A 72,089-nucleotide genomic window follows, 5' to 3' on the forward strand; every position below is an offset into this window, starting at 1 on the left:
GAAATTTGTTTGTAATGTGTGTTCCCATCCTGAGTCCTGCTATTATTTTTTTTTACTGACCTGCAACGAAAGGAAATTTAACAGTGGTAGATGTTTACAGATCTTTCGATAAACAGTTTAAGCTGTGACCTCTTTACGAATTACAGTATTTACAATGAAAAAAAAAAACTTTCATGATGTGTCAAAACAGGCGTTTTGCAAAATTTAATGAAAACGAGTGTCATAACATAAATTGCATGATGTTTAAAGACAATATAATCTATCATCTGCGACTTAAATTCATTAGAGACTCGTTGATAATTCTTAGGTTCATGTGCGGAGTGTTGTATTATTTTATAGTCAGCTCTAAGTAATTAGAAGCTATCAACGCGTCTTTCAGATGATACTTTGTGTTAATAGTCAGTATAGGTTGAACGAGGAGTGAGAGTCCACATACTTGAGGGAGATGAATTTCATGACTGGAGGAAAATTACACAAGATAAAACTGGAGAAGTTTCACAAAAATCTGACTTGATGTAAGAATAAGAATGCTATAGGAATTTGTGTGGAAGTTTCACGTTTTCACGCATCAGGAATATTGGGGATTATTTTGCTAAATTTCCTCGTTTACAAATGAAATCACAATATTAGGTCAATCACAATGATATCCTTCACATGAAATAATTGAGTCTTTACCACAGTTAATAATGACGGCCGATGAGGGAAAATTGTTTGTGGTTGCTAAACAAAATCATGGACCTAAACATGGCATTTGTATTTTTTATCTATATAAACTAATGGAAGAGTTTTGAGGCGACGACATGATTTACATAGTTGATCTAATTTTCATAGCACCTAAGTATAACCAATAATACCATTTCGTGAAAACATAATCATGACAATTTAACATCAATAACTTGCTTTACTATTGTCCACTCTAGCTGCACTTTATTTGCCCGTTTCGCTTGATTGATTTCACTTCATTCAATAAAGTCAACATGAAGTGATTTTTTTTTTTTTACATTTACGGAAATATTTTTTATTGTTGATATGAGACATGTTAAAATGTGATATGTTATTTTACTCTACACATACATATTCTTGTGGTGTCAAAGATTAACACTGAGTGCATTGTGTGGCTCTTGGAAATACTGCGCTTTCGAATAGTTTATCATGAGCACTTTTGATAGCAAGATATGAAGAATATCAGCAAATTTTAAGAAACATCACACATGTCGACTTTTCTATGCTAGTGGATTTTTATCATATAAATTGTTTTGCTGATACAATATTACTCGTCTAGTGAATCATATGTAATCAGTCTAAATACATTTTCTCATCTTTATGAGGCATTTCTACAACGAACGCAGAGAGGTCTCAAGACATTATCTTCTACCAAAGTTTTTGCAAAGTTGAATGAACTTTGGACATGCCAAAAGCTGACGAGGTTCTACTGTGAACTTTGGATAGGGCACATGGAAATATCGATAACGATTGCTTAGCCAATATTCTGCCTGCGTGAACTATGTATTGATATCTTGTTATTCTTGCTGTTTTTATATCATTCTTTCAATCAATGAGCGATTGTTTATCTAGAAGGGAGGACTATGGAGAGGTAATCAATTTCTTTTTGGTTGATGAATCTGCGTGTATTTCTCGTTCTGCAAGGAAATGTACATATACACTCGTGGTCAGGTAAAGTCTGTATCATTGTACTATCTACACCTATATCGCAGTAGAACAAAACTGTCCAACCGTCTTCCTATCTCTATTCTACACTTAATCAGTTTGAAAAGCTCGGTAACAATAGTAGCACGTATCACAACCATGCCAATACCAGCTCAAAGGCACATGGTAAATATTGTATATCAGTCTGATTTTTTTTTAACGCAAAAATTGCCCTTTGCCTTTTTTGTCGATATAGATTACCCTAAAGACATTAGCAAACAATAATTATCTGCCTAATATCATTTCATAAGGTCTCTATATCATACAATGAAAGTCCCGCTGAAGTAAACTATTTTTTTCTCGTAACTTTGAAAAAAAAAAAGTGTGAAAGTTGTGCGCAGGCGCCATCTTAATATCCCTGTTATGAAATAAGTGCAAGGTCCACCGACAGGGTCAGAGTCTTCTACGCATGTTCAAGGGTTTGACATGACGTCACGTTGCTCAGATGATTAAAAGAAAAATGTTCCCGTCACGATAAAGTGCAGTGTTAAAACATGGTAGTATCAGTACGCATTAAAGTTCCCCAGTATTAGCGTATCCTATGAAAACATTCATGTTACTGAATTTTCATATTTTATATAGTGCCACAGAAAGAGAAAAATATATCAAAAACACATGAAACAGAATGTATCGCTGACATACCTTTCAAACGTGTTATTCATTAAAACATGGGAGTTGATCTTTGTACGTTGTCCTGTCTCTAAGCCTGCCCTTTTTTCCGGTGGTTTGAGGGTCAGGGGAAGAATGACTCGCATGAAATGACGCAAGTGTGAAACGTAGTATGAGGTGCGTCGTACTTGCGTCAATGTGTTCTACTACATTTTCCTTTCACATGGAAACGCATTACCATCGTGGCCAGTGTGGTCAATTGTGGCCTACGCATGTATGCATATATTGATAGTTGTACTTGTAGTTGCCTACATGGGGAGTTTGTTGAACGAGACGGACGAACGTTTTTGCTTAGTTTTGTTTTGTTATTTTGTTGTTGTTATTACATTTAGGGTGGGGAAAGGTTCTGGGGACAGGTATATAGGGTACACCCCTCCCCCGCGCGCTTCAACGGGAATAGTCTCCGGGCAGAACTCTGGAGGAATCGTGGGTTTTGTTTTGATTTTTGTTATCGCTTCATCTTCTTTTTTTTTTTTCAAGATGAAAGTGTGTGGGATAGGGGGTATAACAGGCCTGCGCCCCCTCACGATTCCGAGGCCCCTGCAAAAGGAGATGATGAGAAACATGTGACAAAGAAACGGGATTGGTATCATAGTGCTCTCGTTGCAGGTGCAGTATCAACAGCAGCAGTAGCAGCTGTAGATATATATATATATATATATATATATATATATATATATATATATATATATATATATATATATATATATATATATATATATATATATATATACAATATATATATACATATATATGTATATAATATATTATATATATGTATATATGTATATATATGCATATATATCATATATATTATATATATATATATATATATATATATATATATATATATATATATATATATATATATATTAGTTGTTGATGATTTTAACTTGATGAAAATATAACAGCATCGACCACGAGACTTAAGGGCCTACCTGAGAAGCAACACAGTTTCTAGCAGCTGCTTATGTTGAACATTTCAACGTTTCTGATATTTTTAATGAGTCGCTGAGGTTAATATATATATATATGTGTGTGTGTGTGTGTGTGTGTGTGTGTGTGTGTGTGTGTGTGTGTGTGTGTGTGTGTGTGTGTGTGTGTGTGTGTGGAGAGAGAGAGAGAGAGAGAGAGAGAGTGAGACGGAGGCTGGCTTTTCACCTTCACACTATATCTCACTTCAAAGATATGAGACGTTTCTGGACCACAAGCTAAAGAAACACACGGCTTTTTTCCCAATTATTGGCACATTTGATAGGTAAGCGTTTCCTTTATTTCCCATTCTGAAGACTTAGTGGCAGAAATGATGATAGGTATAGTGAAATCTACGTAATTTAATCAAGAAAACAAATCATACGAAGCTGCTGTGGGGAAAGTGTTCTCCATGATGTAGTAACAGATGACTTGTCAAGAATCTTCACAAAGATAAGCATGTGAAGATAAGCTTCACAAGCATAACCTACTCCAAAACACAACAATAAGGAATTATACAAATATAAGAGACAGACAGGAAGAGAGAGAGAGAGAGGGAGGAAGAACGAGAGACAGAAAGGGATAATAAGAAAACTTATTGTGATTGTGGTTATTGTTCCAATATGAATAGCTGTATATTTTTATTGATTGACTAATTCGTATTCATATTACTAGTACACACAAGCCCAAACGACAGTGACAATTTTATCAACTCTACAGGTGCTTGGCAACATGAGGCATTAAAAGCAGTTTGTATAGGCATATTTTGTTCATACTTTCATTTTACAGCTGTAAAGCGTACATTGTGGATTTGCCAACATTGATTGCTGCAAGGTTCCTCAGACTTGTCCTTACCCTTTTCGCGACACTAAAGAATCGCTAATGAAAACAAGCAGACTAATTGCTTTAAGTTACATCTAATGCATCGTCATTATACAACCACCCGTATAGCTTATGTTGTGTAAATATGATTACTATTTCCCCCTCCCCTTTAACGCTTGTTGACTGTGCCAGAGTATACTAGACGTAAGTCATTTCCCCGGTGAGGGCGTCAGAGCGAGCCCCATTTCTCCACTAGTATTCGCACCAAGCTTGGAGATTGACCGGAGGAAGGTCGCGGCAGAGCTGGCTTGGGTTGCTGTCGCCGTGCGGACTGGCCATGGGAGTGAAGAAATAAAACAGAAGCAACAACAATATTCATGTTACATATATCGTCAAATATACACGGAGAGAGGACTGACACTAGTGACAGGTATAAGGATGCAGATATTTATATTCGTTTTGCAGACTCGAGCAGCTAATTTTGAGTTCATTCAAACTTTTGCTCATCTCTGTCATCAATGAAAAAATAAAGACAAATCACAGTATAGTTGTCATATTCCGCACGTCATTCAGAGAACACTTGGAAGGAATAGTTTCCATTTTGCACGAGTACTGCTCTTAATTCTAGACTTCGGTCATAATCACTATCATTCTACGAGAGTGTATTGATGATATGATACATTTTTCTTGTGATGTATAAGTTCACATAATCAGCCTTAGTATCCTTTGCTGTGTTAAACGCGGTCTGTAGCAGAATGGCATTACACATAACAGGTCACTAATTCTTTTACATTTTCAAATAAATTAACATTTTTAAATCGAAAAATCACAAGAATTTATTTCTAATTTTTGCTTAAAACTTTATTACCCAAGCTTCGCTAAGGGTATTTATCAGAAGACCTAGTCAAGTTGTCAAATTTGTTCTCTTATTATTATGTTTATCGTAAAGAAATAAATAAGCTGATAAACTCACTTCATATGAATTAAAGAATAAATAAAACTGGCTACTGTCCGTTTAGACACAATGTTATAAAATCTCCCTACTGCAAAACTTTACCCTGTATGCGATTCAAACAATAGGATAAGGAGGCTGAGAGATCGCTTCTTTAAAGGCATTATTCACCATTTGCCGAACACAAAAAAAAAACTGCTTTAGTGCTTCAAAATAGTTTGAAATGTGAGTAAGGGATAGAAAAAAATCAATGTAAAAATTTTAATCAGTATAAGTAATGTTAAGTATTGTTAAGTATACAAAATGTGAACAACAGTTATGATAAAATTGTTTCTAGATTAAACGGTCTACAGTAATGGTGTTATCTTCTGATATTTTAGGCCTTATTTCAAAATTTTCAGATGGGAGGATGTTTTTAGATACGACTTACAGACACATATGCATCAAAATAATGTGATAACTCGAATATTTATAACTCCCTGCTCCTAATGGTAAATAAGACCTTTGCTGTGAGTGACGTATTTAATGTTTACAATGACGGCTTTGAATAAGGGGACAATGGAAGTGGAACTATACTAAGTATACACATTCTTATTTTTTTTTTAAATACCTCGCAGAGAGGAGGGGTATCAAATTAAAAATGTTCACGGTATAGTGCATCAGAGGATTCTGAGGACAGAGCTTGTGTTTATGACTTGTGAGTAGGTAAAGCGTGAAAAACGTTTTTCATGTACTTACATTTTGAAGACGTTCTTCTGGAATACGAGCGGATTGTCCATTGTGTCGCAAAACACACGGGCCATGGTGATTTGGTCAATGGCCTTGCGTTGATCTGCGCGGCAAAGATAGCGACAAACACAAGTGAAATAGTCTAATACTAGTATTTGAATGAACAGTCAGAAGTTCGTAAATCCGGAACTAGCGTTTACGCCAATAAAGGTTTGTGTTTGATATTTCTACGCTGGCTCATTTTTGTTTTATCATGATCTTCAATCTTAATATCTCTTATCTTTGATCATAAAACTTTGTACTTAAAAGAATCATGTATTTGATATTATTTGGACATCACATCCCTCACAACCTTACAAGCTGTCATTTCCAGGAAATTACTACCCTACAGATTATGCAAAGTGTGTATATCATACTAAATAATATATTGTCATTAATTTCATTCAAATGCAACTTAGCAAAGGCTCATGTTCAGATCTAATGGTAGACTTGGGGGACCATTAATAGTCACCTCATCTGACTTGTGTAACGTGTTTGCAACAAGTAACACTACCTTGGTTTTTTGTTATCTAAATATCCGTGAAAGTTTTGGTATGATCTTGATTTTATGCCGTTGTGCTCGCTCAATCTTCTCCTCTACCTTACAGTGTGTATGTGGTGTGGCATTGAACATCAGCTCTATTTCTCACAGTTACTTCCACTGGTAGTAACTACCAGCTACTAGGAAGCTCTCACATCACTGTTTTTCTCTCACTTAATTTCTGCTAATGTGTTCGTCCTTTTTCGGATATCAAAGGGGCATTCCAGACAATTTTCATATCCACATCATGAAGTACATAAATCGACAGCTCCTTGTACAGAATTGTGGAATTTATCGTGGTCCTTGAGCAGAGGAACAATACTCTGAAAAATCTTTCACACCTTGAACAGTGTTGATGACATAGCAGCGTCACATATTTCAGTAATGTAGCAGTGTAATTCCATTGCAATATCACTTGCTTAACAAGTTCACCTGTGTAGCATGTATGCATGCCATCTTCTTCTTTTTTTTTTCTGCTTCGTTGAGCCCAAACTCATGCATTCTTATGGTGAGGCTGCCATGCCATCATCCTTAATTGTTCATTGCAACTTCTTGTAAACTTTAAAAACATTCTTATTCCTCAATCCAATCACTATAAACTCTGAAATTCTGTACTCGGTATAACCAATCTATAGCTGTTCAAATGTAAAAGTCTGAAAATCATTCGGAGGTCTCCTTTAAGTTTACCAGCAGTAAAGGCTTGAGCCCCTTTGTCGTTCAGGTAAAAGAATCTATCGCCGTCGCGAAGGGCCTTAAACTGTCTGCCGAGGATACAGCCTAGGGTGGGCCCGAACAGAGAACCCTCTTCCGGTAACTCGCCCAGAAATCCAACAAAAGGGTCTATTCTCTTCATGTCTTCATTGCTGCAACAATAGTAAGTTTTGATAACAACAGTGACAATAAATGATAGCTATAATGATAATTAATAATGATGATGATGATGATGATGATGATGATGATTATTATCATTTTTATTATTATTATTATTATTATTATCATCATCACCATCATCATCATCATTGTTACAATCATCATCATTAGAAGTAGCAGTAAGTAGCAGAAGTAGTATTACTAGTATTGTTATCATTATGGCAATAATATCGTTTGTATTAGTAGAAGCGAATAAACTACTCAATGAATAAATAAATGAATGAGTGAATGAATGAATGAATGAATGAATGAATGAATGAATAGATAAATAAATAAATAAATAAATGAGTCTTTAGAATACAAAATACATAAAATAAGAATCTAAAAACAGAAAGCTAGTCTTTACACCGGTACCAAATAGTAGGAAATTTTCTGTCTCTTTTTACATGTTTGTCAATTTGCAATTTCCTTCTATCATAGAGATTATTTAATCATTTTACATTCCTTCTTCTTTAAAAGCAGGATATACTTCCATTCAAAGCCGCAAACATGACAAAGGTCTGCTTTACAAAGGAGCCCTGTGTCAATTATATTAAAAGTCAAACAGAAATGAGATAAGATTACTATTGTGATTGAGATGCCATACGTTTCTACATTTGGTCCATACTTTCTCTATCATGATTGTAAAATAAGAAGATTCTTTTCCGCTCCTATGCCGACAATGACAGTGTTGCCGCACCACCTGTTTAATCCCGTTTAATCACGACTTTGAGTTCAATGGACAAAATGATAAGTCCTATTCGCAAAAGTCACATCAAAATCATTGTCATTGATATTCCTTTACCTGTGTTTGTGTTCCAGGAAGATAACTCACGGACACACCTCAGACGGACAGACAGACACAGACACACACACACACACACACACACACAAACGCACACATATACATGTGGAGTAGGCTTTGTATTCTTTTTGTTCATTTCATTTCATTTCATTTATTTCCACATTAAAAACAACAATCATTATATTTCAAGTCATAGTATAAACATATTCATTGTGGGGGACCAATTAAAGCCTTTCAGGTTTGTTGGGAATAGGCCCCAAAGTAAATACAAGACTTTCTCAACTTACAATATATAGGTACAAAATATATGGACACAAATGGTTCACAATCAAAGCAGGATGAAGAAGGAAAAAAAGAAAAGAGTAAAATACTGGCAGAATATACAAAACCATGTTGCTATTACATACGGAAAGTGCGTCTAAAATTGTTTCTGAACTGCTGTAATGATTTGCAGTTTTTCAGTTCCTTTGGTAAAGTATTCCACAAAATGGGACCTTGGTTCCTGTCACATTGCAGTGCAATAGATGATTGAAACATTCAATGAATATCATAACCATAAACAATATCACTGCTCTCATTAAGCTCGTAACTGGGGGAGGGGTGCAGAGCCCCCCCCCCCCCCCCCCCCCACTTTTGCCAGCAAGAAAAAAAATGCTTGTCACTGCTTGTAGCCGAAGAAACGAAACCCTTAAGTGGCATAACATTAGCTCAGTTTTTTCTTTTCTTTTCTTTTTTTTTTTTTTGCTTGTCAGCCTATGAAACCCGGAAGTGGCACCAAAAATATTTTTGCGCCCCCAATGTGCAAGATAATGGAACTGAAAATAAGCTTGAACTAAAAAGATCAACTTTTTTCTCATTCTGAACGCTCCCATATGAAAATCCTAGATACGGGCTTGAGTCAAGAATCTGTAAATTAAATGTTCGCTAAATCAAGTTTGTAATCACACACAAGCACACACAAAATAATAATGATAATCGTCTCACGTGTATCCGTAGGCCTTCTTCAAATTGTCAATGGTTTCAGACGACATCACGCCCTTGAGGTCTTTCCATGTCTTGAATTTGTCCGATGTGCAATATTCCCGCCACTTGAAGTACGGTGCAATGCCATGGTCTCGGCCACGCAAAAGATTGATGGCCATGACATCAAGGCCCACGTCCTCTCTACATGCAGAGTTAGAAGAAAAGAAAAAAACCTAAATTGCAGCTTGTAATCTGAAGATTGTCACCCTTTTTTTTAAATAAGATAAAATGCTGTACATGACAGCATACTAAATTATGTATTGTTTGAAGGTTTGCATGGTGAAGTAAATGAGGGAGAAAGATTTGTGGTGACACCATGTGTATGTAGTCCTTAACCGGATCGTTGTTTGGCAGAAGAGCCTAGAAAGAGGAGAATTGAAGAGGGAAGCGACATATGGGGGTTGTGAGGAGGGCAAAAAGTGAAGAGTGGGGGACAGTAATGGGCTAGAAGTTGAAGTTGCACTAGTGGAGACGGTAGAGAAAGGAACAGAGAGAGTGGTGAGGAAGAATAGAGTGAGAATCAAGTAAGATGTTCGACATTGTTAGAAAGAGAAAGATGAAACAGAGGGAAAGAGGAGGAAGGAGTTGAATGTTGGAGAATCATGGAGATAGGAGAGAGAAGTGAAGATTCATGAAACCAAGAGAAGAACGAAGTCGGCGAACAATGTGGACTATGGAATGCGGAATCAATGGAGAAAGGACGAATAATACCGCGAAGGAAAGGTAGGTCGAGGAGAGATGAGACTATGTTGAGAGAAGGGAGAGAGAGAGAGAGAGAGAAGGGGGAGATAAAACAAAGAAAAGAAGAAGAAAAAATGAAATTCAACCTCCATATGTCGCTTCCCTCTTCAATTCTCTTTCTAGGCTCTTCTGCCAAACAACGATCCGGTTAATGACTACATACACATGGTGTCACCGCAAATCTTTATATTTTTAATGTCATAAATGTGCAGTCGTATATCACGACAAAGTTATTTCCATAATCTTTATGCCTGTATGACCATAACATCATATTAGTCAGGTGGATGAAAACTTAAGACATGAGAAATAACTATTCGATTAGAACTTTTACATGTTATTTCAAATTCAAGTTGTCCTGCGTTGCGCTTGGAAAATGTGAATAATATTTCAGTGCACCGAGAATGACCTGATGAAAATGCATTTAGATTTTTTTCCATCATTAATTGAAATTTGGTTTATGGGATCAATAAGGAATGTTTGTCATCATGGAAGAGAATGTTTTATGCGAAAGAGCTTATCATTGGTACGCGTGCATGAGCACCACGTACGGGGCATTTGTGGAGGGGTGACGCTTAATTATCATATTTCTTTTTTGCATTATATATTATGATGATCAAGACAATAATCTAAACCACTGAATTGTATCTCGTTTCTTTGCATTTTCAACCCTTTTCAATCAATTAGTCACATGATAATCTATCTGCAAAAGTCCACAGAGAGTGAGTGTGGACGAAGAGCGGCTACGCACATAAAAAGGCGTTAAGGCAACTGGTTATATCTGTCATGATATGACATATTTTGTATTTGTCACGTAATAATTTGTCTCATTGTACTACTGTTTATTATGTAGCTCATGTAAGAAATTGATGTTATCGCAATGGTTACAAGAGAAGTGCAGCTTTAAAGACAAAAGAGTGCATCAAAATAACCATATAAGGAGATTTTGCGATGCACAATCAAAGTAAAAGACAGAAATTTGGAGTTAAATGTTTTGGGGATGAGTAAACCCTACATGACGTCAAAATACGAGGAAAGGGTATTCCTGGTAGTATGCCTCATACTATCTGGTATGTGGACGTCATTCACGACGTCAAACACAAGTTTCTAGCTAGGTCAAAACAGGACCACTTCAAAGAATTTTGGTTTCCGTGGACAGGAAGTGATGACGTCGAACAGAGGCTTGACCAATGCAAAATGAGATACTCAGGAAAGTTCTGACAGACAGAAAACGTCAACCAATAAGAAAAGGGGGCAGGACTTCTGTAAAAACTTTCTAGGAAGTCAATTCATTTAATCTATTTTACATGGAGACCTATGGTCCAACAAATGTATAAATATGCAATGTTTGGGCACAAAATTCAGATGCCACATGATTTGCGGAACACTCAGGACCAGGCTACGGTACTTCGAGATTGCGAAGTTAGAGAGTAGCAGAGTGTTATTTGGAATCAGTGTGATTCACGGATTGTTGCATTTCGGCTTGGACAGCCTGACCGTCCAGAAGATAATCTAGATTATTCGAGTTTAAACAAACAACTGTGGTAAGTACCTGGCCATTTCATTGAAAGTTGTTTGTGCATTGTAAGTTGCTATGTAATTCTCGATATGCATTGTATGTCTAATGTTTGTATGTCAAACCGAATTTTAATTGCATGTGAAAGAAATAGAGACTTTGAACAACGTTTAGATTTTAATGGGCTGATTAATCATTCCTCTCAACAATGAAAGATAGTGATGCACTGTGAAACATTATTATGGAAAGTATGTGTGTCTAATCAGTGGTACAATAACATGATGGAATATAAATGTGTTTCGTTTAAGTTATATGAATAGAATCAGGAATAACCAAAGACCACAAATTATAAGGAAGGTATCATGTTATTAAATTATCAGGGTGTTTAGGGTTCCAGAGAGAGAGCCACCGTTTAGGGTTCCAGCGAGGACCAAATTTAGGGTTCTAGAGAGAGCCACAGTTTGGGGTTCCAGAGAGGACCAGAAGTTGGGAAGCCAACGACCAGAAAGGGAAGACGACCCACTACTTCAGGCAGGGCATCGTCGACAACCTAGAGCAACCAAGCACGGGAGCTTCTTGACTAAAGCAACGAGCAGAGCAACCAAGCTCAAGATCAAGCGGAATTGGATATCTGTACTCAAGTTTGTGCCATGTGAGTGTTGTAAACGACCACAACTTTGAGACCAGTGCAATAAATCTCATTGATTGTTATATTGTAAGAATACTGTGTGATTGGCTACTTATTTCGAGGCACATGAGTTGCACAAGTCAATCGGAGTTGATTGAATGAATGCTCTGCTAACAATCTGCTGCATTTTGGAGAAAGTCAACCTTTGACTATGTAGAAAAAGATCCCAGTCGCAGGGAGGACTCTCAGTCCCCAAATTCAGAGGAAAGTCCCCTGTGACAATATCGACATATTAGATTGTGCGCAACAAATATTGCATTCGAAACATGTAGAAAAAATGAAAAGACATAGATGACAATAATAATGAAGATAATATAATGTGTTATGATGACAATGGTAACAGTAATGATATAGTAATTATGAAATTGAATAATGCTAATTATAATAATAATAATTATAAAGTAATAATGATAATAATAATGACAATAACAACAGATAATGTAATAGATATTGTAAATGCCAATGTGACATACTATTGTGTTTATTTTAAGGAATAGACTTGATTGGCAAAGTCCCGCAATCATTATGATAATAATGTAAATAGTATCAATATGATAATAAATAAACGTAATGACTGTATTTATTCACAGTTGATAGTTAAAATTGTATGTATTGTTGTACTATGCCGCAGCCGTGCAAGATGGAGTCGAAAAGCCGTCTCCAAAATGTTTTACATTATTTATTTCATATCATGTATCTAGGGTTCACAATTACTTGTGTGTTCATTATATTCTGTTATAATACTTTTTTTATGTAGAATACTTATGTACATTGCTTTTTTGCATGATATGTTTTGTCCACTCATGTTCTTTGTGGAACAATAAATAAAAAATAAGTGAATGAAAATGAAATGAAATTAAATGTATATATATATATATACATATATATATATATATATACATATATATTTATATATATATATATATATATATATATATATATACATATATATATATATATACATATATATTTATATATATATATATATATATATATAAACTATGCGTCGTGTGGATGCACGCAATACACGACTCGATGCATTACAATACTCACGCGTCGTCTGGTCCCACGAATAGTCGCTTTTGGAGGGCCTTGACCACCCGAAGGTCGATCTTACGGGCTTTCTGCCTCACCATGCCCTCAATGAACCCGTCAATGCCTCCCTGAGGAGGAGGAAATGGAATAAATTGGACACGGCATCAATTAGGAGCAGGCAGGTGTGTATAACCCCACTCACGATCGGGTCGTCCCACTAGACCGACATCCACGAGTCATACAACCCACGAGTTCAACACTGGAAAAAAAAAAGAAGGTCTATGAGTCATACAGGCCACGAGTCATACAGCCCATGAGTTTTGACACTATAGGCAAATAAGGCCCATGGGTTCGACACTAGGTATAAACAGCCCACGAGTTCGACATAACAACACGGGCATGTGTGTCGGTCTCGTAGTGGGTCTTGTTTGCTTAGCGTCTAACTCGTGGACTGTAAGACTCGTGGGTTGTATGGCTCGTGGGCTGTATATCTCATGGGCTTATTATTCGTGGGTGTTGATCTCGTAACGCGCACCCTCAAAGTCGTGTTTCTTTATATAACCATTGAGCTAGCACTAAAATACACTCCCTTCATGATTGTGTTTCAACCGAAACTTCATGTCAAGTATAATGTCACAATATCAAACTATAGATTAGAAGATGTTCCCATAGCCTTACACTGAAGGCTCTCATCATTTGAATATGTCTCCATGACTTTTTTCTTCCTGTGAAAGACATAAAATCAGGAAGAAAATGAATGTAGTTTGCATCATTCTTTAAGGATTTCGGATTTAACAATGATAAATTTGAAAAGTTGTACGGGACATGTTGGTTAAATACTATTGAAAAACCCAAGATTCCGTCATGTTCTATCAGAATCAATGCGATTAATTATAGGTATTAATGCTATCACAGACTTGGTTGAAATTGAATGAAATATTGAACCTGGTATCTCTATGTTAAAATAGGACAAGTCTTAATCTTCAAAATCCATAACTTTGTTACATGCCTGCCTACTAGTATATCAAAGTATCAGGCTGTCGTATTGTAAAACACTACAGCAGAGTTGGCTGAATTCTATGTGTATATGGCGCCGGGGAAGCGTACAGGAGAGCGCTAATATCATAAGGAGAGTTTGAACTGGAGTTCGACCCAAGCAATTAGGATAAACAATAATAATAATAATAATGATAATAATAATAATGATAATAATATCAATAATCATAATGATAATGATATCAACAGTAACAATAACACTTTTTTGCCTATACTTGCATGAGACTGTATTAATCAGGTATTTCTAATGGAAAATGCTGTGCGTAAGATAAATTTGATAATAAAAAATGTAAGTGGCCGCTCAGGTGTGTGCAGCACGGTGAAACGACCGACTATTGGCTTAAAGTAGGTCGATGGCCCTAAGCGAAACTGGCATCTGGTTTAAAGCTAATTTCTCTCTTTTTTCACGAACTCACTTTTTCAAAGTCGTACATGAACTTGGCGTTGAAGAAGGCTGCGTCGAGATTTAGCGGTTCCAACTCCTGCAAACTACCGTCCTCTGTCCTGTTGTAGCGTTCGAGTACTTGGTCCACGGCGCTGTGGCCCTGTCGGTAACCCGCGGTGGCAAAGACGTTGGTAATACTCGGATCAACATTCTTCTGGTAACCCTTGTATTCGCCTATGTGCTCTTTAATGACAAAGAAACAGAATCACCAACAAAGTATATCAATTTTTCGGAGCATGTGTTACTATGGGAGAGCATATTTTTCTTTTACGTGCACACATAAGAGTCACAGGTCGATTGTAAAAATATAACAAACCTACTATCCTCTCTCTCCAGGGAAAAAAAAAAGCATAAACAACTTGATGATAAACCGGTTGTAAGTATCAAATCGGCCTACACACAAAAGCACGATAATGCACTTGCATTGACACACCAGGGCTGTCCAACAATGTAGGCGAATGTCGGTTGATTGTAACGGTTGTCAGTAGTGGTTTTATATATTAACATTATAGATTTATAAGCAAAGCTAAAGCCGTTTTCTCGAATATTTCTACTGTTTTCCAGTGGTTGGCAAATGAGGACATTTATAAAGTCATTCAGACAAAGGATCAAATCTGGTAGAAAGATCCACGAGCTCACTCTGAAATCCTTTTCTACCAAAGATGGTTGGTAGGTACTCTTCGTAATCAATTCGTTGCATGATGGCGCCGACGATCTTTCGCGCCTCCTGGAACACACGCTCGTTGTCCGTTGCCCAGTGTGGGTTCACCTCCACCAACTTGCCCGCGATAAAATTGTGCTCGCGCACGAAGATGGTGTGTAGCGACGTCAGACCCGGTTGTTCATTGGCGCGAAAATCTCCCGCCTCGCCGCAGACGACACCCGTTTTGTCGTTCTCGTTGAAGCATTCGCCGAGCTCCTGGTGGGGCAGGAGGGGTTTCTTGTCCTGACCCCTGGGAAGCTCGAGGCATCGGAGTCGTCCAACGGTGAGATTGTTGTAGCCTGGAAAGTGTGTTTGTTTGTTTTTGTTTGACAAACGAAACCTTGTTCAGCAATACCACATACAACACCATTGCAAGTTTTAGTTGTTCTTGTTTCAAAACGAAAACCCATTTTGCTGAGACTACATTTTTGCAAAATGCCTTATCAATAATTGTCCTCCTAATTTCATTGAAATGCGTTCAACTTATCTCCACATTGTCTTTCTTTTCTGTCAATTGCAGTATCAAAGCCATCAATGTTTATGTAATCGAAACCCAAAGTGCAAGATATTGGTATTTATCATGACGCAGCATAATCACACATTTAAAGAATAAATACTTTACTCAATATTTTCCACAGCGATGACCCCCCCCCCCCCCCAAAAAAAAAAAAGGAAAAAAATATCAAACGTTTCATTTCTGTACGGGAATGTACTGACAAACAGACGACGCTCTCGTAAATTTATTCGACATTTTATATTCTAATCGTCTCTTCCGTGGCTTGCTGATATCATCACTCCGATGAAACTAAGTACGAAGTTGTTGGTTTCTTTAGCTTTTTTTTTTTTTTTTTTAGTTTTGGCTGTATGTCTTTTGAGGGGTCATCATACACGTTTATCGTTTGCGCGTGTTTAGTCGTTGTACATTGGACTGTATCGTTTGTATAGGTTTCTTTAAAGTAAAGTCTATACAGAAAAAGAATACAGAAAACTCCCCAAAAAAGTAAGGGACCCATACCGGTTGTGGAGTGGAAGCGAAGGTGGTTCATTTCGGCGTCCGTCGAGCCGTAGATGTTGGAAGCGTCGATGAAGGCTGTGATCTCGTTAAACTGTTCCCGCTTCGAAGGGGTGCGGCAGTCGGGCATGGAGCGCGGGATCTTAAAGCATTCCGTGCTCTTGAAAACATTGTCGCCCTTAGGGATCTGCAGCGGGTAGCAGGACGCGTTCAGGTTGTGACAGTCGCATTCGTCTGCATTCCAAATGAACCGAATAATATGATATGAATTATTATTGTTAAGCAGCTAGTTATGGGGCGATTGCAGTAAGTTCCTCTAAGTCCATGTAAAGACATGTCTATGAGGACTAAACGCCTGGTAAATGAAGGGCACATCCGCTGCGTGTAAGGCGTCGAACCAGAGACCTCGAGAGTGAGAGTCCGAGATCTTAACCCACTGAACCACAATCAATATCAATAGCTAATCGTCGATGAACAGAAAAGACCGAGTGAGAAACATACACAAAGACAGACATAGGCATGATAAACAGACAAACGGAGAAAGGACTAGAACAATGGATGCAAATACGAGGACGAGGAGGAGGAGAGACATACTACAACAAAAAGGAACGCAAAAAGACAGGAAAAAAGAGAATGAGAGATACATGTAGTTACATTAATATTCCACACATACACACACACACACGCATACACACACACACACACACACACACAATCGAACTGAAATTGAAACTCACAATAACGTTTGACAAACTAAGAAAGAATTGACGGACATTAATGAAATGATAACGAGAAATTAAAAAAAAAAAATAGCAGGAAACAAACACAATGTAATGTTACCACTGCCTGATGTTGAACTTCCACTAGGTCGCCCATAGGGTCGGCGATGGATCCCCTTTGTTGAAAGACCATTAATAGGTGTAAACGTTATGTCCCGCATCATACTATCTCAGTTGTTGTTATGACGTCTAAAGTGGTCACATTTATATGTCACTGATTTGAAAAAAAAATTAACTTAGACATTTTTTTCCCGTAAGTAGGGCCTACTATCACATAGGCCTAAACAATAGGAGTGTTTAGAAAACATGACATCTTCCCCTTAACTATTCTCTACTATAGTTCTTACTAGTCACGGCGGGAGTGTGGGCGATATCGTGGTCCGTAAACTGTCCCCAGTGCATGATGAGGATGGAGAGCTCGTCATGGGCCCCGTCATCGTCAACGTCTTCCTGGAAGACGATGTCGGACACCTTACGGGTAGACAGCTGGAAGTCACGAGGAATCCATAATCCTGTTTGCATCACAAACCATGGGGAGGGGGTGGGGGGAGATGAAAAAACATGGTTTCAGATCATTTACACATAAGAGGTTCCAATGACCCATTGTGTCAGTAGATAATTTATTTCACATACATTCATTCATTCATTCATTCATTCAGTCATTCATTCATTCATGTTTTATTTTCATTTCCAAACAGTATACATGGGTAATACAAACGTCAAAATGATGATATATTCTTGTAACATCTAATGTCACATATTATCAGTAGAAATACATCTTGTTTCATTAAGGACTTGATGGAAATGTAAATTGAGAGGCTGCTAAAAAAAAAAAAAATAAAAAAAAATGTATAGTGCAGTCTCCTCACTTACTTACGTTACATTACCACAATACATTTACACAAAGCTTATAAAACTACAATACCTCTACCGAATAAATTAATCAGTGCAAGAATCACTTATCATTATATCGATGATAACATGAGGCATACCTATGCAAACGCGCGCACACGCGCCCACACACATACACATACACACGTTGTAAATAGATGAGGAATCGATTACGTGACAGTAGCGATGATGTGTTAAAAGGTGTTTTGAGCTCTAACCACGTAGTGGATATATCCTAGGCACTATGGAGAAACCAGCATTATTAACGTCATCACTTAGCAGTATTTACAATACTATTTTTGTTGCATTATGCTGGCTATCATAGCTGTCATTTTCATTCATCTTTCTATCATTATTATATTCATCTTCTATTATATATAGTTATTATTATGTTTATTTTCATTATCAATGCTAATACCATCATCATCACTATCATCATAATATCTAAAACATCATCAGCAACACACAGATATAAGCACTAATTTACTCACAGCTTGCCAATGGAATGACCGATCAAAGCCTATTATAGCACCCACCTTCACCATGGAACTCCGCCGGCAACAGTCGTTTCAGCGTCTCCAGCCCACTGCCCCAGGTCCGATGATTCAAGTTGTTGCACGTCCCGTTTACGTGCCGATATTTTCTTTGTTTTTCATCATTGCCGCATTTCTCCGGCTCGTTGCCATGGTGATGATGGTGATGATGGCTTTCCTCACACATTTTGGCCATACTAGCCTTGGTGTCGACCTCCATGCTGGGAGAGAGGATATAAAATATATATGAAACCATAACTCCTGAATGATAATTCAAAATGCATGATAATAACAAGTATGTTGGCAACGGTTATAGCAGAAATAGAAATGAATATGATAACAGTAACAATATGCTATGATAACAATCGTAATAGTGATAATAGCACTGACGACAACGATCATGACGATCAATTTAATTATCAAAATAACGATTAGTGCCAGTAAACATTGTAATCATTATTAGCATTATTAACAGTTATCATTAACATAATTATTACATGATGATAATCAGATCTACTCTGTGGGTGAAATCCTTCCAACAGACAATTGGGTTATCATTAAACCAGCTCTGCTCCTCTTACTAATCCCCGGGTGAAGGTCACTATTGGTGAACTATTAATTGAAGGTTAAAAGTTTGCTTGCACTTGACAGGAATGAATAAAATCAAAATGACAGGGTTGAATTAAACAACAATGGTCACAATACTTATGACGTAATGTAGAAGGACTCACTTGATAATTCGTGCCAGTCTGGCCACTTCGCTCTTGTCAATGCCATCCTTGAACTCCTGTCGTATCCTCTTTGTCTCCTCTCGTTCCTGCTTTCTACGCTGTCTGGCCTGCCTCCGCAGCTGTCTTAGCCGCTGTCTCTGGAGCCTCTTCTGCCTCCTGAACTCCTTCTTCACTCGACGGATCTCCCTCTTCGACATCCCTTCGAAGTCGATGTCGCTCAGCGAGTCAGGCACCTCTCCGTTCTGCAAGCTGATCAGGATGTTGTTACTATTCCCTTCCTCGCTGCTGCTGCTGCTGCTGCTCGCTTGTCTACGCACTCTCCCGCCCTCTTCCTCCATCACGTCCGAGTCCTCGTGAACTTCCTGCAGCTGCGCGCTACTTTGAAGAATGGCTGCCTCGCGTTTCTTGCGTGCCTTGAATTGCATCAGAAGGTCTAGCGGCTGTGGTCGCCATTTCTCTGCACCGTCCGCCAATAGTTCTGTAGATCAAGTAGACCGCAATCAGAATACACATGAATATTTGATTCATTTATACTTATCTAATCGCCTAAGTCAATGATCTCAACAACTTCGAAAAAATTTGCCACGTCGAAGAAAAATACCACTCCGAATGGCTGCAAACACATGCTAATTATGTTTGTGTCGAAAATCTTCTAAGAACTTTCACCGGTTCCACTGGATTCTACTTAGGCGAGGTTGATTGCATATAGCCTACACATTTATTTATTTTTGTGTGTGTATTCCTGAACACTTCTGTTCGATTTTAGGGAAACTTTCACTTTTCTATCGGTGCAATTCAGGCGCTATTTTTGAAGTTCAAATTCTACAATAGTAATTTTTATTCTATTTTTCTCCCCCACCACATAATCCATAACTTATGCCCACAATGTACACGAAAGTAAAGAAATATCGACATAAGTAATCGATAAATGATGGTGTACATTACAATTTAAATGTGGATTGAAGAAATAAGCATTTTGAGTTTGTAAATTGTGGTTCCTAGCAGTTATAATAAACTATTTAGTATGTACATACATAGAAAGAAAGAAAAGAAATTTGCCGTCACCAAATCCAGTTTATTTTGCTTAATAAACCAAATTAAACATATTAGGTATATTCATAAATTTATAGGCCTATGAAACAAAAAAAAAGTATATAAATCCAGCATAGACGAGACTGACACGATCTAGGCCTAATTACAATAAATCATACATCGACAGAATTTTCAATTTATGGGTCACTTTCTTGTTGACTTCACTTTTACGTAACCTTTCATTTTATGGCATTACATGACACACAATAGCTGTATAAAGCCCTCAATTTAACTAAACTAACACTTTACAGCTCTGAATTTATTCAGACACTTAATTTCAATTTGCAACAAAAATACAAACAGAAAGGCAGTCAAGCTCTATCATAATTCTGAGAGGTTCGGAACAATTGAAAATCTCTATATCGTATGAAAGGCAGTATCGGAAACACGTAATACAGAACATTAGGACACGTCAGTTTGAAATTTAAGAAAATGAAACAATCAAATAATATGAATATTTACAATTTTAGTTAAACAAGGGAAAAAATGCATGCGCATGTGTATGTCAGAACCATAATGCCACAGTTGTGTTTAAATACTGTTTACAAAGGAAAACAAAATCGTCAAATTTGACTTTTTTTTCAATTGAAAAAGTGCATTTTCACTCGACTTAATACAAACATCACGTTCTGGTTTATACCATTGCCCTTGTCTCATGAAGGAGTTTTTTCAAGTGCTCTTCGTTTCATTTTGTCAGAAAATTTGATATATTACGTAGATTATCTCTACACAGTCTATTGTATATTGTTCCACCCACAGTAGGAATGAGATTACAATAGATTGAACCCAAACTTTCCACATGCATACCGCTAGCTTTGGAAGGAATCGTCTCACACTTCACTCATGTGTTCTGCTCATGGTTGTGTATTATACTGAAGTAACGTATGCATTTTGTGTACCCTATATACTCCCCCCTTTAACCCTAAAAGGGCCGGGGGCGGAATCCGCCCCCCCCCCCCCCCTCCTCGACGTTTCGCCCTATAATTCTGTAACGCGAGAAGGCCTCGTCGCGAGGCTTCTTGACTTTGTTTGTTCAAGTCTCGCGCAACTTTTGAGACCAAATTTGCGACGTCCGCGCATACTACTGCGAAGCCACGCCCATTTTTGTAACGGAATGTCGCCCCAAAACGGGCACAATTTTGTGATTTTGTGTGCATTTCCTATGGAAAACAGTGCTCTGTCATGAAAGTCATAAAAACCTGATTATTTTTACAATTAATCACTTTCATTGATTAGTTTTGTGCTAATTATGGTAGAAAAGTGGTCAGTGACAATTTCCAATAAAAAACAAAGAAAAAAAAGTTGAAAAACAAAGAAATACATAAGAAATTCTGAAAACAATAAAATACATAAGAATTGAAATGAGTTTTGAAAGTTTTTGTGATGTACAATATTCTTGAATATGCCAAAACAGATTTACAGATCAAAAATTAAACTCTCAATACTTTTAATTAGGCTAAAATATGATCTTGAGCTTAATTTGCATAATTAATTAATCAAAATGAGAAATTGTTTGTTTCAAAAAATCTCATGACACAATATTGTAGATTATGACGCGGGTCTCACGCATGCCAAATTTCATCGCGATCGGTCCCCCCCCCCCCCCCCCCTCTGAGCATAGCCAAAAAAGCCCGGCCCCTTTAAGGTTAAAGGGGTGGTATAGTATTGGTGGAGATGAGGATTGGGCTTTTACTTTTGCGAGATACCAAGAAATCACTTATGAAATAGTACAGAACATACCATTCAAAGAGGAATTCAAAGTTTATTTGATGAAAATCGGTTTTGGAATGACTGAGACATCTAAAACCACAGAAAACAAAGCGATCGTAATAAAAAGTGGGTCCCACCTTTCATTAGGATCGCTCTGTTTGGGATATCTCAGCAATTTCAAAATCAATTTTCATCAAATAAACGTTGAATTCCTCATAGAATTACATGCTCTTTTATATTTCATAAGAGGTTCCTTGTTATCTCACCAAAAAATGTAAGAAACGGGAAGTTAGATCTTGACGAAAACTATACGCTCCCTTTAAGTCTCTGTGCCTCAAACTATCTATGCCATTGTACATATTGTATACCGTCTTCTGGGTAGTAGTTCTCGTCCCTCGCCAGGCTTCGCTTCTCAATGTTGGGCTGCGCGATGATACACGGCAACATGAATGCCACCAAGATGGCGAGACTACAAGAAAGAGAAAAGCGATGGGAAGGGACTCGTGCACTTGCTATATGTACAATATCTGTATCTTGAAAACCTATAAAGTGAGACGATCAAAGTAAATTGGGTATCTTTGCTAACAAAGAAAATGAATTTCCTGTATTTTGCCATTGTAGATATTTCTGAAGTTTGAATATTATATTATTTGTAATCAAAATAGATATGTTTCTAATATTGTGTATATTGTGGCTTAAGTATTGGACAAACATGATCACGTAATAGTGGACCATCGATGTTTTTCCACGGGAAGAACATTTTTATATTATTTGCCAAGAGAAAATGATTGTTGGTGGGTAAACAAATGCCAAACGATATCATACGATAGAACAATGGTTATATAAGTGCAATCGGTTGAACGATATTTCGCATGTGGTAAATAATATATAATGATAATAATGATAATAATGATAATAATAATAACAATAACAATAATAATAATGATATCAATAATAATAATAGTAATAATAACAATAATGATAAGAAGAAGAAGAAGAATAAATGCAGCAATAATTTGGTAATGCCATGCCATCCGGGTTTCAACTTCACGTTCGGGGAGGTGGTAAGTCTCTACAAAGCAGTTTAAAATCTTTGCTTGGATCATATTGTATATTTCCTTCAACGCCAGTCGTTATAAATACATTTGTTGATGTGTGTGTGTGTGTGTGTGTGTTGAAAATAGTGTACAGGAAGACTATATTTTCATTACTTATGCTTATCAAAGTCAACTTGTACGCAATGTACATGAATACATTTCTTTACTCTCATTCTTCCCATGATTTTAGTTTGGTCAATAAGCATGATGAAAAAATATATATATTTAAACAGTAGGCCTATCCTATCGCAAGCACATATTCTTGGTGACGACAAAGACATGTCATAATATGACAGCTTACTGTGTCCCGTACACCAAGGGAACACAAACGAAGATAGCAAGATTTTTTTTTTAATTCTAGGAAGTAAGAGTTTAAATCTTTGTTCTTCTAAGATGACAAGTTTCAGTGAGTCTTATGTTTACGTTTTTTCAATTCCATGATGCTATTCCTATAATGTGTGTGTGTTTGTTGTTGTTTTGGCGTATAAGGTGGAAAATAAAATAGTAGATAATGATAATGATGCATGAAAGTTAGACAATACTATGTGTGAAACACCCATCATTTCAACCCCCCTTCCCGCTTTGAAAAAAAAATCAAAACCAAACAATCAAGGTGTATTTTTAATGTAACATGCATCGGTCTAATCATGCTAATAACGGGAGTTCAATCTTTTTTTAAGATACCTTCTCAGGACACTGATCTTGTAATCAACATTAGGATTTCGGTTAAAAATAACTTTCTCACCAGTGATCATCAAATTGCGAGGTCGGATGCAGGAGTATAGCCCTAACACTAAGAAAAACAATAATATATATATATATATATATATATATATATATATATATATATTTTTTTTTTTTTTTTTTTTTTTTTTTTTTTATTTACATACCTTGTCCCCACCGTCAGCCATTGAACTGACTGCTTCATGATGTCAAATGATATACTAGCCACGTGCTGCCTACCAGTAGCCGGGCGACGCTTGACGATACTTGAGGAAGGAAATTTGCTTCTTGCAATGTAAAGCTGCTTCAAGCTATAAAATGAAGTATTTCCAGCGAAGAATCGACAGACTACCAACTCCAGCTGTTACAAAGTGCTCTCTGTGAACAACTGCTCTCAAAGTGGTGGCGGTTTTTCCGTCTAGCATGCAATATGGGTTCAAATTCATATAATCTGAGCGCACATAATTTTATATCTGTTACAATATCTATATGTGTGTTTGTGTGTGCGCTTTGTGTTCTTCCGTTTGTATTGTGGACAGTTGCCCATTGAGGGAAATTCGATTTTTGACACCCGTTTGCGAACGTCAGAACGGAGCCAAAAGACGAAACAATAGGTCGCCGTACCATCTGGATCAACGAATTGTTTCATCAGTCATGTGTGCGCCAGAAAGGTTTCGTAACTTGTGCAGTGCAGTGTAAAACCGTGTTTTCAATATTCATAAAACTTTTTTTTTTTAAATTAACGGTGACGACTCTTAATTGAAACAGAGATGATTTAAGTCCTTTTCTCCTTATTTTGTTATCATTGTACTCTCTTTCTCTCTCTTTTTCTCTGTCTCTCTATGTCCCTCTCGGAAATAAGATGTATACACACAGTACTTTTAAATCTCTGCTCCACATTACATTCGAGACGTTATCTCAATCGCCTTGTCTGGCCGTTTAATGTTGACATCGACAAATTTGGAATGAAAAACAATTGCTTGTGATATACTACTAGCTGCTGACAAGGCTCAACATTAACGGTGGCCCAATGGCCTGGGTCCACCAAAAATTGATGTCGGGCCACCAAATTTCGAAAAAGACTATCTTTTGGTGGCGGGATCGGGCACTTACAATTTTTTTTTTTTTTCTTTCATGTTTCCGTTTATTTCGAGCCACCAAAATTTTAGATCAGATTTTAGTGGCCCGAACGGGTAACCACAGAAAATTAGTGCTGAGCCCTGATACATATATATATATATATATATATATATAATGGTATTATTATCCGCGTGTTGGAATAAGAAGAGCATGAAGACGATGAAGACAAACAAGTTGACATAATGCATTAGAATCCAACTTCATTCATTTGTAAACCAAATTTTCGACCCTTGCACGGATCTTTACCCTGAGGAAGATCCGTGCAAGGGTCGAAAATTTGGTTTACAAATAAATGAAGTTGGATTCTAATGCATTATGTCAACTTGTTTGTCTTCATCGTCTCTCTCTCTCTCTCTCTCTCTCTCTCTCTCTCTATATATATATATATATATATATATATATACATATATATATATATATACATATATATATATATACATATATATATATACATATATATATATATATATATATATATACATATATATATATATATATATATATATATATATATATATATATTGACATACATATTAGATATTAGATATTACATATTATATACTATCATATACTACTAATATAAACTAGGAAGGAAGGAAGGGAAAATACAAGAAGCGCACATTCGTCAAAACTACGTCTCTCACGGAGTTTTCATATTGAACTACTGTTGTGAATCAATACTTTTTTTGGACTCCGAGCAGAAACCTATTGCTGCTATTCATATATATATATATATATATATATATATATATATATATATATATATATATATATATATGTATATATATATATATCACGTAGATAGAAAGATAGATACATATAAAGTCACTGGGAGAGTGAGAGATCTATATAACAAACATCAACACACAAGCACACACACACACACATGTACTTTCAGCACACGGTCATGGCATTACTCATGTCATTAAACTTTACCACACACATTGACAACATGGACATAGATATTGACTATCACAAAAACCATAGCTGAATCAATTGTTTGTGTTGCATTTTGCAGACCTGATTTAATAATAATAATAATAACAAAAATAATGCACGGATATCTCAGAATAGCTCTTGCCCGAAGCAGTGTGTTCCACATACATGTGAATCACTTTCAAAATTTAGAACAGACTCAAAGGGTTGTACAGTATGTAGCTAATAACGACCTAAATAAACTTAAAGGGAGGAGACAAACTAGAACTAACAGGAACACATTACAGGTGCTATTAATTGGCACACAATCACTGACTAATATGAATCGCGTTGTGCGGTCTCTCAGAGACTAACACCAAAACATGGCATTCAAAACAAAATTACGAGTACTATAAAATAAGTTGACAATACTTAAAGACAAACAGTAACGCATCCATGATTCCTTCAAGTCTCATAGAGCATTATATCATTATATTATTGTTGACTATCAAGGTAAAATAATATACATAGTTATCATAAGACAGCACCAACATGAATGAAACCTGGAAACAGAATTTTGGATCCAGTACTCTTTTAAGTCTAAGTACATGCATTTCAAATAAAAACAGCAATGAAGATAAAGCATATGAGTAGATAGTACCTGTTTAACCAGACTTTGTTACCTCTTTAAACCAGACTTTGTATGCATGCATGCATGTATGTATGTGCATATGCATGTATGTATGTATGCATGTATGTACATATTATTCTGGACTTTGTGTTTATGTTTGTTTGTTTTCCATCTGTGAAGATGGCTAGATAGCCCATATTCAGTTACGTTGTGCTGGTCTTCCATGGGGTCCAGGTGGATGTGAGGTGGGACCACTTCACCGGGTCAAACACCCTGCTCTTTGCAATGAATGAATGAAGCGGGATCTTTTAAGTGCATGAGTTGCGACTCTCTCATACACGGGACCTCCATTTAATGTCCTATCCCAGGGACAGAGTGTTTTGCCTCTTGCTAGAGGGAACGGTATGCTTACACACAACATTGCTCAGTCCACACTCGAGTTCGAAGTTCGAATCCGGGCCCTCAGGATCGTGAGGCATGCAGACGCACTACCGACTGAGCCAACTCACCGCCCTTGAATGTTTACACCGAACAATGTATCACACTAAATATTCATATTAAAAGAATAACCGTGCAAGCATTCTGCAGGTTGTTGAATACATTCTCAATCGCCATATCTCTCTAGACATTGTTTCTTGAAAATAATTATATGCTCTGCTGGGTCGGCAGTCTTCTGCCTCATGTACCTCTCCCAAGATGATGAGTACTCTCTGGTTTCAATCAAAAGTGAAGCCATCGATTCAAAGTCTTCATGGCTGAACGGCTTTTCTTTCAAACATCTCTCATTTGCTACAACTGAAGCAAAAGCCATAATATTATACAGAGACCAATGTTTACTGTGCATGCATTAATCAAACTAACTAATAACTTGTTCTGCCTCAAAAGATTTGTTATCTGGAACGTAGAATTGAGTTACTTATATAATTCAAACACAACATTGCTTCTGCTCGAGAGACCATTATTGAATAGAGAGCTAGCAGCATTTCTATGGAGATGTAGATTTCGCTAATGCAGTATGAGTAAACTTGTTTGTTAAAAATATACATCACACTGGGGTGCATAGAATGAACAGCAAAGAATAAATACATCAGCATATAGTATACACACAGAATGACGTAACATACACAAGGAATAACCTGAATTTCAACTTAATAACAACAACTAAAAAGAATCACGAAGACAACATCCAACACGTGTAGGTTTTGTCCAGGTTTAAACCTGTTTGAGCAAATGGCAAGAACAAGAGCTGAAGCTATCTATACATCTTCACCCACACGACAGCATCACCAAAGATCAATTCTTGGCGAAATAGAAAAAAAAATATGGGCTTTCCTGATCTCAATAGCAATACATTCCAGATACAGCATTCTCATCATGTCAACAGCTCAATATACATAGAAATGACCATAGCTTGTATTGTGGATGTTTTCATTGGGTATCGACAACAAAATCTTGAAAGCAAAATACCAAGAACCATCAGTCAAATGTACCATTATTTTTTTTCTTTTGCCTTATGCATAAAAGGCTGAACTTTGATAGTACCTCGCAATTATTGCAACCACTTTGCAAAAATGTTTTGTGTCATGTTTTTCATGGCCTCAGTTCTGCACACTGATTTGGGCTAATCCATCTAGACAGTAGGAGAGTAGTGTCCTGATATTTTCCAGTCATTTCTAATTCTCCACTTACACAGAGAGCAAAGGAAAAAGGTGGGAAAAATATAATGGTACCACTTTGTGTTAGAAGAAGATGGTAATATCCGTTTGACAGTGATCAGGATGTAAAAATATTTACAGGTGGGACTACACGTAAGTCTTTATAACATACTTGCATACACGAATGGCTGGTATTTTCCATGAATACATTAAAGAAAGCTGAATGACAACAATTTCACTATTTAATTAAAATGGGGCGGGATAGAGAGAGAGAAAGAAAGTGATTAACAATCAGTATCGAAATTCGAAGAGATCAACATGTATGCATTCAATGCACTACTCGATATCAGAGTTTAGCATGCACTTCATGTTATTACCCTCTTCTCTATTTCGCAATGAGGTGAAGATTAGAGTCAGTATGTCTTATTCTAATAAATGCATGGTTTATCATATTTCAGATATTGTATTTGCTATCTCTCCCTCCCCTCCCCAATCTCTCTCTCTCTCTCTTTCTCTCAACCTTCCCTATTACTGTACAAATAGGCGCTAGATGGAACTATTATGATGTTCCACAGCACAGAGTACTAAGCATGAAATTAACTCTAGAGTTGGATTTGTGCCAAACAACCATGAATCAACATTTGCTTAAAAAAAAAAAAATGTGTGAGACTGATAGTACTTAATGAATATCATTCATCATCTCATTTTTTTTCCCTTTTTCTCCATCTTCATCTTTGAAGACATTTCAGAAATCCAGTAAGACTCCATCTACCCTGAGAGCAGGATGCATTTGCATTCCTCATGCAAATCTGGTTCCTATATCTCTCTCCCTCTATTCTCTTCTCCATCTCAGTTCCTCTCTCTTTATCACTATGGCAACGCTGACGACCGTTTGGTCCCATGCTACCATCCACCACACCCTCTTCCTTCCAGCTTTTTAAACGATGTGAGCCACCCTGGCTTCAGCCCTCTCCTCCTTCCTGTACGTTGGTTTGCGGTACCTGCCAAGACAAAATATGATAACGAATGAGATTAACCAAACTCAGCACGGCCTCTATCAGGGACAAATGGATCTCCATTAACATTTCAACCAAAAAACCGAAAATTGCATTTTGCATGAATAATGACCTGAATTTACAACAAAGTGTCAGTATTCAATTTCAGAGAGAATGTTTCTGCTTCGACCCTTTACTTAATGTTACCATGGTGTGGTAAAGTTTTGCTATCTTCAGAGTCACTCCAAAGGATAATGATAATTCTTCCACTTCCCACAACAATATGGGTCATATCACCTTCCGGATGAGTATTATTCATTTTCACTTCTAAGTAAGCTCACACAGACTTTGAATAAGTGTTGTGTCTTGCATGAATGCAAATGTTAACAGGAAGACTTGTTGTCCATCACAGCTTACACAATTGGATGTTCACAAGACTGATAAATGTAACTATGGTGGTGGCTAAAGACTTAAAGATATAGAGAGATGAGACAAAACTGCCATTAACATGCATTCCCTACAGAGGAGGAGATATTCACGAAACATAAATCACAAACTCACCTTTTCAGCCAGAGGGAGGAGGTAACCACGGAAACGGATGATAGCGCCATGGCTGCAGATGCCATCCAAGGCCGGAGAAAGACACCAAGTGGAGCTAGGATGCCTGAAGGTAAAAAAAAAGAGAAAAAAAAAGAAAAAAATAGGAATATACAATGACTTCAGCATTCTCCTAATACACCATTAAAAAAGAACAAATCTCTGTTGAATACATTCCTTGACATTCCTGGATGTTAAGAATCAAAGGTGACTTTCAGTTAATTTTCTGGATACTAACAGTAAGTAGCTACATTGTTTGTACTTCTGTTTGCATTACTGGAACTCTTGGATAGCCCACTCAAGATTCAGTTAAGAGATTATTGACCACATCAAGATGCACTGCAACATCTCATGACAGAAAAATGTATCATAGAAGAATTGCTAATCTGTTGGTCTGTTTTGTTTCTGTTTTTCTTTTCTTTCTTTCTTTTTTTTTTTGGGGGGGGGGGGAGCTTAATTTCACTTTCTATTCCAATAAATGAACTATTGTTGAAGTGCACATGAAAATAATTTGAGGAGCTGGACACGTGATCTCATGCTTTGTGCAAACAAAAAAGTACACCCAGAAGGTACATACGCTGTTTTACAAAAGCATGTTGGCTGACATGCAGGGGTAAACCAAAACCACGTCCACCCTACACACTATCCACAGAGCAGACAGTGGGAGTCTCACTCAAAGGGGCTGCTGTGGCTCAGGGGATGTTGCCAAGGGCTCTTAGTCTCTAGGTCATTGGTTCAAGTCCTCAGGCAGCAGGGGCTAATGCCGAGAGCAAAGGGCACCAACATTCACACAACAAATTCAGAGAAACTCCAGCGAACAATCAGGATGAAATTATGTGCTCAATGTATCCCAAACAGCAAAGACAATTCTCAGATCAGGGAGGGTTTGATATTCTTTAGCACACTTGAGTATATGTTTAACCTTCCACAGAGCCCCAAGCAGAATCATTGACACTTGCTAACTCTGAAGCCTTAACCAATTGAGGATGAGTCCCAAGTATACTCGGGCAGGAGTCTAGATGTTGTAGCAAAATCAGTCCATCCTCAACAGGTTAAGAGACACAGTGCTTCATTCTCGCTGTTTTATATCTTGAAGGGGGCCTTGAAGCTATCACTCCTGTGGTGGCCTGTTAATATCGAAGTATGAACTGCTCTCTCAGTGCAAAAAACAAGTGGAAAATCAACTCACCAGCTGCGATGGGAACTCCAATCGAGTTGTAGATGCAGGCGAAGAAGAAGTTAATGTGGATCCGCCGGACGGTGTGCTTGGAGAGGTCGATGGCCGCTGCAACATCCATTAGATCATTCTACCATGAAATGTGGGAGAAAGAGTGGAAGTGAATCACCAGTGATATCAGGAATTATGTACACACCTGTTGACATGCTTAGCCTTTAACTTATTTGATTGAGGAACAGTCTACCTCAAGCCATCGAAAAACAAAAAAGCAATTAACTTGTCTGCTAGTTCAGTACACTGACTGTTGTGTGATCAACATTTTTCTTTTTTTTTTTGTGGTCATAATTCTCAATTAGCAGCATCAGGAATATTATTTCGTAAGTCACTACCCAGCTGCTTAACACATGAGGTAGTACAGGAGTCAATGGTACATACATAAGTCATTCAAATATCACAGCAGGTACAGAAGAATTAACAACACACTAAAATATCTAACAGTACTTATACTCTACCCAACAGAATAAAAAGCAAATGGTGGTTATTGAGGCACTATGAAAAGTATTCAACAAGACAAGGTCACAGTTCCACATACATCAGGAAGATAAAAATCAAAATATTCAAGGAAGGAAGAAATGAGGTAACTTAAAGGTAAAAGTAAAAATACAAGCCACAACATTACCCACTCTATGTATTTTCATTGTTCATTTGTTCAGTTATATGATATAACAAAATGGAAAGCGAGGAAAAGAATATGACAGAAATGTGTCATCACTGATAAATTCTAACATAATCATGGTCATCATCACAACATCATCACCATAATCACTTCTATTATCATGATTACAGTGACTGACATTACTAATCCTCAATATCAAACCTTTCATCATCATTATCATCATCATCATCATCATCATCATCATCATCATCACCATCATCACCATCGCCACCATCATCGCCATAATCATCATCACCATCCTCATCACCTTCCTCATCATCACACCATCACCACCATCACCACCATCATCATGATCATCATCAGTATCACCGTCTTTGTCATCATCACCGGCAGCACCACCGGCATCATCACCGGTACCACGCACACTTGTTTGAATTACATCATCCTTCCCCTGGTATGAAACATCCAATCGGTTCAGACCCCACCCACCTTGATGAGGACAATATCCCCTGCCTCAACTGCCACATCTGTCCCTGTTCCTATGGCGATGCCCACATCAGCCTTCACCAGGGCGGGGCTGTCGTTCACCCCATCTCCCACCATGGCGACCCGCTGCCCCCTGGACTGGAGCTCACTGATCTTCTCCACTTTGTTGTGAGGGAGCACTTCCGCGAACACTTTTGAGATGCCAACCTGGTGTAAGACCAAGATTCGTAAATGACATTTAAAAAGAATTTGTAAGGATTTTTGTGAAATGCATTGACAAGAACTTTTGATAATACTTTTGTAATTATTATTCTTTTTTTTTTCTGGAGACCATGTCATGTAGCCCATTTTGTAATCATTTAGAACCAGATGATGAAGACACACAACGGACTGATCAAATTGCACCTTTCTGACAGATATTTTGCATACCAATAATCACAATGCAATATGATTATGAACAAAAATACACAATCTACCATGTGCATTACAAACAAAATTCACACTTACCTACTCTGATTTTACTTACAACAAACCATTTGCACCTACATCATACCATGTACTCGTTCCTGAAAACGTGTACTTGGTCATTCAAATGCATCAAAATACACACACACCAAACTACAAAAAACGGAAATGCCTTGGTATGACTGGTAAGACCCAAGTACTCCATTTTTTTTTCCATAATGTATTTGACATGCACAAGTAAAAATACTGAACATTCTCTACTTCAACAGCAATCCAATATCAACTTCCACAAACAGTATGATACTTATATCTCTTCTGACCAATTAAAAACAAATTCTAATAAATCGTAACACTAACAGAAAATTCCCTGGAGTATACAGGTATTGGTCCTTTTCCTGTCACCATGTCTGAAAAGTTCTGCACATATTTTCCTTTAACCCATTAGTCACTAAACGCCCGAAACCGTCCGTCAGTTGGTTTTTTTTTAATAGTTTTATGCTTTACCACTTTTTGTTCTCATACGAAATATATTATCAATAGTGTTTAACATTCCAACCAAGTCAAAACAGGAAATACCACACATTCTTCACTTCACTAGCCTTCAAATTTTGTATCATTTCCCACAGGCTGTGGCATTTCTGTGTCGAAACAAAAGCAATGAATTAATTTTCACTACCAAAATCCAATGTCTCTTCACACATATGTTGCCGTTGCCAATGAAGAGGAGACATTAAAATTAATTTATGCCTGAAAAGGTATTTCAAATGGCTTCAACATAAACTTTGCAGGTTTTCTCCCATGATATGTCAAAGCATCACTTAAAGAATTTCATGGATTTACATAATCTTCATTCCTTCACAGTTAGTGTCGAAATGTCCATGCCATTCTGCAAAGAAAGCACTCTATCCACAAACAAAGCGCAGTAAGAGTTAACGAATTGATGGCCAATGGGCAATAACTAGCTGGGAAACTTGTCTATACTAATAAAACATGAGGGTGGGCAGCAATGATGAGACAGAGCATATAACATGTCTGCAATATGGTGGATTTAACCAATCATACTCTAGAAACCAAACTTTTGTGGTTTGGGGATGTATCTGTTTTATATCAATTTTTACTGTTCATTGTTGAACTTAATGAGGTAAAATAAAAACTTTTCTTCCTTTGAGTCTTCTTTCTTGTTCCATATACTGCTGTTTATTTCAGTTGCAGAGTCATCAAAAACCTTTAAATTCCTAAATCTATAATGGATATCTAAATTGGCAACATGTTGAAAAACATCACAGTTAATGTCTCTGTATCAAAATGGCAATTTCATAGGGTCTTTTTTCTAATTTCGTGCAGATTTAATGAATATAACCTATTCCAATCTTTCCAATCTGGCTCCAATATAGGGTATGCAGAAATTTTCAAAGATGCCAAATGAATGAAAAGAGGATAATTTCCGGAGAAAAATTATGCCAGGATTGATGGGTTATACAAGCAAATATTTCTCCATCACTAGTCATCATTGCTTCCTTCAGCTGAATAACCTACTCTGTTTCTCTTCGTTTTGTTCTATGACGTGCATATATAGCATCAACAGCTGGTGCAATACGCCAGAGGGTGCTAGAGTTTGGAGCCAGAAAACTTGGCAGTCATTCAAACTTGGATGGGAGGTGTGGAATCTCTTTGTCTCTTCCCACCTCCCAGGTTACACTCTGTCCAGCGTTCATCACACTTTCACATCCAGATACACACATACATGCAATCACAAACACACACACACAAGTCCTTGAACTGTGTCAAGGTTTCATGGCTCTATTCATAGATATACTGATCAATATGAGACATGACAAAAAAAAACAACAACAACAGGAAGAGAGCCTGGAGCAAAAAACAGTTTAAAGTTTTGCTGAAATATAAGTAAGTGACCCACTATCTATTCATTTATCTACTTACGAATTAATTTTTATTCATTCTTTCATATGTATATAATAATTATGCACAGAGATTTATCCATTAGAGTATAGGTCATTTTCTATAGGGACTTTTTAAGTATATATATGTATATATATATATATATATATATATATATATATATATATATATATATATATATATATATACATATATATATATATAGGTTGTGTGTTTTTTAAGCATTTACATGCATTTTGACCTGTGAGATATATCATCAAATGCAGTTGGTTAATTTTCCAGCATTTTCATATCCTAATTAACGAATGAGCATATTCAAATTATGAAATTCTTTCGAATTGTTCCATGGCAGCTAAGTAGGAAATTGCCTCACATCGACATAAATAATTTGAATAATTACACAGTACCCACTGCAAATTACATGGATTTAACACCAGCACTAGATTTCAGGCGGAAGCTCAGTGGTCTATTTGATAAGACTCCTGTCCAGAGATCATGAGGTCGTAGGTTCGAATCCTGCCCAAGTATGTATGCCCATGATTTCTTTTGTCATGGCAGCTACTTAAACACTGATCAATTCAGTGCTTATAAACATCGATGTGGGCAACTTGCTAATCAGCTGCAATAAAAACAACTCAACGGAAGAATTTCATGACTTGAATAGACTTATCCGTTAATTAGGATTTGATTAATTTATGACTATATTATTTCCTTCAAGGTCAGGCACACTGATTGCTTTAAAAACGATTTATAACAATACTGTTATTACTACTAAGGTATCACCAAAAAACAAACCCAATAATTAGTTCTGAGGGGAAAGCATATTACGAGCTCTGCTTTTCAGCTCCCCCATCATTTTCAACATTATGCAGTTAATAGTACCTACACATGTGTTTATTTTTTCCTCAATTCACTTTGTTTATATCATATTTCGATGCATTGAGAATACGCATCTTTATATTGTTTGTTCTTTTCTCATGCTATGTTTTGTACATTGACACTCTCACTTGAAAATGAAATAAATGGAAATGAATGAATGAATGTATGAATGAATGAATGAATGTATGAATGAATGAATGAATGAATGAATGAATGAATGAATGAATGAATGAATGAATGAATGAATGAATGAATGAATGAATGAATGAACATACATCAACATCAGTAGTGACCGATGACAAAAAAAAAATCAATAGATATCTATTGACCACTGGCAACAGCTGCTCTGGCCTTCAAAAAACCTCCCACCTGTTTGGCAATGGCGTGAGCAGTGACCTTGTTGTCTCCAGTCAGCAAGATCACGTCCAGTCCGAGCATCTTCAGTGTCCGAACGGCCTGCTGGGCCTCCGGTTTGACCGTGTCCGCGATGGCAATCATACCAGCAATGTCACCTGTGAGAAATGCGAAGCACATTTAAGCATGTCATGCTGTGGTCCTCTCGTATTCAGCATTTTCATGCAATAATACAACAGATGTTATTTAATCCAATCTTTTGGGGTTTTTTTTGAAGCATAACTCCTTCAGTTTTGCCAGTACTTTTTCAGTTGGTCCTACCTTAACTCTAAAAAAGACTGGGGGGGCATCATGCGCCCCCCCCCCCCTCCGGAAATTTTGCGATAACTTCCAGAATTTATAAGATCTCATCGCGAAACTTTGTGACTTTTTTCTTTGGAGTCTTACGCATCTTTTGATACCTAATTTGCATATATACCTGCAGCGGTTATGGTATTATGTAACATTTTATGGTCACATGTCAGTCAAAAATGGCGTATTTGTATGTGTTTATGTGTAAAATGAATGAGGTTTTGCAAGATTCTAATGTGTTTGTTTTTTTTTTCTTGCAGTCTGTTTTTCTAATAAAATCTAATCTGAAGTTGAAATTGATTGTTCTGAAAACAAAAAAACCATGAAACAATAGAAAACATAGGAAATAAAAACAATAATTAACATAAGAAATACCGAGATACTCAGAGTTTGGTATGTATAAAGAGTATAATTGTTTAATTAATTACCTAATTTTTGGTCTTAGACAATCATCTTACTTCCAAATACATGTTAAACAACTTCCTTTCACATATTTCACAATTAAGGGATCACTAGACAACCATATTGGCACAGAACTTTTATAAAAAAAAAAAATCAAAAATCCATAAAAATTAGCATATTTGCATAATAAGCCAGTTCACAGTTAGCCCTAGTCTGCAATGACTTCTCAAACCACAGACTTTACAAAACCAAATAATCTTTTAGAAGAGCAGTTGAAAACAGCCAAGCAGAAAGTGGTAACTTTCATGTAAGTGCTGCATGAAAGTCTTAGTCAATTTTCTATCATTACCCCAACTCTGCCATACCTGTGTTCCATCTGGGTCCTGGGGAATATTGTGGGTAAATAGAGGATATAAGTATAGGACTGAATTTGAAATGAGATTCTCCTGTTTGAAGGTCTAGAGGCCTGTCAACTATACCACAGTGACCCTGGATATGAAATAATTTTGTTATATACTTGATATACAGTATTAAGGACTGGACATTTTTTCCATTACTTACAGGAATTCACACTTTGGTATTTAATTGGCAAAACTTTTTTGACCTACTAGGCAACGGCTTAGATGGAACAGTTAATGATCTACACATGATTTTATCAATGCTTCATTGGAGAAATACTTCATAGCATCCTATTGTGAGACAGTGCCAATTTTTCATTCATTTTTTTAAAGCATTTTAACCAGTTGAGGACGAGTCCCGAGTATACTCGGGCAGGTGTCTATGGGAAATGCGTGTTGTAGCAAAATCAAACCATCCTCAACGGGTTAAATCTTGACAGGAAAACAAGAATTCAAAAGGTTTCATTTTAAGGACAGCTATTTCCATTAACCCTCTCAGTATCACAGTCTCTATGTTCTTCTGCAACAAAATATTATTGTCTTCTTTTGGGATTACAAGGGTTATTATAGAAACACACCATTGATTGCAACAAGAACGGCTGTCTGGCCCCGAGACTCGTGGGTCATCAGAGCCTCGTTCATCTCATCGGTCACTTCCAGCTCGTTTTCCTTCATCCATTCCCTGTTTCCGATCAGTACTGTAAACTCTTTGGTATCCTTGGTAACCGTTTCGATCCCTGCCGCTGGTGAGACAAAAAGAAGGCAGTATTTCCTACATGTATTTGGTTCCGGAACAATCTCTCTGCACAATTCTCATCCTTATTTCATGTGAGTTCAAAGAAAACAGTACTGCAACATCTCTAGGACAAAACTATTAGCGAGATGACAACTTCCATCAATTTTTGATGAAATTTGACCCCAATGACCTTGACCTGCACTGAGAGTCTATTGGTCTTCTTGGTAATGTTCTTCTTGGAAATTTCAGAGTTTCTTGTGAATGTGCAAATGGATGTGAATGTGCACTTGGATATGAATTTGTGTGTACTTCACTTTTTTGGAGGAGGTATGTTTGTGATATATTTGAAATTCACACTCATGCAAGGCATCAGGATGGAAACAGTGTTACAGGATGAAGACTGAACATGTATCCTTAAACCATGATATCCTTCATGAGTGTGGTTCATGAGATCATTCTGCCTTGTTAGAATAATACAGGAACAATATGATTAAAATATCATAAATACATTAAAACTTTAAAAAAACTTTGCACATATTTGAAAATATCAAATGCAAATCGTAATCAGAACACTACATCCAAAAGATAACAAACAAAAGGAACTCGTTGTATCATGTTTTCTAATCTACCATGTTTATTTAGCCAATTCCTACGAGGATTTAAAGGTGAGGTTATGAGGAAGTAGGATCCAGGGAGTTTTTAACCATCCTACCCCTAACAAACACCCTACATTTTGGCTCAAATACAACAACTGTCATATCATAATCATCACTTTGATTACAAGAGCTTCACAATCACCGACATTGGTATTACATTTGTTACGGCCGACACCTCCAATCATAAGGCATGTGTTCCATGCAAATAAAGCGGCTGTTTCCCACATTGAGATGTGAAAGATTCTCCGTACCTTCATTCCTCTTGTGGTCCGCTGTACCATTGGCAAGGTTTGTTGGCACCGTGGGATAATTCTGCAACATCGCCGACACCTGACTGACGGTGCAGCGGAGTCCGTAGCCAGGCTCCGCCTTGAAGTCTGCGCAGCGTCCGACGCGGTCGGCGCCCAACATCTGGATGGAGAAGGGGAAGAGAGAATGAGTATTGATTGACATGGCGACTGCATTGTGCATCTAAAACAATCATTGATTGACAGGTGTCTCCATTCACACTTCACTCTGTGCTGATGTATGACATGAGCTGATGTATGACATGGTAGGAAGGGGGGAGTGGACGGAAGTAACGTGGTATCAAAAAATGGTAGAAGTGCTAATTTGCATAAAAATACAAGTTTTGGAAATGCACATATACACACTGCCATCTTTATCTCCACCAGTCAAATCATGAATAAAATGTAGATGTAGATGACTGCTATTCAGAGTATTTTTTTTTTCATTTCTAACCAGCCAGAGGCATTTTGATCATGTGTAAGATACTCTTTTCTTTCTTAATATGTCTCCTGCAGATGTGAAATCTGGTCAAAAATGTAAAAGAAGTTGAATTTTTGCGCGAGGTTGCACCTCAACAGCAGTTAACAATGAAGGAGGTTGCTGAGCAAAATAAAGGCAATGAAAATGATGAGCAAGATGAGGCTGATACTGGCTGCTGGTGCTGCCGGTGAAGATGACAATGATGGCAGTAACAATGATGATTACGACAATGATGATAATGATGACATGATGATGATATGATGACACTGACAATGGAGACTGATGATGAAAATGATGAAATGATGATAGTGATGATAATGATGCTGCTGATGATGACAATGACAATGATGATAAATGTCATTTTAACAGGTGTGTAACATTTAGAAGGAAGATGAGGAAAGTTTTAAAGATGATTTTCACTGTATTCATCTTCATCATTATAACTGTTGCATGATGATGATGCAGTGACGGTCACCATTCTTCAAATTAATGAATTCAATCAGGGGGGCATTTCATGAAGCATTTTGTCCGACAAAGTTGTCGGACAAATTTGCTCTCAGCCAATCAGTTGCAAGGATTTCAGTAGCTTCTAACAGTTTGTCAGAAAAATATCCGACCAAAATGCTTCATGAAATGCCCCCCTGGTGCGATCAACATTGTTATTTGTGATGTGATTCAGGAAAACTTTTTGCTTTAGGAGTTATGCAAGGTAGCATCTTACTTCAAGTGAGTGCTTCAGGACCGCAGTTCCCAGCGGATGCTCGCTGCCAGACTCCGCGGTGCCACAGATGGCGAGGAACTCCTCTTCCGTCATCAGGTCGGCCGCGGCAGAGAACACCTTGGTCCTCATGACCCGGGGCTTGCCGTGGGTAATGGTGCCCGTCTTGTCAAACACTACGGTTTTCACCTGTCATTGCCATGGAAACCAATAGTTGTGAAAGCTCACAATGAAACCTGCTCATATTCATTTCATTCCTTCTGTTTTGCGTCATTTATGAAGTATATTATGTAATCCCCCAAACACTGAATGTCGAGATACATTGTGTGTTGCATTTTTAGGCAGCTGATACCTGATAATTCCTGAACTTATATTGAACATTTTTTCAAGTACATAAGAATTTTGGAAGTTCATTAGAATAACACATTAGCCAGCATGACTTGATTCACTCTTACAAGCTTTGCATTTCCATCAGGGTATTTGGAACTGAGCTAGGAATACAGTGGGTTGGGTTTTGTGCCTGGTTTGTTTGTTTTTTGTTGTTGTTGTTGTTGTTTTTTTTTCTTTGTTTTTTGCTTGTTTTTATGTTTAAAAAAAAAAAAGCCTCATAAATTTACCTAAGGGTGGTAATTTTTATTTCTCTAAACACTATATTTTCCAACCATTCTGTCCCACTTAACATCTTTTTTTTTTTTTTTGGGGGGGGGGGGGGGAGGAGGGTACAAAAAAAAGAGCAATGACCGGAGACATGGTAAGAAAATGAAACATTTGTATGAGAGTTTTGAGATTTTTTTTTTTCGTCTGAGGTCAACATGCAGTCAAGCACCACAGCAACAGGCTTCATGAAAATGGAAAAGGTTTAAATAAAATTAAAGCTAAAACACAGTTCTCACAAGGGCTCAAATTTCATCTTCCACCATTTGGACTTTACTTGCAATGTATCAAAAGGGTCTACCAAGAAACTTCTCTGGATAATGCAATTTGCCCGGATGATGAGCTGCTTTGGAGTATTTTGAGATCAAAAGTGTGAGATAACTTAAATCCTAGTACATGGCTTTTATTCCTGAAGCGCCCTCCCAGTTCGGCAGTGGGTTCATTGGCAGAACACAACAGGTATGTGATGATAAAACTGTGCCCTAGCAGTGGTATTGAATCACATCATGATAAGCAGCGCTGAATACATTCACACTCACGTGATGACTCCTGCTATGGCCATATATAATGCAATTGATGTGAAGCAAATACAAAACGCCATGTAGCAGACACAATCCCGTGTGCTCTGAGATTGCAATACTTCCGGCGTACATTTTGTGGTACACTACTGGTTAGCATTTTTGCCTTCACCCAACTGAAACTGTGTTTTAACATCACAGTGTTATTTCACACACTGTGAACATGTATCACACTTAAGTTACATGTGTCCACTTTATAGAGTGAAATTCAACACGGTTTCTGCAAGCGTATGAGAACTACATTGTATGTTTTACCTTAAAAAACAAAAACAAAAACAAGAGCTGTGAATATTTTATTTCTTTTTTTTGTGGGGGGGGGGGGGAGGGGTAAAATCACCTCAGCGTAAAGTTTTCTTTGCTATATATCTGCAAATTTGTCATGTTTACATGGTGACAAATCAAACTGGTGACAGTCCCTCATTCCTGTACTCACCTTGTGGGCCATTTCAAGGGGCTCGCCCCCCTTGATCAGAATCCCATTCTTGGCTCCCATCCCCGTGCCCACCATGACAGCTGTCGGGGTTGCCAGACCTAGGGCGCAGGGGCAGGCGATCGCCATGACGGCGATGGCTAGCTCAAAGGAGAAGGAGAATATGGCCTCCAGCCGCATTGCTTCAGCCTCATCTGGGCTCTAAATGACAGAGAAATTTATGATAGCAGCAAGTGTCATTACCATCACCATCATCATCATCATTTCAGTTATCATTATCTGTTTACTCAACCTTAATTCTGTAGATGTTGTTGCTGTCATTATATCATAATATGTACATATGTTATATTTCATCTCTATGTCATACTTTTTTTTTTCCCCTGATTGATGCACTTAGAAACATCAGTATTAAGCGCCATGTAAATGTTATTCATTATCATTACCATTACTACCATCCTCTTTGTGGTAATCATTATCACGTCAGGGGAAAGAACGTATGTCACCATTTGATTGATTTCATTTAAAGCCAAACCTAGTTCTTGGAAGAGCTCAGAATTATTCCATTACTTAGAATTTGCTTCCAATATATCAAAAGGGTTTACCAAGAAACTTATGTGGATGACGCGATTTGCCAGGATGATGAACTGTTTTAGAATGTTTTGAGATCATAACTGTAGAAAATTTTCAATCATTAATAACAACTTTTATTCCAGAAGAGCCCTACCCATTAAACCCACCTCGGCATTGTGGGAAGGTAGAACATTACTGCAGTTACTATGGCAGAAGCTAAAAACAACCAATCGTTCCGCATGGTATTCAAGTTGTCATGACAGAAACGCTCTTATTGCAACTTACAATACCTTTGTAGACATCCTAATGAAATGGATCCTACAGTTATGTGAACACTATCAACCAGCACACAACATATCCATCATATTTCCCTACTCACCGTTCCATTTGATGGTACGCTGTAGATCGGGATGAGCTGGACGTTCACGAAGCCAATGGTCAACCAAATGCCCAGAGTCAGCAGGGACAGGATTAGAATGCCCGGGACAAATTTGCCAGAGATCTTGTCCGCTATCTGCTGAATAGGTGCCTGGGAGTGATATATCAGAGTCAGTAGAGAGTTACGATTGAAAATGTTGCAGTAACACTTTTGGTAAGTACACAAAACACACAAGCATGCATTACACAAAGTAACATATTTAAACTCACTTTCGAAAGCATTTGACACGAAAACACAAACATTCTGTCCTCCCTCAGTTTTATTTCCTACATCTTTAAAGCGACTATATTAGGGGAAGACTACATATTGAGACTATGAATATTTTTGGGATCCATATAAAAGCTTCAAAAAATCATAAAACAGTGCAAGTGGCCCCATCATGAGAAGATATCATCTGACTAACCTCCTAGTCTTTGCATAGGGTTTGGGCCATGATTCACTTTGATGGACATATTAGAGAGCTTTAGATTTTTGCGACAGAGACGTTCAGAGGGAAAAAACACGATTTGCGCATGCGCAAAAACGTGCATCAAGTCGATCTATTTATAGCTCGTGTCATTTGAGTTTTTCACTATGCGTTCTGGGCTACTGTAAAAGTGGAAATTTTCGCGGTGCTGAAATTTTCACGCATTTCAGGCAACCAGAAACTAGTGCAAAAATAAAAGCACACAAATATTTTTGCTTGCCATATGTTCCGGTAATTGATGTCTTGATTCCACGGAATTAAAAACACAAGAAACTCTTCTTACCCTGCAGAGCGCAAAAAATTAATCGCACAAAAGTATCCACTTTACAGTAGTCAATGCCAAGCTGTGTGTTGGAGTTAATTATGTGACCATGATGGCATCACTAATAAGAACATGTTTCTTCACCTTTGATGTTTGAGCATCTTCCACTAGCTTGACAATCTGTGCCAGGGTGGTATCCTTGCCGACGTGAGTCGCCTCCATGATCAACACACCAGTCTGGTTGATGGAACCACCAATGACCTTTGACCCTAGGTTGCATGAATAAAACAAATTCTTTATTTTCCTCACAGAAATGATACATTCATTGCATTGAAATCAGATGTGACATCTCCCCTCTCACAACAGATATGTTGACAATAATAAGGATGAGGTGGAGTGTACTAACAACTATGAAACATTCAAATCTAGTATTTGAATGTATGTCGTACTTACAATAAAAAGCAGTCGCAGATCCAGAGAGGGGCAAACCAGGATGCGCCCCTCCTCTCCATTTTTGGTTGAAATAAAAGAAATAAAAGGAAAAAAATGGGGGGTGCATGTGCACACCTTTAATTTTGTAAATGTGCCTCCCCTTTACGGAATTCCTGGATCCGCCCCTGAAAAGGGCACTGTGGCACTCAATGTTCAAGCATTTGTTTTACTCACAATTCATTATCATAAGCATTCTCTAACTTCTGCGAATCTTCTTAATGAAAATTAATCAGTTTCGCACATAGAGGATTTTTGCAACACCCAACATCTAATCACTGGAGGAGGGAGATTTATTTACTGTAAAAGTGGATATTTTCACAAGACTAATTTTTCGCACTCGGCCCCGTAAGAAGAGATTCGTGTGTTGTTAGCTCTGCGGAATCAAGATATCGACGACTAGAACACATGGCAAGCAAAAACACTGCGAAAATTTCCACTTTTACAGTAACCATAATTGAGCACAGGCTAAAATCAATCTGATGGTGTATCCAGAAAAAGGATAAAATAGCAGAGTAAGGTGAGACAAGGGATGATATGAACCATAGGAAAAACAAAGAAACACACACAATCACACATCCTTATGCCCACACACACACACACACACACACACACACCAAACACATACACAAAAATGTGCACAGGAAGCCACAGGAGTTTCAAGGGCTACATAGTTAATCCTTGTGTGCTTTGCAGAAAACCCCACAATATTGTACACACTGTCCAAAGTCCCTGGCACAAGAAAGGTTAAATAGTGTCTGCGTGAAGCAGACGGGAGAGTTTGTGCACACCTACCAGGTTTCTTGGTGACTGGCATGGACTCTCCCGTGATAAGGGCCTCATCGGCAGACGACATCCCGTCGATGACGTCCCCGTCCACCGGAATCTTTGACCCCGGCACGACCTTCAGCTTGTCTCCTCTCTCCACCAGCTCTACGTTGATCTGTCGCTCACTGGTCACCTCATTCTCTGGCCCTAGAGTGACCAGTAGGGCTTCGGCCGGCTGCAGGGACATCAGCTTGGACAGGGCATCGGACGTCTTGGCCTGTGAGACAGACAAACAGAACCAGTCATGTGAATCGGTCTCAAATATCTACAAGTCTGGGTGATGGTACAATGAACTCAACATCTGCCTCCTATATGACAAAGATTAAAGGAGGAGTTCATTTATCATGCAAAAAAAAAAAAAAAAAAAAATCCCCCAAAACATGAGTTAATATCTATAGCAGTGTTATAGAGTAGTGTAAAAGCAAAAATTTTTGCGGTGTTGAAATTTTCGCGCATTTCGCGCAACCAGAAGGCAGCGTGAAAATAAAAGCACGTGAATATTTTTGCTTGCCATACAATGTATGTCCCAGTAGTTTTAATTTTGATTCTGCCGAATTAAAAACAAGCGAAACTCTTCTTATCCCGCCAAGCACAAAAAATTAGTCACGCGAAAGTATCCATCCTTACAGTACAGTATGCTTCTTCTTTACGGTCTTTTAATTGGTCAGCCTGCATTGCTTTGCAGCATATTGCACTTCACCAAAAAAATTAATACTATCAAAGTCCTGACATAGGTAGTTCGGTCTGCTTATGTATGCAATGCATTCAAGTATACTGAATACACCAGATATTTTCAGTGGCTAAAGGTTGCCCACTTCGCAAGTTAATTAATATTTGCCAAATTTGTAACATGTGAAATTGTTGCCTATATGTTCCACTAATGCTACATACATAACACCCTCTCTAAGATCAGAATTTCTTACTTTCCTTTCAAAGAATTAAGAGATAAAATCTCTTTCTTATTCAAAGGATTTCTCAAATCCAGAGTTAAAAACAGGTAAACTTGCCCAACGAGCAATGATCATATCTATAGCAGAGAAGACAATCAAAGCAAACTCAATTGGTATGCTGCCCTCTACTGCTAATATTGCTAAATATCCTCACAACATTCAGGAAATTCAAACTTACCTTTGCAATGTGCTCCAACCACCTCCCAAGGGAGACAAATACCAGGAGCATAGGAGGCGTGTCAAAGAATGTCATAGGGCTCTCCTCTTCTTTCCTTGCGAGGGCGACAATCACGATGATGACCGAGTAGACGTAAGCAGTGGAGGTTGCCATCATGATCAGGACGTCCATGTTTGCTGTGCGGTGCTTGAGGGCTTTGTATGCCTGCACGTAGAAGTATCGCCCTCCGAGAAACTGCATTGGTGAGAAGTGTGAATATATTGTCAAGAAGTTTAGAGCGGCTGCAACAGCTGTCATAACAATCTGAGGTCTGAAACAGTTATTATGCAGATGGCATATCATGGCATAGATACTGGATGAAGAATTACCTTTGGTACTTCAATGATGTACATGCCAAGGTGAATTTTATCCCGCATTCACACTAGGTCCCACATCGCAGGGACAGTCAGGAGAGATCTGGTCTTTTTACAACTGACCATCCACACAACTATCTGGACTGTCTCCGACCTACAGTGGCAATCATGGTTTGGGGCGATTTGATATCAGAGTTAGCACATGCCGAATACAGCTGGGCACTTTCAATTATGACCCAAGGTCACTCTCCCCTCCAAATTTTGTCCCAAGACCCGACAACCCTTGCAGGGACACCAAGAGAAGTCCCAATGAATGCCCACAATAAGGCCACTCACAAAGCCACCACAAGTCGTGATTACTTGGGTCACAATTTGAATCACAAAACACACAAAAAAAAGTTTTTATATGTGTGAAACTTGTAATAAAAACTATCAATGAGATTGGCATAGCGATCCACGCACCACTAAACATGTGATGTTTCTGAAATAGTCACGCTTTTTCCTGAACAGTCGCAATTATTTGCAGTGCAAATCGTGAATGAATCTTGTGCGAAATCATACTATTTTCTTTTATATCCCTTGTGCAAGGTGTACAGGACAGCCTGGCCAAAGTCAAGTCAAACTCGGAGACTCATGCATGCCCAGTTTGGTACAACTATGTTTGAATAAGCCTATCATGGTTTTGGAGGGGACAGTCCTGCAACGTGGAACCTAGTGTTAGAGAGTTTTGGGCTGAATCTACTGTAAAAGTTGAAATTTTTGCAGTTTTGAAATTTTTGCTCTCCAAATGTCCCAGTAGTTGATGCCCTGATTCCGCGGAAATAAAAACACACGAAACTCATCTTTCCTTGCCGGACGCGAAAAATTACTCACGGAAATATTCACTTTAACAGTAAATCATTTGAGAAAAGGTGCAGCTAAAGAGGCTTGGGAGGAGAGAACAGGTGGAGGATCCTACCTGAACCATGGTGGCACAAACAAAAAGGATCAGGTTCTCCAGGGAGAGACCGGGGATGACGATGATGTGGTTCTTGGAGATCATGAAGTACAGCATCGTTGAAATGGCAGGCACACCAAAGATCAGGGAGATGAGGAAAGATGTTCTCCATCTACAAACAAAGACATGACCAAGATAAGAGGGTAGAAAAGGGTAGAAAAAAAAATTGTTTTTCATCTAAAACCAATATGTCATAAGATATAGAGATGAGAAAAGATGTTTTGCATGGAGGTATTATATATATGTGACCGGCGACAACGGTTTCAGGCAAAAGTCAGGAATTTTGAAAATTCATTTTTTTCACTGAATCACATTGCCCATTTTCTATGCTTTGCATTGATATAAAACACTTGTATTCTTCGGCACCATAAGTGGGCATAGAAACCGATATAAAATGCACTTTTTAAGTTGTTAACCTGACAAAATTGCGAGAAAATGGGCTTTGAAGATTCACCTCTTTCTCAAAGACAAAGTAAGAGCAGCGATGCGAGGTGAGAATCACCCATCTGTACGATGGTGCCAATCGATGTTAAGCTCCGCCTCTAGCAACCACATCGCCTTCTGATTGGCTCGCTGGGAGAGTCAAATTTCCCGGGCACCTTCCTCGCAGTTCAGCGTATGGAGCCGAAAAACAATGCGTTTCACTCGGGTTTGTTTACCAGTACGTCTTTCAAGATGGCGGATACGATAATTGCAAGCTTGATGGTGTACGTGTGTATGGTGCACACATTACGCAATGGCATCCACATGTCACGACCGTGTGCATGTAACAGGAGCGGGTGGCGAATCCACACATTTACAAATCGCGTTTTCAATGTGGTTGATTTGTCTTTATCATTGGCGACCCTTTTGAAGGCAGAAAATTGCTAGAGCTGGCAAGGGTCGCGCTTCCTGTTTGTTTTGTTTAAACAAGCCGTGCATATGTTGCTTTGTTCGGTGGTGTTTATTTTATTAAAACAAACACATAAAACACAACTCGTTAGTTTGGTGCAATTTTGACGTGTAGTATTTGAATATAATTGGTCATATGTGACCTCTCCTTTCCTCTCGTCTACCTTCCCTTGAGTCATCCTGCTGTCATAATTTTTACTATGAGTAGACAAATTTGAAAATATTAGTTTTCTTTTCACACGATTATATCATGCTACAAGTGACAGGAGTTTCTGATAGCATGATGCATGATTTGTGTAGTGATTTGCGACTCTGATGTGATCAAACCATGTTCCCCATGCATCTGTTTTCAAGTTGAAAGTTAGCCCTGCTGTTCACTTTTTGTTTCACTTCCGTTGTCGAACATTGCAGTAGAATAGCTCGGATAGAAAGCCAAACGAAGAGCACGCACTATAGAGCGAGCGTATCTATTATAGCAAGAACAATGGAGCATGTAATCATGCACGCGTGGACAAAGCATTCCCGAAACACTGCAACTGGTGTCTCCGAAAGCCGAACTATGTAAATGTGTGTAACGCACCAGCCAATTGCATGTGAGACCCTGCGCCGTAGCAACACTGGGGATATTGGCGCGGCGTTCGAAAGCAGCTTGAAGCTGACGGGTGTGATCCAATATAGGGTGCTTAAAATTCCATTTTCAATAGGAAAAACTTAGTCTTATGCTGTGAAATTTAGTGTAGATGTAGAAAACATATCAAAGATTCGATTTCTGCAAAAACCCTAAATCGACAAAAATAATGGTCAAAATCTTTGTACCCCGCCTAGGAAGGAATTTGCTCTTGCGACTTTTGCCTGAAACCGTTGTCGCGGGTCACATATAATCTATGCTATTTGAAAAGATGAGAAAATTCAAGAATTTCCTTGTCTTAGTTTGTGTTTTAGGTTAAAGTACCTTTCATACAACTAACACTGTGAGACTTAGTAATCGTGCAATTAACTGCGACCGGCAGTCCCATACGCATAGCGTATTGGGGCTTCGCATTGTAGTATTCAGGATCATGAAAGATTTAGTATCGTGGGTAAACATCAACTTAAAATCCAAAAATTTCTTCAATTTGAAGACTTATCAATTAAGTTGAAGTATTGAAAACAGGCTTCGGGCAACATTTGGTTCTGCCAATAGTCCCTTTCTGTTCGAATTGATGACTGAATTTGACTCGGTCGAGAGGACCTTGGGAGAGCTACATACACTGAATACTACGGCCAGCGCATTGGCACACATCACATGCGCACAAATTTCAAATCCAGGAACAGATAAGATGTTTGTGTGCGCATGCGCTGGCCATCAATTCAGTGTAGCTCTCCCAAGGTCCTCTCGACCGAGTCACATTCAGTCATCAATTCGAACAGAAAGGGACTATTGGCAAAACCAAACATTGCCCGAAACCTGTTTTCAATACTTAACTGGTAAGTCTTCAAATTGAAGAAATTTTTGGATTTTAAGTTGATATTTACCCGCAATACTAAATCTGTCATGATGCTGAATGCTACAATGCGAAGCCCCATTTAGCTATACGTATGGCGCTGCTGGTCACAGTTAGCTATGCGTATGGGGCTGCACGCTGCTGTTCGCAGTTGTCATGCAATAACGGTTTCGTACAATACGTGTACTACCTCGCCGCCGTACGGCGGCGGCTCTGGTATGAAACCATTATTGTATGATAACAAAGACATGAGAGCACTTTGGGGCGATTAAGTCTCACAGTGTTAGTTATATGAAAGGTACTTTAACCTGAAACACAAACTAAGACAAGGAAATTCAGGGAAACTTTTGAGGTACCAAAACTTTATATTATCTTTGAATTGCATATCAACTGAATATACATGTATAATTTGAAAAATGACATCGACATGATTGTACCTGCAATAGAAAATAAATCTAACATATCTACTACATCTACAATTGAAGGAAATAAGACTTTACTTTTTGATGGCCCTCGCATGTTGCTTAGCCAGGTCTGTACGGTTCGAGTCGGTGCTGACTTCAGCATCAAATCCAGCATCCTGCACAAAATAAAGAAATGTTAAAATTTCAGAACGGTCTGTCCATCTGCATCCTCCATGTTTAAGTCCCACATGAGAAATAATCATCGCATTTTAATCAGAAGAGAGTGCAAACACCTGTACATGTGTCTGTCTGTATAGGTCAGCAACTTACTGACCTTTTTGCTGTAACTGGTCCTTATCAAATAGAATCTATAATTCAAAGGAAAGGTGGTGGAAGGGGTGGAGGGGCTCAGTTGGACAAACCATTTTTACCTACGCCAAGGGACGAGGTTATGTTTTCATTACCTTTGGTTTGATGGGATGTCCATGTGCAAAATAACTCAAAAAGTTGACGGATTTGTATTAAACTTACAGGGAAGGTTGAGAGTGACACAAGTAACAGATGATCAAATTTTTGATGTGATCTAGGACTTTTTATGGATTTTATGAAGGATTTTCATTATTTTGGCAGGTAGGGTCAATGAACTTTGGAGTTCCAGCTGCATATTTTTTAGGTTTTCATACGTGCACTAGAGTGTGTGCTCTAGTTTCTGGTCCAGGGCGAGGCGCGCTGCGCAGCTGGCATTGGCGAAGTAACAAAAAGGTTTCTGTATTGGGAAATCGGGCGATTTTCAGCATGCATACGTTGGGTAGAAATCACTGATCTTTACAGAAGAACAAGATCAGTGGTAGAAATGAGCTGCTTGGCGGAGGTCTGTGCTCTCGAAGTGCCTCTCTAGTTATTGAAATATACCCAATACACTTGGATTGAGATTGTACTGAATATGATATCTCATCCTCCTGCTATTCCTTGTTGACTCAGAAATCACAATGCCACTAAAGAGGAAACAAAATTATTTTAAAGAAATACTAGAAATATTTGCTATTTTCATACTCCCATCTTAACCTAGTGTATTCATCTTAAACTGAGAAACTGAGAGTTAAGTACCTCTATTGTCTCTATGATGGCCCTCGGTCCAATTTCATCTGGACTGTACCGGAAGACACCCTTGTTGGTCGTCAAGGCAACCGAGGCATCCCTAACTCCCGGCAGAGCTTTGGTCAGACCTTCAATGGTGTTTACACAGGATGCACATACCATTCCTGTGATCTGTGGAAAACAAATCATATTGCAATGATGGTCAATTACTGTATACGCCATTATTTTCGCGTACAGATATTTTCGCAAATGATGAGGTCATAGACATTTTCGCGAGATGTTGTTTTCGCGAATCGACACCGACACTTACATTAATGCTCTATTAACAAAGCGCATGGCGACAATTTCGCATGTTGTTAAATTCGCGATCCAACTGCAATTCGCGAAATTCGTGAAAATAACAGCATATAGAGTATTTGTTTCTAAGTATAATTCTGAAGGAGAATGGGACAAAAATGCCAAATTAAACTTGGACAGAAGTTTATTCAAAGGAGTGAAAGCAAAGAAAATAATGCCTCTGATATTAAAGGTGTTGGTGTTAATTCTCAACAAACAATATTGATAAGGATGACATTGATGAAAATCAGATATACTCTTTAATTTAAAGCAAAAGTTATGTGCCTGTTATGCATGACTATCATTACCTATTCAAGCCTCAGTGTTGTCAATCAAGATGACTCTCGAGAAAAATAATGTGCATGTAATAAAAGCTATCAGAATTTTATTGTTTAAATCAACTTATGAGGCACATGGCACATTTCAGCAATTGTCAAGCATGACAAAAGTTTTGTCTGACTTTGGCTTGCCAGGGACAACTTTTAATCAGATAGAATATTTGACAATTAAATATACCTGCATTTGATTTTTAATAAATGTTACAGAACTGTTAATGGAAGTTACATGTATTATTTGTTCACTGAGCCAAGCTAGAGCTTCTCATGGTGTAATTACCATTTGCTGTGGGACAGGATTTTTGCACTTCACAAACATAAATGAGCACCAATTATTAAGTGTTCTATTAGTAGCCATGATAAAACCATCAAGGCCATACATACTCGGGGTGGACTCGAACCAACGGTCTCTTGATATAAAGTAGAAAAGCCTGATATCTGCTAGACTACCAAGCTTTTGCCCGACAGCCAGTGCTGGTTCTAATCCTCTGTAGCAGTGGGTATTGCGTATTTATTCAAATTAATGAATTCTTGAGTCATTGAATTCATTAAATTGAAGATTGTTGCATGTTTTGGGATCCTTACAATGACTTGGAGTGTCTCCTCTGACTCAGTCCCCTTCTCCTCATGCACCTCGGCATCGAAGCCCATGTCCTCGATCATCACCTTGATCTCCAGAGGGGTTACCATGGAAACATCATACTTCACATCAGCCTTCTGAGCAATCAGGGAGACAGTTGCAGCCAGAATGCCTGAAGAAAAAAAAAAGTGGAATATTTCCTCCCAGTTATCCTTCAAATTCATTTCAATACTCCATCCAGTTCCAAATTTTGCATTTATCTTCTTCATATGGTATGCTTTAGGATATAAGAATACACACTATCTTGGGTTAAGTGTGACTTGTGAAGTAGGGCTTGACTGACTTGACCTGAATTGAATTGAAATGAAAATGAAACTGAATACTCCAAGATCTGCTAAGTGCTTCAGTCGACTTTTGAATTGACTGGGCAAATCAACAGACCATTAAAATGCATATCATATCTGCATTTTGCAATGCTATTCAACAAATTCTCACAAAGAGGTGATAACATAAAGAAGACAACTGTATACACAGACATGAAAAGGGCTTTAAAAGAAGAAGACACAGGAAATCAAAATGTCCTGGGCCAAGACAAACTACCGTATTAAGTGTTGTTTTGCCACTTGAGACACCATTAAATGAGGACCCATTTGCCATCAGTCTTTTGTTCTTACAGTGTCAATGACAATGCCTTCTCAATGTCCTCCGTCCGGTTCCAATTACATTAAGGAAATAAAGTTACTGGAAGAGAGCCAACATTTAAACTGCAACAACATTCTGTCAGTTACAACACTTGAGAGGGTATATTGCACTTCATAATTGGCTTCGAATTGTGCATGAAATGTTAACAGACTATCCATTTTAAACGCACAAGTATGAGAAGTGCAGTGATACAACTAAAAATTATTTTAAGAATAGATGACCTAAATATTGGGAAGTTGACCAGCTACTTGCAATCCATGCTAACTACAGTTGAACTACATGCTGTAGGTGTTACTTGAGGGATCAGAGATAATCCAGGAATGCAGAACAGAACAACTTGTTCAATGGCAAAAGCATACAATTGACTGATGTATGACGCTTTAGACAGAACTCTCACTGAATTTTTGATTGAATCATGCATACAACTCACAATGCTAGTTTTTACTCAAGAAATTTGCACTGATCTCCTTCACATTGTACACTTCAGGATAAAAGAAGACACATTTGAGTTAAGAGCAAGTTGTGAAGTAGGGTTTCTACCTACATAGGGAACAAAAATTTAGCTCTAGGGGGACAGAAGATCTATAGTTATCTGGATGTCCTATGACCTTGGCCAAATTGTGAAGAGCCAACATAATCTATATACTCACAACTTGGCTGTATTACACAAAACTTTCCAAATCAATTTTTAATCACAGCATTCTATCACTTGCTGGCTGAAAATAAGCCATTCATATTGGTCAATTACAACAGTGATTGATCCTGAGTAGACAACTATGACTGCTTAGTTTTGTGTAATGCCGTTACAAATCATTGGTAGTAGCAATGCTTACAATTTTATTAAAAAAAAAACCTAAAGAAAGAAAAAAAAAAAAAAGCTGCTAGAAAAGTATATGCCATACTACAATGAACTTGTAAACAGGTAAGAAATTAATGATTTTCCTGAAACTTTAAACCTACAACATCAAGTCCCCAAATAACAGACTCAGAAAAGAATAATGCCGGCAACAAACAGGATACCATGCTGTTTGATATCATCAAAGGAAGATTTCTGCGTTTTTAGACCAGCCGACCATGACTGCCCCTAAAACATACATTCACCGTGTTGTTTTTACCTCTCTGTTTGATGAGATTCTTCTCAATGGTGTTGACACAGGAAGCGCAGGTCATCCCGACCACTCCCAGCATGCAGTGCTGGATGTTGGGCGTGGCACCTGTCTCGTCTCCGACAACTTCCTTCCCCTCTGCCCCTCTTCCTCCTCCTCTGGATTCATTGTCCTCAGATCTCTGATCTCGTAGCTCAAGGCAGATGGTCCCATCTGCTACATCCCCGCCGACCCCACCCTCCCCCTCTGCAGGAATCAGTGCCAAAGCTTCCATGCTATTGTCCCGTTGAGGTCCATCCTGGAAGTCACTCCCTCCGCCCCCACCCCGGGGGTTGTGGTAGTTCTGTATGCAGTCTGCGGTGGACTCCGGCAAGCGATTGTCTTCTGTAGAGGGCTCTTCGGCAGAATCTGTTGGCATGGTAACAAAAGTGATAGAGAGTCATTTTGGAAGCCTTTTAATGTCACAGGGAGGAATTAGAGCACGGTGGTCAGAACATTATCTCTATGTGTCCATCGCTGACCACAAGACCATGACACCATCTTGGTGAGACAGCTGATTCATCAGGATAACCCATAAACCAAACCTGGAATTGTCCCAAGTGGTGCTACAGTGTATGTGGAAAGGAGAATGAGCAAATAGCATCTATTTTCAGACAAAATTTCAGGTGGCTAGCTCTGGATTTAAAGGGACTGTACAGTACAGGTTGAGGTGAGGATTCAGCTAATGTTTTCCAAGATACCTATAAACCACTCCATGAAATGTTAAAGAGCATACAATTCTAAGGGGAATCATAAGTTTGTTTGATGAAAATTTGTTTTCAAATGATTGAGATATCTAAAAACAAGGAAATACACACAAAAAAAGAAATCCTAATAAAAGTTGTGGCCTGTCAATTTTATTAGGATCACTTTTTTTTTGGATATCTCAAGCATTTCAAGGCCAATTTTCATCAAAAAAAAATGTTGAATCCTACTTGAAATTACATGCTCTTTCATATTTCATGAGGTTTCTCATTATCTCACACACAAAAAAAAAAATGCCATAAACCTGAATCCTCACCTCAGCCAGTACTATACAGTCCCTTTAAACTTTAGACACTGAAATTTGTAGCTTCAAAAGCCCTGAAGCGAGTATCACAAGTCAGAAAGGACTTTGGAAAACTTAGCTGTTCTTCAACAACCATGCAAAAAAGAGTAGAATATTGCCTCTTGGTCATATTTATAGAGATTGCCTCTTGGTCATATTTATAGAGATTAATGCAGATTCTCTGATTTAAAATGCACTGAATTTCAGTAAAAATAAATACATCTGAGTTAAGAGAGTGTTAAAAAACAAAAAAGCCAAGAAAAAGTTCCTGTTTTGGGGAATAAAAATTTAGCTCAATGTGGACTTCAGAGAGTCAATGCCTTTGTGAATACAGCTTCAGCACTACACAAAACAAAACAGTCTACATCACAAGTAATATAATACTTGAAACAAGTGGCCAAGTATACTACACACATGATCAAGAGAGGTGTAGTGAATGAGACCAATTGATCAACTTTGGCATTTTCAGGCTCCAATGACTGTGGGCACGCTTGAACTTTAACCTCAATTTGTCAAACCAACACTTTGCAGTGCCAGCATATGTGAGCTGCACACTTGGAAGAACAGTGGCTCTGAAAAGAACATCACAAAATCATGAAATCACAGATAGAAGTGGGACTACATAGGATTTCAAGGCTATTAAAGGTACAATTATAGTGTACCTATTTTGTTTGCTAACGACTTGGATTCCTTCAACTCAGTTGTCAAACCATAAAAAGTCATGAAATTGACAATCCACTACATATTTAACCCTTTCTATGCAAGGGACTTTGGACAGTGTGTACATTGCTATGGGGTTCTATGTGCCAATCAGCACTCTATGTACACAATGAGTTAGTAGATTTTGATGAATTAAAAAAAATATTCCCCAAAAGTATATTATTAAATTGTTATGTTTTTCAGGAAATAGTGACCTCTTTAACAGTCATATGTCATCAAATGTTTTGATCATGCCATAGCCTTGGTGGACTTCCAGATTTTAACAGTTCAAAGAGAAGAAGAGAAAGACAAATATCACACATACATAGCCCACTGTAATATTTTCCTAGCTAGTTTGTTTGTTTGTTTGTATTTTTCATGCCAAGTCACGCTCTGATGGTCATGAATACAATGTCGCAGCATGATAGCTACAAATACTTACAATGTAATTGACATTGATACTGGCTATGTTGCAATGATTTTGTTGTTTCTCTCCAAGGATATTGACATTAAAACTGCCTAGTAATTACCACAAATGCTCCAGATATAGATAAATGCCCTCATTCATTGAAGGATAAGCCAACACCTGACAGTTGCTGCTCAATGCATTCCACCATTTTATAAAACCCCTCCTGAGTTCTCATAGTCACAAGAATGTGTGTTTAAAGGAGATGTACCTGTGATTTATGGTGGCATTGATGGACTAAGAAGTAGAGTGTTAAGTAGAGTGTAAATAATAACAAGAAGTTGTGGATAACCCAAGAAAAATTGACTTGTTCTTCAAAAAATTCAGCACATATCAGGCAATCGCGTATGAAATACAGTGTGCATCCTGAACATGGAAGTGGTTGGCATCCATCACTGCTGTAAGGTAAAAATTGTTCAAGATATCTTTCTTTGGTGTTGGGTATTTGTTTGTTTAACAAATAAAGTATGAATTGACTCGCTGTACAATCAACTTCTTCTGCCTTTGACCACATCTGTGGAATTTCTCTTGTCAGATGCAGCTCAATAAGTCAAAACTTCCATGTGTAATTGCTGCTATGAGTATGCATGCCTTGCAGAACAAAATCTGTGGAGCATCCAACATGTGTATTTAAAGAAATTTGAATTCGAGAACTGTTTTCCCTTGGATCAGAATTTCAAGTGTCTGTCTCCCGCGGGATTAAGAGTGCAGCGTTGGGGAGACGAAGTCAAAGGTAAGAAAACAAACATCCATGCGAGTAACGTCCATGACATGGAAATGTGACACGCCCAGATGGTAATACCATCACAGTAACCATGGCGACATAGAAAGCTGCAACATGACACTGCCCTTCTCTACTAAGAAGGAAGGGAGTGGAAGATGATACTACAGCATACAGGTCGTATGTCAATCCACATATCTTGGCTACATCTGTATTCCATTCGTGCATTGTTTGCACTCGAGACAATCCATATCTGGACCCATCTTGCTCTGCACTTTGTAGAATTTTTAACACAAGCCTCATTAGAAACAGCCATGTAACCATTCACTTAAAAGTTTTCTATATTGCTGATTTAACTCCATGCTTACTGTACCCAGTGTCCCATATATGCATTGAATATATAGGCAGGGCTGCCAACTCTCACGCATTGAGTGTGAGACTCACACATTTTGGTCCTTTCTCACTCTAAAACTTTATTTCATTTGCATGCATTTCTATTGATCTCACTCATTTTGACTCCTAAATTATAGCATTGGCCTATGGGAGTCTCACTCTCAACTAGTTTCCAGTGTTGGCAGCCCTGATATAGGGAGTTAGCATACATGGGGGATGGGGGTGGGGGGACAAATAGTTATCCCTCCAAGCCTCACAATGACTCAGTAGACCTACCAAGTCTCACGCCTCACGTGAGACTTCAACACTCCCCAGCAACAATTTTCTCATGCCTCTCAGAAAGACAACATTAAGTAAAAATACAGCATGTAGATCAATAATAAACATTGGATTTATATGGTGGCTATACAAGATACCTGCATGGCTGTGACCAAAGAGGTCTCTAAAAATTCTGCCTATCTACTAAATAATGTCAGTCATTTGGATATAAAAATGCTCAAAATGATGTTTGGAATACTATACCATCTTCCATAACGAACAGAGGAGAATCATGCAAGTGAAACTGTATGTAAGTTTGTGCCAAATTGCACAATTTCAAATTCCGACAAGAAAAAGCTTAAAAAAGGGGGGGGGGGGGGGTATCTGACCCAACCACACATCCTCCCCCCCCCCCCCTTTCATTTTCTTCCCAAAATCAGTTTCACACTCCCAGCCAGTTGGGAAACTTGCAATCTCTGACAAATCATCTCAAAATATCATTAACAATGTATACACACAGGTCACGCATAAGGTACTGTATTGCACGGTCATACCAAACTCCTTTATTTGGCTTTCTTTTTGTTATTTGTTGCTGTTGTCATTGTCTTTTTTTTTTTTGACAATAGGGTTTAATTGTATTCACAGTCGATGGGATTAGCTTGTGTATCTTGCGGCCACCGATTGCAGGAGGGAAGGAAGGATGCCAGAGCTGCGATGACTTCCAGCAAAACAAGGCCAACAATCCTAGTAGTGATATAGGGCCAACTTTCCTCTATCTGAGTACTAGTATTCATTCAATATCATGTCATTCCACAGTGGTCCCATTCCTTATTAAACCTGACTCAACAGAAATGTGAATATGCTTCTCTGTCCAATATAGATATTTGTTTCACGACTTTTTTTTCCACTGGGAAAGGATTCAATTTTCTTTTTTTTTTCTGTAACCCACTCCAAACTGCACATTAATGTATGTGTGTATCACATTGATTTGATAGACTACATCTGTAGGCATTTTCTAAGATTAAAGCCTTGTGCAATATTTGGGCTTCGTGACCAGCTACTGGTCTGGAAGAAATCTGATAATGCATGCAACTCTCAGCAACAGAAGAAAATTTAAAGGATCAGGAGCTGAAAAGGGTTCATCATCAGACAACATAATCAGAGTCAGACTCTGCACTGATATGGAATGCATGAAAAATAAATGATTGTACAGCCTGATTTTTTTTTTTTTTTTTTTTAATGGAAAACCTATGTAATGAAGAAAAGCTACATGTAGACTTGAACCAGAGATACAATGCAAGATGATATTAAGTCCCACTTCATTCTTCACAGTAAATTGAGAGACATTGTATTATTCAAGGTCTGACAATGAGAGCAGAACTGTATCAATATGAAGATGAGAATCTATGAAATGTCTGCTCCATTGACATACTCTACTAGGCTCATGATACATGTGAACTGTGACCTGATATTCTCTACTCTGTAGCATAGACTAGACGCCTTGAGAGCATCTTGTGCCATGGCAACTCTCGTTTGTAAAGTATAAAAAAAAAATGATCAAGTCTAAACCAATGGTTATTTATCTACTGTAATATTTAAGATAATGTTCAGAAGACTCTATATCAAATTTCTGTGTGAGGTGCTGGAAGGAGTCAAATCAGCTTTATCGGGGTTTTTTTTCTCTCTCTCTCTCTTTTTTTTTTTTTTTTGCTTTTTTTTACGACATTCTATACTACATATGTGGCTTTCACTATCAGTAAAAGACGAAACATTACTACAGAGCAAGCATACATGTACATACGGGTACATGTGTGTGTGTGTAATGTGAGAATGTGTATGTCTTGGCTTGAAGATGACACTGTGACCCAAGAGCACATAAAATATTGCCACATTAATGACCCAACATTGAAATGTATGGGGAAACTTGATATTGAGCCTTCCACCAACGCTATCTGCATACTGAGGAAAGGAACGCTGGCCCCAATATCCAGTTTTACACTGAGGTTCAATATCATCCATGTGATATGAATTGTGGGAGACAGACATATGTAGGAACATTAACATGGTCCAAAGTCCGAAGGAATCAGGACATTGTTATCATTTTGTGTTTAATTTCAATTGCTTTGTCAACAAAATGAATAATTCTTCCTGAGGTGGTACAGGCAGACACTTCCAAACAACTCATTGGCAGTATGAAAAGCTTGAGTGTGTTTCACTGCTAGTTTCTAAAACTATAGTTACGTTCAGACGACAGGCCCTAACCCCTAAGCTCTTGCCCCCTAACTTCGACGTGCATCCACACGACGAAGCTTAACCTCGAGGTTAAACTCCTGCCCCTTTGAGTTTGTTGATTTCTGTTTCCACACAGTGCTTAACTATGAGTTTTTCTCCAATAAAAATCACTTAAAAGGGAGTTCCAGGCCAATTACAAGTTTGTCTGAATAGACAGAGCAAATTCTTACCATGGAAATCAAATCAAAATTGGTTTCAACGCATGGAAGTTATGAAATGTCAAAGATTTGTCAATCTTTGCCTGTCAGTAATGTAAAACCAGGAATTTTCATGTGTATGAAACTTTCACAAGTTTTGTGAAGAGCCAAGATTCACAATAGCAATATGTATAAGAAAATGTTTTAATACACAATGTGAGCGTCAATTTGTGAAAGTTTCATGCTGCAAAAAAAAAAAGGTCGTTGGTTCCAATTTGCGAAAGTTTCATACAGCGAATGCTGTTGGTTTTGCAGGTTTTTTTTTTTTTTTTACTCTACTTGTGTAGTATCTCTCATTCAGTTTTCCATACTTGTACATGGATGAGATGTCACTTTATGATAGTCTGAAGTGTATTAAATTTCAGTGTGGAATTCCCCTCGGTTATTTTTGTCATTTTTTTTTAATTTGCATGAATATGAATGTTTGTTTGCTCTTGTATACAGCAGTCAAAGGGTTCTTTTTTCTTTTCTTTGCACGTTTCGGTTTATTTTCAGTGATAATTGTGGGAAGTGTGAACTTCCTTTGTTTTGTTGTGTCCATTACGATTTTATGAACTGAACATTCACTGAGGAATTAATGCATTATTTTGTTTCCCACTGCCATGACCACTTCAATAACCACAACACCTCCAGTTTAAGTTTAGTATGGAATTCCCCAAGGTTATTTTTGTCATTGTTTTATTTTTGCATGGATGTGAATGTTTGTTTTCTCTTGTGTGTATAGTAATGCATTGTTTTGTTTTCCATCACCACAACAACCTCCATAACCACAACATTTCTAGTTTGGTTTGTTTAGTCATGGATTGGACATTTATTGAGTAATGTAATGCATGGCTTTTTTTCCCATTGCTACAACAATCTTTCAAACCACAACACTTCCTGTTTTGTTGTTGTGTTTTTGGAGATGCCATCTTACATGATCTGGACATTTCAGCTTGCTGATCAAATGTTCATGCCATCTTCTGCTTTCACTGAAATGATTTTGGGTGGGTTTTGTTTTGTTTGGTTTGTTGGGTTTTTTTCTATTTTGATTTCTGACAAGAAATGAAACAGAATATATCATCACACCAAGCAAGGATACAGTCATGTTTCTGATTTACTAAGTTTCACCTGATTCTCTTGATAACGAAATTTGCATTTGATTGCAGAAACATGGTACAAACTAAAGATCAAAATTAGGTCTGAAATATGATAGTGCAATGCATGCTTTGCGGGATTTCTAACTTGGTTACTCCTAAAATCATATCAAAAAGGCCCGAATGTCTGAACTTAAAATCAGAGAGCAAAGAAATAAGTATACTGTATCAGCACAAATTGGCATTGAACTTGTTTGAATGGGATTGAGCAGGACATATTAGATCACTGTCAAACTGAAATTCAGCAAACCAGTTACACCGCATTCTTTGCAAATGAGTGGATCCCAATCAGTCCAGACTTTGCACTCCCTTAGACAAACAAAAGAGATATATGGATATATCAAACTGAAGTGTATAGGAATGGGACACACTATAAAATTGAGACAAGTACCACTATGCATGTACAAGAAAGTATAGCTCATTCCACAAGGGTGGGGGCAATATATCCATGCAACTGTTACTTGGGTTTCTAAAAATGAATCATAGACCTATTTGAATGAGAGGATTTGATATATTCATTTGAAGATTTTACAACCACATATTAGGCTTCACAGAACCAAATGTGCAGCTTTAGTTTCTTTACACTTGCATGCGCAATACAGAGTAAACCAGCATAATAAATTTGACACATGTACCCCAATTATGGAATACTTACACAAAATGCAAATTAAAGGGATACATTCCACAGATTGACTTACTCAGATAATGGTATCCGTGGGCGTGTTTCCGTATAACTCCAGGCATGATGAACTACTTGGACACTCACACAAACACCATATAGGCACATATATACACTCACAGAGATGTAGTTAACTTGTGAATTGTTGATGGGACATGATTGTCAGTTAGTAAAATAAATCCCCTTTGGCCGCTAATAAATCCCATTCAGGTTTAAGAGAGAGTGAGAATGGTGACAGCATTAATCAATAGCACGAATGCGACAGCTGGTGAGGTAGGCCTGCATGGGTTCTCCCTCCCCTTGGCTGCTGGTGCTGGAAACTCAATACATATTTCACTCCAGGCTGATGAAGTCTATGCCACTTGTTGGATGCAAAAAGCTTTGGTCCTAATCCATGGCTGGGATTTCTATCCAAACACTCTTCTCCCATCGGTGTCCTGATCACCACTGCTGAGCTGAGGATCAACTGTTCATGACTTGATACATACTTCGCCTCAGCTCTTTTGAATGACTATAAAAATCAAAATGATTTCCTCGCAGCTCTCTGGCACTGCCAACAGTCAAGCAACGCAACCGAGTTGATGATAGGAAACAATGGTGGCTTCAAATGTGGACAAGCTTGGTTGTCAAATTTCCCAGCAAATGCCAACACAAGGCCAGCCAGTCACATGCACCCATCAAAGACAGAAGCTTGGTCTCCCTCTACCACCAGCACTCTGTACTTGCTTGGTCCCAGCCAACAACCACCACAGTTCCTGTACCCGTACTTGGAGGGAGCAACCGAAGGGTCGGCCGGCAAACTGGGGAATAGTGCTCACACGGCACGGCCGCTCGCACCATGAAATGGGGTCACCATTGTTGACACTCTCGAATTCCCCGGATTTCTTCACAGCAAACAAAGGCGCTCACTTAAAAAAAAAAAAAAAAAAAAAAAAACAGAGCTAAGCTTTACAATTGTGTGTGTGTGTGGGGGGGGGGTGCTAATTACCTTGCCTAGTCTCTGTAACTACAAGGCACAGGTTGTTAATGTCATCTGTGTGATGAGAGCATTGATTGTTTTCTCAGTCCACTGTCTACAGGCATCAAAAGAAATGGACAGAACTATCAGACCTCCTAGCAAAAAGTGATCTCAAGTACTCTAATAAGTCCAATGCTCAAACACAGGTCTCTTTGTAAAGTTTTCTTATATGAGTCATAATCAATATCTTCAGTACATTTTATCATAATCATAGTTATTACTAACTTTGCAGAAAAAATTAAGTCAGGTTTGCGGCTACGCATCATGTAACTGGTACTGTATAAGCTGTTATTTTCTCGAGGGTTTAATTTTCACGAATTTCGCGAATCACGGTTTGATCACAAATTTAGCAACACGCGAAAATGTCACCATGCGCTAGGTTAATAATGCATCAATGATAGCGTCGGTGTCAATTCACGAAAACAACACCTCGCGAAAATGGCTGTGACCTCCGCATTTGCGAAAATATCGGTACGCAAAAATAACAGCTTATACAGTAATCTTTATTCATATCATAGGCCCATCAACATCACAAGAATTAACTTTACCCTAAGTTAGTCCCAGGATGAAATATTAACTAACTGATATGTTTGATTCGTTCTGCGGATAATGACTTGAATTCTACATGAATTAAGTCATGTAGTACATATCAAAAAAAAAAAAATAAAGAAGCACACTCAACACACAAGACTCAAAGAAGGTGATATCATCTTTGGTGTATCAAAACAATTCCTTCGACTGGTCGCCTGCACAGTCGGTAAAAAAAAAAAAATGATAATAATAATAACAAAATAAAAAGTGGGTCTTCAAACTAAACTAAGCTTTGAAAACTGAACACAGTGTGTCTTGGCAGGCTATCAAGGAGAACAGGAAGCTCAATGGTGTCCTATCCAACTCTTTGTTCTCATTCCACGAAAAAATTCGGTCTGACATTAGGTGCAAGGTCTTGGGCAAAGCTGATTATCTTGTATTAACTGGTCTTAATTGTTTGTTCCTGTCCATTCTCTTCAAATAATCTGGCCTCAATGACACAAATGAGGAGTTAATCCACATGACCGATGAAGACTTCTAATCTTACCTGTTACCATGATAGCTGTACCTCTTTAGGCCTGAATTCACGAAGGTGGTACAAATGAAACCATGGTTTAAACCATGGACAAAAACCATGGAGCGCCAAGTGTCGCATTGAATATTTCGTTACGAAATCAATCATTTCGTCCATGAAATGATTATTTTGTAACGAAATGACAACATTTTGTAACTAAATGAACATTTCGTCCACTAAATGATAATTTCATTAACAAAACGGTCATTTTGTCGACGAAATGACCAATTTCGTAACGAAATATTCCATGCTACATTTGGAGCTCCATGGTTTTTGTCCATGGTTTAAACCATGGTTGAATTTGTACCACCTTCATGAATTCGGGCCATAGAGTCGCAGACATTCAAATCAAGAAAAAAATGCAAAGTTTAGTGCCTTTAGGCTGAAAAGTAAGAAATTTGATCCTTGTAATACCGTACTACTATGCAAAATGCTGATATCTTCACTCGCCTCCTGTCCACTATCAAAACTCTATGCAATGCTGTGACATTCCACACTTTTTCAGTTTGTATGAAGCAGGTTTGATATGTTGTGATGTTCTAGAATCTTCCAATTTCCCAACTCACACCTTGTAACTGTGTCTAAATTTCAGAGCCCATTTTCTTTAAAAAGATGCCTTTCGTTTGTTTTTCTTGCGGCTTTATGACCATTCTGTTGTCCACTTGCTCAATTTTTCTCTTTGCTCCCCTTTCTCATTTCTTCTTTTTCAAGTCAGGAAAAACTTAATACAGAAGCTCATAGTATACAGAATTCTGCGACAAAAAAAAAGTAAATCAAGCTTCAATGATTTTTGGCAGGCTTTCATGGGGATGTATTATACTACAGAGGTAGGAAAGATGATGAAACCAAATTCATACTTGACTGGCATGCAGGCAAATAATATAGTAACTTGCTTCATGAGTTTGCAGATCGATAGTAATGCTAGCCATCAAACAAGGGCCAAGCAATGGTCAATTCAGTGTCATTTTTGGTAAAAAAAAATCATACTGTCCATATGACTGCAGGAGGAAAAATTGCTGATTATATTTTATAGCTGTAAAATGAAGACATAATGCTTCAGAAATGTGTGAATTACTGCTGTGATGACACAATTTCACATGGGGATAACTATGAAATGTAAAGTATTATCCAAAAAGTTGTGCCAGAAATATTGCATTCTCACAGTATTTCCAATCATGCTTGCTATGTGCCGTTTTAAAATTGATTTCGTCGATTATAATATCTGGCCATGGTGCTCAGTATCCATATCATGAGAGTGAATCAAATGCTCAACTTGTTTGCGGTGACATGCGATTCAATACTAACTGCTAGGGTGCTTTTCAATCATCACATACTATAGAATTAACATTCTATCTGCATGTGTACCCACTACAGGGAGGGCATTCCAGGAAAAACTGTCAGCTACTGCACCGACTGTTTTTATTTCACAATTTTGATCTCAAAATGCTCCAAAACAACTCATCATCCTAGCCAATCATGTCAGCAGGAAAAGTTTCTTGGCAGAGCCTTTCGATAGATTGCAAGCAAAGTGCAAATGGTAGGAGATTAAGTTGGAGCCCTTCTGAGAATTATGTTTCAGCTTTAATCTAGTTAGCAATCCTAGCTGCACAAAACACATGACACACTGCTATGAGCAATATTTCCCTCCAGTACATGGCATACCTGTACATGTACACAAGCCATATGAGTCTAGATGACCTTCTGTTGACAATATGCAATCCCAAATACAGAGGTCTCAAAAAATGTTGTACAACATATGGACAATTACACACACACACACACACACACACACACACACACACACACACACACACAAAATGATAGTGTCTCGTTGGCAACCCCTTTCCGCAGAGCTCGCTTTCCTAAAAATCAAAAATCTGCAATGATCAGAAAATATACGAGCTACAGGGTCAAATTCTGTATCGAATGCTAGAATTCAAAACTCAGACTATAAACACTTCAGGATGACAGGGTTACAATAAACCATGACTGGGTTTAGAATGATCATGCTGAGTTACTGAAATAAGCGCACAAAGTCACAAAAATTTCTCTGAATGTAATATCCATAATCAATGCTGGAAATGCCCTCATCTAACATATACTATGCCCTTCCATATATGTGTCTCAGCACAATGCTTGTAAATTTCCCAATTTAACCCTTTTGAGGTTTGCCTCCTCAAAATCTCACTGATATCTCCTACAAACAAGTCACCAGTGGTAATGATAGAGATGTTAACCAGCATCATTGTTAGCACACACAGATCAACATATCAGGGTCACAGTTTGCTTTAATAGTGCCAGTAAAGTAGGGTGGTTAAAGGTAGAAAGTTATGAGCAGAGTTAACAGTGCTTGTTTAATTCAATGGCATGCTATAAAATTGCACAGGTCTAGAAAGGGTCAATAACTATTCTCATGGAATAGGTGAAGTGATTAACACTAAAAGGTTGAAAACTGCCATTTTATATATGTACGGTACATAAGCATAAAATTATGACACATCCTGATTGCAAATGTAAATGTTTTTACCATCCAACATTTTAACACAAAAATTAAAACAAAACAAATGGTGCCTTAACTCTCAATGCATTATCTTTTTGAATATGTAGGAATAGCTTGATTACAGTGTATGTGTAATCAGTATCAGACTCTATCTAAAATATAGAATTTTTACATGAACATTGCAGCAGCCCCCTCTGTTCCTCCCATAGTGAGGCTCATTAAAGAAAACGAGAATAGAGTTTATCATGACATGTATTCAACACGTTTCCTTTAAATGCCATAAAAATTGATCTGATCATGAACTGTGTTCTTTTCGTCCATCCTTGGCAATATGGCTATGGAGCAATATATGATTTGGTTTTAGCATCATCTGCTGAGACCAAGGTCCATTGTAAAGCATATTCCTTTTTGATTCTCAGATGACACATAATTGCATAATTGCATTTCATAACTAGAGAAGCACTCTGAGAGCACAGACCTCCGCCAAGCAGCTCATTTCAACCGCTGATTTGTTCTTCCGTAGAGATCAGTGATTTCTACCCATAGAAATTGCCCGATTTCCCCAAATGGAAGCCTGTTTTGTTACGTCATCAATGCCAGCTGCGCGGCGCACCTCGCCCTGAACCAGAAACTAGAGCACGCACTCCAGTGCGCGTATTCAAAAAATCCATAAAAATTCCCTGATCACTACCAAAATTTAATCATCCATTCCTTGAGTCATTCTCAGCCTTCCCTGTAAGTTTCATCCAAATCCGTTTACAACATTTTGAGTTATTTAACACACGGACAAACAAACCAACAGTAATGAAAACATAACCTCCTCCCTTGGCGGAGGTAATAAAGAAGCGCAATGAGCACTGAAAGGTGGACTTGTATGCTATACAAGTAGCAAAGAGCTATTATTATTATCATTATAACAAGGCAAAATGACAGTCTCATTGAAGGAATACATGAAGGAATGATTTCTACACCATCAAATTTCAATATGTAGACAAAACTTCTAGAACCAAGTTTAGCTGATCAAAGTGTGTCAAACCTGTTTAAGAGACTACCCATCTCAGAAGCCACCTGTTTTACACAGCAAATTATAATGTCCCCCCCCCCCCCCCCCCCCCGCCCCAAGATCATTATACTGGTAAAAATGCCTGCCAGTTTGTTTACTTTCAAAGAAATTCAAAAGTATGACGGCCACCGACACTGAAGTAGGTAAGTAAAGTCAGCAAGTAAGTATAAAATAACAAACATAGTGGGAAAATCACCTGTCACAGTCTGAGAATGGCTACCCTAATTCACAGTCTAATCTGTGCATATCCACTAGTGCGGTGTAGCACAAAAAATAGCATTTTCACATGAAGGACATTTCAGATGAGGCACATGGAATTCATTACTATCACGAATGAGAATACCATATTGAGAAATGCTGCTCCTCAAAAACACTTCACAAATAATAACAATAATAATAATAACAAGGAAAAGTAGAAATTACGCGGTGCGTAAAATATGTCCCCGCCGGAAGTAGCATTTAGTAGCAAAATGTACAATATCGGTAAAAAATAAAGGTCAAAGGTCAAAGAAGTCAAAGGTCAAAATTCTGTGTAGAAGTTTTGAAGCCCTCACCTAGTGCCATCACAAAAAGCAAACGGAATCAAAATCGGGTTAGAAATGGCGAAGGAGTAGCATTTTGTAGCCAATGTACAATATAGGTCAAAAATCAAGGTCAAAGGTCAAAGAAGTCAGAGGTCAAAATTCTGTGTACAAGTTTTGAAGCCCTCACCTAGTGCCATCACATAAAGAAAACGGAATCGAAATCGGGTGAGAAATGGCAAAGGAGTAAAATTTTGTAGCCAATGTACAATATAGGTCAAAAATCAAGGTCAAAGGTCAAAGAAGTCAAGGGTCAAAATTCTGTGTAGAAGTTTTGAAGCCCTCACCTAGTGCCATCACATAAAGCAAACGGAAGTGAAACTGGGTTAGAAATGGCAAAAGAGTAGCATTTTGTAGCAAAATGTTCAATGCAGGTCAAAAATCAAGGTCAAAGGTCAAAGAAGTCAAAGGTCAAAATTCTGTGTACAAGTTTTGAAGCCCTCACCTAGTGCCATCACATAAAGCAAACGGAATCGAAATCGGGTTAGAAATGGCGAAGGAGTAGCATTTTGTACCCAATGTACAATATAGGTCAAAAATCAAGGTCAAAGGTCAAAGAAGTCAAAGGTCAAAATTCTGTGTAGAAGTTCTGAAGCCCTCACCTAGAGTGCCATCACATAAAGCAAACAGAATCGAAATCGGGTTAGAAATGGCGAAGAAGTAGCATTTTGTAGCAAAATGTACAATATAGGTCAAAAATCAAGGTCAAAGGTCAAAGAAGTCAAAGGTCAAAATTCTGTGTAGAAGTTTAGAAGCCCTCACCTAGTGCCATCACATAAAGCAAACGGAATCGAAATCGGGTTAGAAATGGCGAAGGAGTAGCATTTTGTACACAATGTACAATATAGGTCAAAAATCAAGGTCAAACGTCAAAGAAGTCAAAGGTCACAATTCTGTGTAGAAGTTTTGAAGCCCTCACCTAGTGCCATCACATAAAGCAAACGGAATCGAAATCGGGTTAGAAATGGTGAAGGAGTAGCATTTTGAAGCAAAATGTACAATATAGGTCAAAGGTCAAGGTCAAAGGTCACAACTGAAATTCTGTGTAGAAGTTTCAAAGCTCCCATGTAGTGCTATCATATAAAGCAAACAGAATCAAAATTGGCTCATAAATGACAGAGAAGTAGCAAATTGAACATTTTGATCACACACGGACGCACAGACGGACGGACAGACGGACAGACGGACACACACACGTACAGAGCCCGTTTCATAGTACCCTGCTCGAACTCGTTCGGCGGGGACAATAATAATGATAATAATAATCATCATCATAATCATCATCAAAACAATAACAAAATAATAAAAGAAATAATGATAATGATAATAATAATATCCATAGACATCTCCATATATGTATACTCCACTTGTTTCCATGTAAAGATGAGATATTGGCTTCAACACTTTACAAGGAGAATCTATACTGTACTAGCATATACTGCCCTCTTGTGTCATAAGATTACCATGTAGTACTTACCTCCAAATAATATTACAAGACATGACTCACCCACAATGCATGCACAGATCATCATATGTGTACATGGCACTGCAACTCCTTACTAACATTCACGTATATGGGAATAATACATTTTATTGGTGGAATAATACCCTCTACAAGGAGAACATAACATGCAGATATATGTCATGGTAAAAGTTACAACACAAAACAACAAATCTACCGACTTTGAGATCTAGATCAAGGAATACTACCTTGGCATTAGGAAGTAAGGGGGGCAGGGAATCAATGAATTAAAAATGACAAATTTTAGAACAAGGTATAAGTCATCTGCATATGTCACTGTATGACACTATTTTTTTTTTATATGATTTGACAATCATAGTACAGCTTCACCTATTAGTAACTAAACCGCCCAAATCCGCCCGTCTACTCTTTTATAGTTTTATGCTTTACTACTATTATTGTCTTCATATAGAATATGTAAATTTTGAAAGAGGTCAAAGGTCAACAAAATTATGTCAGAACTATTTCTGCGACAAGCAAGTCTCTTGGTAAAATCTTGACAAGTTGCAAATCAACATAACTTACAACAGAAAAAAAAATAAACATGCAGTGATCTATTCAAAATAATTTAGAAAGTTGTCGAAATGAGAGTAATATTGCTGGGATACCTTCCAGGAAACGATAGGCCATTGTGTACGGAATCTCCAGTTGCTAAAGGGTAAAAAAAAAAAAAAAAAAAAAAACACTTTCCAACCAGATATCCCAACTCTGCTTGCATCACTCACAGGCAAAATAAGCTCTCATTCAACTGGTGTTTGTGCCCTTGTAAGTCATGAACACACTATCAAAGCTACATTTTTTGTTATTAACACTGAGAAGCAGACACAATAGGCAAAGCACAAAATTCATTGCAAATTCAAATCCTATGTGTCAAACGAAATAGTGATGATAAATAAATAAACTATCAAGCTTGCAGGTATGAGATTTACTGTTTCAGACAGGCATTTGACCATTCCAATTTCGTGTAAGATTCACTATTTTCTTGGGGGATATGGAAAAGAATAAAGATACAGGGCTTTGTGTGTATGTGTGTCCAATGTGTTTCAATCTTGCAAATCAAATGCAGATTTGCAGAATGTCAACTTTCATACACCTTTGATACTTGCCAGAAAAGAGAAGTGTAATGGTTTAATTTCCTTGTTAAACTAAAACAGTAAACATATTCACTAATAAAAAATAAACAGCAAAACATGTAAACAGTGAAGGATTCATATCACCTCACTGGTAGCAATATTGCCTTGAAAGTTTTGGCATCACATGGACTTCAGTTACAATCAATAGATTTCTTCTCAGCAAGCAGACAAAGCTATCTTAGGTAAAGACTTGATTAGTTTTTGCTCAATTTCATACGACAAAAGCCTACGTCTATATGATGTAAACAAATATCAAATAGACCCAAATCAGTCTTGCTGCCAATATACTGCAAAACCACAAATTTCCTTGTGCGTGAAACATTTGTAAATTTCATGAAATGAAAGTGGACACATGAGTTCTTGTCTAAATTATATGCATTGAATGCCAGTGGCAATTTGAGAAAATTTCATGCTGCAAAAAAAGGCCATCAGCTCCAATAAAGCAAAAATTTCATGCCCCAAATATTCCTGGTTTTTACAGTAAACGCTACTGCAAATGCAAATTCCAAATACAGTGACATAGCCTTCCCAATGATAAAAATGTGAAGAGACTTCTTTATAGGAAAAGATCTTCTAAAAAATACAAGTAAAACATGATCTGGAAAGTATGTGCAGAGACAACTGATACTACATTTCATGCATAGACAGTAAGATGCACTTTACAGAGTGATCACGAACATAGCCTACGTTTGTAGATGGCAAATGCGTATTCAGGTCATGTGAGCATGCATTAAATTTTGTATGACATGCACGTGGAACAGCAGTAGTGCAAAACACTAAGTCACTCATAGACATGCTTGATTGCATGCTCTTTGCATAAAGTCAATGATATGTTTCATGTTATACACTAGTGTAAAATTTTTCCCCTCTCATTTTTAAGCAGATAAGTCAGCTGTAAATGTGCACTATACACTTTGTGAAAGTCACACTAGCTTTACAGGCTGCTCTGGGTGACATCTAGTGCTCACTCGATACAGTGCTGGCATGAGATGTATGAGTACATCTTTAATTATCATAAATGGTAAACTTGCCTTTACACGCTTATATGAATCAAAGAATGTGCAGTGATAAACTTGCACTTACACTGCATCAATGCGGAGCACTCACAATTCTGTCTCATTTGTGTACTACAGTACTGTAAATATACAACATGAAAATGAATTTACCAACACCATATGTAACTCACAAAGAACACCAAAAGCTACAGGTTGAAATATTGACCACCATTCTATTAAACACAACACACAACACAGAGAGAAACACAGAAATGCAA

General features: G+C 37.9%; 2 protein-coding genes across 2 annotated transcripts; both read right to left on the reverse strand.

The window, feature by feature from the left end:
* Positions 1-4,302: 4,302 nt before the first annotated feature.
* LOC140227447 (peroxidase mlt-7-like) lies at positions 4,303-24,122 on the reverse strand. Its single transcript, XM_072307852.1, has 13 exons — positions 24,085-24,122; positions 22,466-22,566; positions 19,296-19,773; positions 18,568-18,785; positions 17,488-17,652; positions 16,359-16,595; positions 15,286-15,648; positions 14,618-14,829; positions 13,164-13,273; positions 9,130-9,309; positions 7,119-7,294; positions 5,861-5,954; positions 4,303-4,501 (listed from the first exon to the last, which is right to left on the reverse strand). Exons 1-13 carry the CDS (start codon positions 24,120-24,122, stop codon positions 4,423-4,425), a joined length of 2,451 nt encoding a protein of 816 aa, XP_072163953.1. The 3' UTR covers positions 4,303-4,422.
* A 4,810-nt stretch (positions 24,123-28,932) lies between these two features.
* LOC140226808 (copper-transporting ATPase 2-like) lies at positions 28,933-54,368 on the reverse strand. Its single transcript, XM_072307232.1, has 18 exons — positions 53,976-54,368; positions 52,164-52,330; positions 50,917-51,078; positions 49,906-49,985; positions 46,992-47,142; positions 45,681-45,914; positions 44,520-44,769; positions 43,380-43,504; positions 42,448-42,597; positions 41,502-41,699; positions 39,840-40,025; positions 38,602-38,761; positions 37,537-37,701; positions 35,823-35,965; positions 32,193-32,396; positions 31,040-31,157; positions 29,815-29,917; positions 28,933-29,259 (listed from the first exon to the last, which is right to left on the reverse strand). Exons 1-18 carry the CDS (start codon positions 54,238-54,240, stop codon positions 29,196-29,198), a joined length of 2,925 nt encoding a protein of 974 aa, XP_072163333.1. The 5' UTR covers positions 54,241-54,368; the 3' UTR covers positions 28,933-29,195.
* Positions 54,369-72,089: the final 17,721 nt, after the last annotated feature.

The sequence above is a fragment of the Diadema setosum genome, chromosome 4 (genome assembly GCF_964275005.1).
Source record: "Diadema setosum chromosome 4, eeDiaSeto1, whole genome shotgun sequence".
NCBI lineage: Eukaryota > Metazoa > Echinodermata > Echinoidea > Diadematoida > Diadematidae > Diadema > Diadema setosum.

What these genes read in the sequence shown, in the direction of transcription:
- LOC140227447 (XM_072307852.1), bottom strand. Translation starts at nt 24,122, where the DNA reads ATGAAGCAGTCAGTTCAATGGCTGACGGTGGGGACAAG. An exon ending in TTCGTGGGACCAGACGACGC is followed by an intron (nt 9,310 to 13,163) that starts GTGAGTATTGTA and finishes CTCTGCATGTAG; the next exon opens with AGAGGACGTGGGCCTTGATG. An exon ending in CAGAAGAACGTCTTCAAAAT is followed by an intron (nt 4,502 to 5,860) that starts GTAAGTACATGA and finishes TCCCATGGCCAG; the next exon opens with TCCGCACGGCGACAGCAACC.
- LOC140226808 (XM_072307232.1), bottom strand. Translation starts at nt 54,240, where the DNA reads ATGGAAGCTTTGGCACTGATTCCTGCAGAGGGGGAGGGTGGGGTCGGC. An exon ending in GAATCTCATCAAACAGAGAG is followed by an intron (nt 52,331 to 53,975) that starts GTAAAAACAACA and finishes TTTTTTCTTCAG; the next exon opens with GCATTCTGGCTGCAACTGTC. An exon ending in TTTGTGCCACCATGGTTCAG is followed by an intron (nt 45,915 to 46,991) that starts GTAGGATCCTCC and finishes TCACCAATGCAG; the next exon opens with TTTCTCGGAGGGCGATACTT.